Source organism: Eulemur rufifrons, chromosome 15 (assembly GCF_041146395.1).
Source record: "Eulemur rufifrons isolate Redbay chromosome 15, OSU_ERuf_1, whole genome shotgun sequence".
NCBI lineage: Eukaryota > Metazoa > Chordata > Mammalia > Primates > Lemuridae > Eulemur > Eulemur rufifrons.
Genome location: NC_090997.1, coordinates 73,031,065 through 73,103,153, shown reverse-complemented (window position 1 = coordinate 73,103,153; position 72,089 = coordinate 73,031,065). Strand labels below are relative to the sequence as shown.

Genomic DNA, 72,089 nt, shown 5'->3' with positions numbered 1-72,089 from the left:
AGGGCCTGGAGCATTGTAGGCATTCAATAAGTATTTGTTGGATGGATACCCTGTCAGTGAGGCAAATCTATATAAATACTTGTATATTAAACCCATATTAGCACAAAGACTAAAACGTTGTGTATGTTAAAATTTATGTAGAAGAATCTTAGGTTGACTTTTTAAATAATGACTTACTTTTGCATACTATATATTTTTTTAAGATTTTAGTTGATGAGGAAAAGCATCATTGTTTTCTGGGTTTAACATTAAGTATGAAAATAATTTTGTTTGTTAATGCCCTTGTTTACAACTGAATAATTATGGTTCTTTAGAAACTTAAAGTAGTATTCCTCTTACAGTTATTTTTCTTTACTTTAAAAATAATGGCTAATGTATGTGAATGTGGTTTTTAAACCCTGTAATATAGATGTTACTACTAATAAAAATCATATTAGTATGTTACTAACTTATTGTCCTTTAAAATATATAATAGTGAGCTATGTGTAAAGACTATAGAATTCTTAGCAATAAAGGTCAAAATTAATTTTCTTCCCTGCTTTCATAGCCTGCATAGTGCTGATAATGTTAGTTGCTTAAAATATATTTTTGAATAAAATGACATTGTTTATAAAACAGGTCCCATGCCTAATTCCTAATGTTTGTGATAAAAAGCTAATTATCCAATTATATTTCTTTCACAGCCTTGTTATCAGCTACAGCGCTGAATTATCTGCTGTCTTTAGTTGCTATCGTCCTGTTCTTTGTCTACTACACTCATCCAGCCAGTTGTTCAGAAAATAAGGCGTTCATCAGTGTCAACATGCTCCTCTGCATTGGTGCTTCTGTAATGTCTATACTGCCAAAAATCCAAGTATGCTCTTCATGGCATTGGTTTTTATGAAGCCTGTACCTTTCTAAGTTTTCAAAACTCTAGAATGATGTAAGAATATTTATCTGTGTTGCTTAATTTCTTTTTTGTAGGAATCACAACCAAGATCTGGGTTGTTACAGTCTTCAGTGATTACAGTCTACACAATGTATTTGACGTGGTCTGCTATGACCAATGAACCAGGTATGTTTTGTTTGTGTAATTTGTTTTTAATGAGTTCTGTAGTTTTCTTGCAAAGATTGTCAAGTTTGTGAAATAAGCTACTTAAAAATAAGGCTTCCAGAGGAATAAAGGATGTAAATAATACCATTTTCATCTTTATTACTATTTTTAAATACTTTATTGCTAAAAAATGCTAACAATCATGTGAGCCTTCAGCAAGTTATAATCTTTTTGCTGGCGGAAGGTCTCGCCTCGATGTTGATGGTTGCTGACTGATGAGGGTAGTGGTTGCAGAAGGTTGAGGTGGCCATTTCAGTTTCTTAAAGACAGTGAACTTTGCTGCATCAGTTATTTTTTCTTTCAAGAAATATTTCTGGTGTAGCATGTAAGACTATTTGATAGCATTTTGTCCACAGTAGAACACCTTCCAAAATTGGAGTCAGTCTTCTCAAACCCTGCCTCTGCATTATCAACTAAGTTTATGTAATGGTCTAAATCCTTTTTTTGTCATTTCATCAGTATTCATAGCATATTCATCAGAAACAGATTGCAGCTCAAGAAACCACTTTGTTTGCTCATTTATAAGAAGCAACTCCTCATCTGTTCAAGTTTGATCATGAGTTTGCTGCAGTTCAGTCTTCAGGCTCCAATTCTAATTCTAGTTCTCTTGCTGTTTCCAGCACATCTGCAGTTACTTCCTCCACTGAAGTCTTGACCCCTCAAAGTCATCCATGAGAATTAACAACTTCCCACACTCTGTTAATACTGATATTTTGACCTCTTCCCATTAATCACGAACGTTCTTAATGGCTTCTAGAATGGTAGTTCCTTCTAGAAGATTTTCAATTTACTCTGCCCATATCCATCAGAGGAATCACTATGACAGCTATAGCCTTCCTAAGTGTATTTTTAAATAAGACTTGAAAGTCATAATTATCCTTGATCTGAGGGCTACCGAATGGATGTTGTGTTAGCAGGCATAAAACAGCATGAATCTCCTTGTACATCTCCATCACAACTCTTGGGTGACCGCGTCCATCATCAGTGAGTAGTCCTATTTTGAAAGGGATCTTTTTCTGAATAGTAGTTCCCAACATTGGGTTTAAAATCTTCAGTAAAGCATGCTGTAAACAGGTGTGCTGTCATCCAGGCTTTGTTTTCATTTATAGAACAAGGCAGAGTAGATTTAGCATAATTCCTGAGGGCCCTGAGATTTTTAGAATGGTAAATGAACATTGGCTTCTACTTAAAAATCACTGGGTACATTAGCCCCTCAGAGAGTCAGCCTTTCCTTTGAAGCTTTGGAGCCAAGTATTGATATCTCCTCTGTGGATATGAAAGTTCTAGATGGCATCTTCCAATATGAGGTTTTCTCTTCATTGAAAATCTGTTGTTTAGTGTAGCCACCTTCATTAATTAGCTAGATCTTTTGGATAACTTGCTATAGCTTCTACATCAGCACTTGTTTCACCTTGCACTTTTACGTAAGGGAGATGGCTTCTTTCCTTAAACCTGATGAACTAATGTCTGCTACTTTCGAACTTTTGTTTTGGAACTTCCTCACCTCGCTCAGCCTTTGTAGAATTGAAGAGAGTTAGGGCTTTGCTCTGGATTACGCCTTGGCTTAAGAGAATATTCTGGCTGGTTTGATCTATACAGACCACTCAGACTTTCTCCATATCAATAAGATGGCCTTTCCCTTTTCCAGTGAACCATTTGTATGTAGAGTAGCACTTCTAATTTCCTTCAATAATTTTTTCCTTTGCATTCAGTGCTTGGCTAACTCTTTAAGCTAGGCAAGAGGACTAGCTTTCAGCTTATTTCAGCTTTTGACATGCCTTCCTCATTAAGCTTAATCATTTCTAGCTTTTGATTTAAAATGAGAAACATAAGACTGTTCCTTTCACTTGAATACTTAGAGGCCATTGTAGAGTTACTAATTGACCTATTTTCAGTATTGCTGTGTCTCAGGGAATAGGGAGGCCTGAGGAGAAAAAGAGAGACAGACAGAGAAATGGCTGATCGGTGGACCAGTCATAACACACACATTTATTTAAGTTTAGTGTCTTATATGGGCGTGGTTCATGGCACCCCAAAGAAATGTTACAATGGTAACATCAAGATCACTGATCACAGATCACCATAAGACATATAATAATAACAGACAAGTCTGAAATATACAAGAGTTACAGAATGTGACACAGACACAGTGAGCACATAATGTTGAAAAAATGGCACCAATAGACTTTTTCAACACAGGATTGCCACAAATCTTCAATTTGTAAAAAGTGCAATATCTACAAAGTTTTTTTTTTTTAAGGCATAATATAATGAGAGGTGAGCCTGTATAAGAAATTGTGTGAGAATTATAAGAAGTGTATCCAGTTTGCATATTGCTTGAGATCAATATATAGAAAGAAATAATAGCTCTTCAAATGCCTGCTAATTTAACTGTAAACAGTATAAGTTTTTCATATTACTGAATTACTCTTTGACTACCATGCAATTAAATATGATCATTGGGCTTTGTAATGAATCTCTTCATAGGCTAGTTATATAGCATTCCATGGGAATAGGAACCAATATAAGTCAATTAGGGGGAACAAATTAGTGAGAAATTAATTACTATTTTTAAAAGAGGAAGAAAATGATCTTTTCTCCTAAAAAAAAATTATAAAATGTTTGTTATCTGAATCTCATTTCATTAAGTTTACAAACTCTGTAGATACTTTATCGTAGGTGCTTTATCACTTGGACGAAGGTGGGGTTTTTGTTTTTTGTATATTACAGAAACCTTCCTTTTCCTAGGTTAAGTGGTTAGAAAAAATTACTAGTAATTTGTTTTAGGGATTAGCTTTATCCAGTTGGTTTTAAGATAAGAATTATTTTCATTAGTAAGATGGAGTTTGACAGATGGAGTTAAAAATATACTTTGGACCAACCCTACTTTAATTCTTTCTTACAAAAGAATAAAGAAACTGAATAAACAGTAGGTTGTTATGCCTTATTTGGTCATTCCTACAAAATGTCTGCTAGGGTTCTCACAACTGGTATTTTTTGTAAGCCGTCTTGCTTTTTTTAACAATGTACTTTGAGAAATGGATAAACCTTATAACGTCAGTATTGAATCTCACTCTTTTTCCTGTGGTAGGAAAACTAGTGCATTGTGGTTTAGAACACCACCCCCATTTTATTTCTAAATCTACTAGAATTTTACTAACCTTGAAAGGTCGTCTAATATCTCACCTATTTCCTAATCAATAAAGAGTTAATATATCTCTCAGTTCTCACATGTGGTTTAAAATTATTTAACTTTTCCAATCACTTCTATAAAATTAGAACTGTAAAACTTAAAAGGAAAAAAATCCTTGAATTATCTTATTAATAAATACAAGTTGTTTTCAAGTATTTTGTTGTTATATTTGTGCCTTCTGCAGTAAAATTTTTTGAATTTTCAAGGGTGTAAGAAGTTAAAAAGAACTCATTATGCTGTAAAAAAAAAAATTTTATATTATTCTAACATTTTAATTTGCCCTTAATTTATGTTACAGAAACAAATTGCAACCCAAGTCTACTAAGCATAATTGGCTATAATACAACAAGCACAATCCCAAAGGAAGGTCAGTCAGTCCAGTGGTGGCATGCTCAAGGAATCATAGGACTAATCCTCTTTTTATTGTGTGTGTTTTATTCAAGGTAAGAAAAACTACAGAATTTTCTATTAAACGAGAAGTCCAGCTATTTACGAATTGTTTCTTTTTAAAAATGCTGTTTTCCTTCTTTCTTCCTAAACGGTCATTCATGTAGCATCCGTACTTCGAACAACAGTCAGGTTAATAAACTGACTCTAACGAGTGATGAATCAACATTAATAGAAGATGGTGGAGCCAGAAGTGATGGATCACTGGAGGATGGTGATGATGTCCACCGAGCTGTAGATAATGAAAGGGATGGTGTCACTTACAGTTACTCCTTCTTTCACTTCATGCTTTTCCTGGCTTCACTTTATATCATGATGACCCTTACCAACTGGTACAGGTACTTGTATTTCGTAAAAACTTTGGATGTGGGAATTCTGAAGGATTTTTTAGGACTCTTTTGCAAAATGATGTGATATGAAGTACTTTTTCGCTTGTGATGTATTTCAAAATTTACAGCTAAATGAAAGGTGACGAGCATGAGAAATGCGAAGTTTACCTCTTTGCTTTAGCAATAACAGAATCATTGAAATAGTTGCAAATCTTGAAGAGATTAAAGTAAAACGTTTCATGAAACTAACACTTTTTTTTTACGGAAATGTGTGTTGATAGCTGATCTAACATAATGTTTATTTTTTTAATATTGTAAACTCATTCCCAACATAGTACAGTAAAAGGTACCTCTTTTTTTTGTTTGAACTTTGTCATTAAAAGTTCTGAAAATTATGAAATTGAAGTGTGAATACATTAACGTAGATGGATTCTTAGAATTCTTTAAAACTATAATTTATGCTTTTTATCACTTCAAAATTAATTCATAAACCTTTTTCTGATAAGAATAAGGTGCGATTTGTAGTATTTTCATTTTTAAAAATTCTAAATTTGTCCAGAAGAAAGATTTGTTTAAGATTCAAATTGAACTGTATGGTTTTGGCAGTTTTTAATAATTTTTTAAACAATTTGTAAGAAGACTTTCAGTACCAGCAAAAGATGGAGAAGAAAAAATTATTCTTTGCTGTATTTCTTTAAGAGCAGCCTTTACTGATTTTTATTATTGAAAAGAATATATTTTTTTTAAAATTCTTACACTGTAGCATATTAAGCTATAAGAATCCAAATAGTTCTTAGTAATTCAGGGCTTTAGCTGTTAGATAATAGTAAATGTTAAGACTTTAGATCAAATGTTAAGACTTTAGATCAAAAGGATTTTTGGTATGTTTCATTAACACAAAAATCAGCTAACCTTGGTGGGATAAATTTCCTTCCTAGTCTCTTAAATCTGAGAAGGGAAAGGTGGAGGGAGGTCAGGACAGGGGGGCTCTTATATACACCTTGAACAATCTTTTATGTAATAGTAATATTTATTCAGAGGTTACATTCTGTTTCTCTTCTATGTATCTAATAACATGCCAGAAATACATAAAGTGCCTCAGAGTAATATGCGAAAGAACTATTTTGGAGACTTATGTGTTCATTCTATTAAAGGAAATTACTGATTTTTACCTTCATACCAGCTATTAAAGCAGTGTAGAAAAGCAAGGTAGCAAATTAGATGCAGCAACAATATCTCTGATATCACAGATTGTGTACAAAAAACACTATGGAATTAATGAAGTATCATAGCTTGATGGCTGATAATCCAACTCCCTCTGCCCTTTTTAAAAGTTTTCCCTTAAATTTTAGGTATGAACCCTCTCGTGAGATGAAAAGTCAGTGGACAGCTGTCTGGGTGAAAATCTCTTCCAGTTGGATTGGCATCGTGCTATATGTTTGGACACTGGTGGCACCACTTGTTCTTACAAATCGTGATTTTGACTGAATGGGACTTCTGGCATGAAAGTCCCACTTTGATCATTGCTCATTTGAAAAGAATATTCCCAACTTTTGTAAAGTTGTGTATGTACGTGCTTCCCATGTAACTTCTCCAGTGTTGTTCTGGCATGAGTTAGATTTTACCACTTGCCAATTTATTATTTCTTTGCCAAGTGCATTGATACGTGAATTAGAATGAATTGTAAAGGGTGAGTTTTATGAGTATGATGTTAACATTGTTAGGCTTACCCTCTGCCCTGTATCTGTGAAATTAAGAGTGAAAACAAAACTGCTTGACAGTTTGAGTTTAAAATTGTGTTAGACCTTAAGCTGTTTCAGAAAGGATAAAAGCAAATGTGTGGCTGCCTTTTGAAATATTTGATATGTTGTCTTTCAGGAGACTGCAAAGAAGGTAGCTATTGTAAAATGCCAGTTGTCTGAAAAATCTTTTCAGGTTTTTCCCTTGATAGGAGAGTAAAGAACTTATACAGGTAGGGAGTGTTTGCTGGACGATAGTGTAGGTTTTATGTATGGAGGGTGAAGCATAGAGCCATTAAAGACAGGCTGGTGGTGATAGGTACTAAATTGAATACCCAGTGAGATTATAATCTTCCTTGGGTAGAGATGGCCTTCACTAACAAAATGAACTTTGTTTTGGTCATTATAAGCTCATGCAAAAGTTTGGGTTCAACAGAAATACTAGGAACTAAAGGATTTAGACAAGATTATGAAAAGGATAATCATGGGTTAGAAGGAAGTTATTGAAAGCCATTTTGAAAGTTTTGAAAATCAAAGGTGGTAAATTTTTGAGAGGGCAAGAAGAAACTGCAAAATACTAGACTTCAGTAGGTACTAAGATAAAATCTAATCCAGTTCTCTCATTTTAAAAATGAAGAAACCGAAGGTCAGACTTAAATAGCTCAAATAGCTAATTAGTGGCAAAGCTGGGAAATTTCAAGTCTGCCAACAATACCTAGCATTCTCTGTGACATTTAAAAATAATTTCTATTCAAAACACATGCTTAATTGATTTTATCATTACTGGTGGATAATTTATGTGATGTGGATTGCTGGTCTTCAGCATGCCTTCTGTCCATAAACTGAGGTCAGCAGAATGATGAAATATTTTAGAATAAACTCCTGCTTACAGTACAATACACAGTTTAAAAGATGTTTAAAATGCTTTTGTATTTACTTCCACGTAGCTGAAATATATAGATTGTTAGAATCTTTCAACCTGAAACTCAAGCAGTATGACAGTAACCTTAGGTAGAAATTCTTAGTTTATTTGTATGTCATTAGTGTCTAATGAAGCTTTTTAAATCTACATTTGCTTCCTTAAAAGTATTTATTAATACGTAATATAACAATTCAGCTTATTCCCAAACGTTATTGTGTGTGTTGATATTGTGTTCCACAATTTTGAATGGCTGTGTTTTATCTCTAAATAAATGAATTCAGAGAAAGTGTGTACTGTATTGATTCTTTAGCAACTCAAACTTAGGTGGCTGTAGTAACACTCAGAACTGGGCACTTGAAAGTAATTGCCCATTTTCTGTTCTGATAACTGAATTGTTTTGAAGATGGTGTTTACCCTTACAGTTTTCTGTAAGTGACCCCTGAAGTTGGATCTCAAAGGTAGTGGTATTCTTACCCTAAAGGGCCTTCAGTAGGTCGACTAGTTTAGCTTGGGGAATATTTTTAATATATTCCATTTCCAGAGATTTTTTTTAGTTACCAATTGATGCTTCCCTTCTTTTACTGACACTTAAGATAGTATAAAAATTTCCCTTACTAAAAAATGTAGGACTCTACTTCTGATAAAATACTCCAACCCATATGAGTTAACAAGTGTTAGTATATTTTATTTAATAATTACTTTGAAATGGTCTGAGTTTCTCCAGTATTTTAGGCAGTATAGTGCCCATAAAAGTCTCAGGTATTTACCCCAGATAAATAAAATTTTACATGTACTCAAAAATCTGTACATAAGTGTTCATAGCAGCTTTACTTGAATAGCCAAAACTGTAAACAACCCAGATGTCCTTCAGTGGGGGGTGGACGGTAATAAACACACTGTAATACATCTATACCATCAAATGCTACTTAATAAAAAAATCAGTGAACTGTTAGTACATGCAACAACTTAAGTAATAGGCGAAAACGAATCCCAAAAGATCACATACAGTATAATTACATTTATAGAACATTCTTGTAATGATAACATAATAGAAATGGAGAATGGATTGATGGTTGCTTGGAGTTAGGCATGAGAGAGAGGAGAAAGATCCTTGTGGATCATGGATTGTGCCTTTGGTGTTGTATCTAAAATGTCATTGCGAAACCCAAGGTCATCTAGATTTTTCTTTTATCTTGTAAACATTTTATAATTTTGCATTTATGTCTGTGATCCACTTTGAGTTAATTTTTGTGAAAAGTGTAATGTCTGTCTAGATTCATTTTTTGCATGTGGATGTCCAGTTCCAGCACCATATTTTGAAAAGACTATCTTTGCTCCATTATATTGCCTTTGCCCCTTTTTCAAAGACCAGCTTACTATATATGTAGGTCTATTTCTGGGCTGTCTGTTCTGTTCCATTGATCTATTTGTTTGTTCTTTCACTAGTACTACACTATCTTAACTACTTTATAGTAACTCTATAGTAACTTTATAGTAAGTCTTGAAGACAAGTAGTATCAGTCTTCCAATGTCAGTTTCCTCCTTCAATATTGTGTTAGCTATTCTGGGTTGTTGGCCTCTGCATATAAACTTTAGTTCTTTGATTTCTTTCATCAGTTTTGTAACTTGCTTCATGTAGATATTGCACATATTTTGTTAGATTTATACCTAAATATTTAGTTTTGGGGGATGCTTATATAAATGCCATTGGGTTTTTAATTTCAAATTCCACTTGTTCATTGCTAGTATATAAGAATGCAATTTATTTATTTATTTATTTATTTATTTTGAGACAGAGTCTCACTATTTTGCCTGGACTAGAGTGCCATGGCGTCAGCCTAGCTCACAGCAACCTCAAACTCCTGGGTTCAAGCAATCCTTCTGCCTCAGCCTCCAGCTGGGATTACAGGCATGTGCCACCATGCCCGGCTAATTTTTTCTATATATTTTTAGTTGTTCAGCTAATTTCTTTTTTTTTTTTTTTTTTTAGTAGAGACGGGGGTCTCGCTCTTGCTCAGGCTGATCTCGAACTCCTGAGCTCAAAGCATCCACCTGCCTCGGCCTCCCAGAGTGCTAGGATTATAATCATGAGCCGCCATGCTCAGCCTTGCAATTTACTTTTGTATGTTAACCATATATCCTGCAACCTTGCTATAATTGCTTATGAGTTCCAGTTTTGTCTGTTCTTTTGGATTTTCTACATAGGTAGGTGATGTCATCTGCTAACAGAGACAATTTTTGTTCTTCCTTCCCAAGCACTATACCTTTTATTTCCTTTTGTCTTACTGCATTAACTACAACTTCTGTTAACAGTGTTGAAAAGGAATGGTGAGAAGGGACATCCTTGCCTTTGTTCTGACCTTAGTAGGAAAGTTTCTAATTTCTCACCATTAAGTATGTTAGCTGTAGGATTTTTGGTGGATATTCGTTATCAAGTTGAAAAAGTTGCCCGCCATTCCTATTTTACAGAGTTTTTGTCATGAATAAGGTTTGGATTTTGTCAGATACTTTTTTGCGATCTAATAATATGATCAAGTGATTTTTCTTTAGCCTGTTGATAATGAGATGGATTATACTGATTTTCAAATGTTGAGCCAGCCTTGTATACTTGGGATAAATCCCACTTAGTACTGGTGTATAGTTCTTTTATACATTGTTACATTCAATTTGCTAAATATTTTGTTGAGGATTTTTATATCTATGTTCATGAAAGATACTGGTTTGTAGTTTTCTTGCCTTGTAATATTTTTGTCTGGTTTGGTATTAGGGGGATGCTGGCCTCACAGTTAGGAAGTATTCTCTCTGCTTCTGTCTTCTCAGTTTGTAGAGAATTGGTATCGTTTCTTAAGTGTTTAGAAGAATTCACCAATGAACCCTAGCGTTTTCTGCTTTGGAAGGTGATTAATTATTCACTTTTAAAAGCAGATATGGACTTATTCAGAGTGTTTTTTCTGGTGTGAGTTTTTGCAGATTTTTGTCTTTCAAAGACTTAGTCCATTTTATCTAGGTTATCAGATTTGTGGACATACAGTTGTTCATGATATTCCTTTATTATTATAATGTCCATGGGTTCTGTAGTGATAACCCTCTTTCATCTTTGCTACGAATAAATTTGTCTTTTTTTCTTAGTCTGGCTAGATAGAAGCTTATTGGTTTTATTGGTCTTTCAAAGGGCAGCTTTTGGTTTCATCAATTTTCTCTATTGATTTCCTGCTTTCAATTCATTGATTTCTGCTCTAAGTTTTTTTCTGCCTGCTTTGGATTTAATTTCTACTTTTTCTAGTTTCCAAAGGTGGAAGCTTGTAATATTACTTTTAGATCTTTTCTAATACATGCATTCAATACTGTAAATTTCCCTCTAAACAGTGCTTTCCACAAATTTTGGTAAGTCATATGTTCATTTAGTTCAAAATACTTTTAAATTTTTCTGGGTATCTTTTTGGCCCATGTGTTATTGAGATGTGTATTGTTTAATCACATTTTTGAGATTTTCCAATTCTTTTATTGATTTCTAGTTTAATTCCCTTATAGTCTGAGAGAAGACATTGTATAATTTTTATTCTTTTAAACTTAAGATGCATTTTATGCCCCAGAAAGCCATCTGTTTTGGTGAATTTTCAATGTGAGTTTGAGAAGAATGTGTATTAAGTTCTTGGATAAAATAATCTAGCTATGTATGTCAGTTATATCCAGTTGATTAATGGTATTGAGTTCAACTATGTCCTTCCTAATTTTATACCTACTGGATCTGTCCATTTATTTCCGATATGAGGGTGTTGAAATCTCCAATTATAATAATGAATTCATCTACTTCCCCCTGTAGTTCTATTTGTTTTTGGATCATGTATTCTGATCCTTTATTCTAAGGTGTATACATGTTAAGAATTATGTCTTCTTGGAGAATGGACTCCTTTATCACTATGTACTACATCTTTTATCCCTGATAATAATCCTTGTTCTAAAGTTTGTTATTCTAAAATTAATAGTCACTTCTCCTTTCTTTTGATTAGTACTACCATGGTATTTTTTTCTCCATTCATTTACTTTTAATCTATGTGTCTTTTCTTTTAAAGTGGGTTTCTTGTAAACAACGTATCGTTGGGTCTTATTTTTTGCTCCACTCTGACAATCTTTTAATTGGTCCAATTAGACCACTGACATTCAAGGTAATTATTTGTATTTGGAGAAATATCTACCATAATGTTAACTGTTTTCTATTTGTTGCCCTTGTTCTTTTTTACTGTTTTTGTCTCCCACTTTTTCTGCCTTTTACGGTTTTAGTCGCACATTTTATGATTCTATTTTCTCTCCTTTCTAGCATATCGGTTATCCTTTTAGTGGTTGCTCTAGAGTTTGCAATATACATTTACACATAATCTAAGTCCACTTTCAAATAATAATATACTGCTTCATGAGCAGTGAGGACTTTATAGTAACATAATAATCCTGATTTCTCCCTTCTGTCCCTTGTATCATTGATGTCATTCATTCCATTTATATGCATACTTAATAAGCATGGTTTATAAATATACGTACACACATATATGTAAGCACACATAACCAGATGCATTGTTGCTATTATTTTTAATGAACTGAATTAAGAAATAGTATTGTGGTTATATTAATTTTCTATGGGAACAAGTTGATATAACTTACTAGTAAAACACTACATCTGGTATTTGGGAAAAATTTTAAATTAGTGATACAATTTAGTAGTTTTAAGATTACAGGTGTCTTCAAATAGTTTGGGTAAAATACTTGTAGTAATTTGTTTATTTCATCAGTTTTCAAATTAACATTTTTAAATTTCAAGTGCATTTCTAAAATTCATTTTTTTCATTCTCATCTGTGCTTTCTTGCTCAATCTTAACAAAAGATTTTGTTTCAATAGTCTTTAAATAAACACACCCTAGCTTTGTGTCCTCACTTCCATCTTTGTTTTCTGTCTCTGATTTGTTATCTTTATTTCCTTCCATTTTATTTGGCTTTATTCTATTGTTTGACTTAATCTGGATGTTTAGCTCATCTTGTTTTTATTCCTTTCTAACAAAAGCATTTAAGCCGAGATTTTTTTTCCTAGATACCACTTAAACTACATCTCACAAGTCTTGGTGTGTAGGGGTATTTTTTAAGTCATTAACATGCTTATTTCCAATTATTCTTGTTTGATCCAAAGTTTAGTTCTTTTTCAATTTCCAAAAATGTTAAGAAATCTCGAAATGGTACTACTGGTTTCTAGTTTATTTGTATTATAGTTTGGTATCAATTCCTTAAAATTTATTCCCTGACTTTATGACCTAATGTGCTGTATTAATTCTCTAAAAACATTCCGTGTGCTTGAAATGAAAGACTAGGCTCTAATTCTTGGATGCAGCATCCTATGTGTTAATCATGAGTGTCAGCTGGACATTCTTCCTTTTTTCTCACACTGCTCTGAACTCCCCAAAGTATGCCATCTGTATGAAATACACACTGACACACCCTAAAAGAGTATTAGCTGTCTGTAAATCCCAAGCTTTTGTGGTCCTACTTTTATCTCCGTAAGCCAAAAGCAAGCTAGAGGTGGGATGAACATGGGGGTATCCTTTAATTGTCTTCACACTATGGTACCCAGACAGAACAGAGACTTCCTGTGGTAAACACAAGCTAGATTATTTTTAAAGAAACCAGATCTTCAATTCCCATGTGTACTCTCCTCCCTAAAAATTGATGTGCCTGAAAAGGTGCTCAGGACAAGGCATCATCCCCATCCCTTTTAACAATTACTCTTCATACTTAAAGCACAGATACACCTTTTATCCATTCTGAACCTTTCCAAGGCACTTTGGGAAATTTTCCAGATAATCAAAAAAGGGACATTTTTAAATATTGGTGAGAAAGAGATGTCACTAACTGGTTTAAAAAACATCTTTGTAATTTAGGTGGTTTCTAATATTTTGCTTTTCAACAAAATTGAAAGATCTAATTGGGTCACCAGTTGACAGATCACAAAAAATAACTTGGTAATAGTGAATTCTGGTATATAATTTTGAACAAGTTCAAAGAATTGAGTAACACTGCTATACAAAATTTTTCTCATCTACTTGTTCTGTATTATAAGCAAAATTTCTTAGGACTTTAATATCAATAAAAACAAAAGTAGGAATATCACTGATACTGAATAACTATTACTATAAAAACCTGAGACATGTTTACCCCACTAAAAGATGTATTTCTTTTTTTTTTTTTTTTTTTTTTTGAGACAGAGTCTCACTCTGTTGCCCAGGCTAGAGTGAGTGCCGTGGCATCAGCCTAGCTCACAGCAACCTCAAACTCCTGAGCTCAAGTGATCCTCCTGTCTCAGCCTCCCGAGTAGCTGGGACTACAGGCATGCGCCACCATGCCCGGCTAATTTTTTCTATATATATTTTTAGCTGTCCATATAATTTCTTTCTATTTTTGGTAGAGGTGGGGTCTCGCTCTTGCTCAGGCTGGTCTCGAACTCCTGAGCTCAAACGATCCGCCCACCTCGGCCTCCCAGAGTGCTAGGATTACAGGCGTGAGCCACCACGCCCGGCCAAAAGATGTATTTCTGATAAAACTTTTTTAACAACAGATCAAAATTTGGACTATATTGTATTAGTAAAACAATACAAGTTATAACAGATTAACCCCCCAAAACTCTGGCAGAACAGTAATTGTTCCTCCCTCATCTGAAGTCTAAAATGAATGTGGGTGGCTCTCCTCTAAGCAGTGATTCTGGAAGCCAAGTTCCTTCTTGATTGCATACCTTGGAAGCTACATATGCCTCTGATTCAAGCCAGTGGTAGGTAAAGGGTGCAGAGGATTGCATGGAGGAGATCTGGAAGGTAATCAGTTAAGCCTCTACCACAACTTTTTATACTGTTTTGATAAGTTGTGTATTTATAATTGGAGATAAATTTCTTAAATGCCTAGAGTTACAGGAAACAATTTCAAATTTAGTTGTAAAGAAGTGTGACAGGATCATCAATTATACCTTTCACGCATAAGAAAATTCTTTGAGGAAAGTGAAATGGATGATGGAGATCAAATCATTATGGTATTTACATTCCTTTAAATAAATTTAAAAGCAGCACATAACAATTATATTTTAAAATGGCAGTATTACCAACATCCTAAATTCCCTTCCACTATTTAAACTTAAAATGAAAAATCTTAAAATGTCAATTACCTCCCTGGTAGTTTTTAAGTTTTTCAAAATTATTTTTAGAGTGCTTTTAGAGCTCCAAAATGCCCAAGGAGATGAAAATTGATCATATCCTACAATGAGAAAGGGAAGGAAAAGAGAAAACGTCTCTTCAGTTTTCTTCTTTCAGTTTCTAAACTCCTCTTATTACCTTAACAATCTTTAAGAAAGTGATCTATTCAGGTCATGTAGAAAACTGTTTCAGGGTTTTGAATTCATCAAGATCCCAGTGTCAGAATCAAGTACTTTGGGCTCTAACATCTTTCTAAGGAAGGGTTTCCTATCTTTCTGCAATAGGCCTTACTTTGAATATTTACATCATAGTAAAAGAAATTCTAAGACACTGAGATGTAATATGGCCTTTGAAATTCATCATTAAATAGCCCTATCCAATATTGAGATATTAACTGCAGTACTTCCAGCCCTCTACCTGAAGGTAGAATTCTTCAAGTGATAAAATGCCTTGGCCTTGCATTAAGTCTCTAAAATTCTTGTGAGCAACTTTCAAAAGGGAGGAGATTTGACTATTTCTCTTACCTTATCTCAGGGCAAAAATTAATAGGCCCTTGGTGGCATCCAGTGATAATGGTCTTACCTCATTCGGGACAATGAGAGGCACACTTCACTCAATTTTTTATTAGAAATACAGAAAGCTAGCCAGTAAAATTTTTAACAAAGAACTTTAAAATACATTAAATTTTGAGACATATTACTCCCTCGTAGCAATATACAGTCTGTTTTTTGAGATGAGGCACAAAGATGTTGGTATGACTCATTAAGAATAATGGACAACAGACAGTTTAAAGCCACTCCCTCTTATGAGGAAAAAAAAAAGTTTCATTCATGTGGGTGTCACCTCTAAAGAAGACACATAGCAGACACTACTACTCAACATCCATTATATTTATTTTACTAAATAGTATGGTTCAAAAAACACAAACCAGAAAACCTTTACTTAAAATTAGTCCAACTAAGTGGATGGGGTTGACTCCACCCCATTCCCCCCCCCTTCTTTCTATGTATATGGAGCTGGAACCTTATCAGACAGTGAGCACTCTTGGAAACTTTGCCTTTTCTATTGAGTATGAATGAACTTTTTTGAACATAAATGAACTTCTCTGAACCAAGATAGACAAATGAAGTCTTACAAGATACAGGCACTTTATGTTCCCAGTTTTAAAAATAAGCCAAGTGAAAAATATTTAATAAAAGTAACCGGAACAGAGAAAGCTTTAGGAGTTCTACCGTTAGTTCAAATGACTTACACTCAATGCAAACAGACAGCATCAAACAAGTAAAACAAACACAAACAAAAGTTTAACTGGGGTTAATGGTCAGATTTGTTTAAAAAAAAAGAATCCAATTTACTACAATTGGAGAAAAATGACCACTTGAATCCAACTTAAAGATATGCCAATAATGTGCATTAAATCTGTGTACTTATGCAGCTGAGTAACATCTGAAAGCTTTGCAAGAATGTGTGGTTAGTGAGAAAAAGCAAAAGGTGCTTTTATTCCACAGTATCTGATTAAACAAAACAAAGCAATTTACAAAAAAAAGTACCAAATGATACTTTAAAATAAATAGTTCATCATTTTGATGAATATATACATGTAGAGTCCACTTCTTGGGTATTTAGCTATCTAAAAGTGGCATATCACTATCCAGAGGTGCAGGAGCAAGTTCGCATAAATAAAACAGTGTAGCTTCACTAGCTTCAGCTTCAGTCAATGGCTCCAGGCGAACAAGCTTACTTTGGGTTGGTTCTGGGTCTAGGCTGCTATCCAGAAGCTCATCAACTTCTATGGGTTTATCTACAGAGGACATAACTTCTGATGATGCTGTTGTACTCCCCTGTTCAACAGTAGAAGCAGGGTTCCCATCAAGGAATGCAAGAAGTGGAAAGGCAGTGTACTGGATAAGCTGCTTATCTATAAAGATCAGAAAAACACTTTTTTTATCACCAGCTTATACTATGTTCAAGCCAAAGGGAGAAAAATGAGAACAGAGATGTGCACATATGCAATCACCACTCTTATATAGCCAAACAAAAAATGACACGATGCTTTGTGTCAGTAAATTTAAAAATTTGCAAGTCAGAGAAGTTAGTCTTTACTCAACAATAAGAAATGAGGTTCTTTTAGTTCTCCTAAAGTTAAATAACAACAAACAAGCAAACCCCGCCCCCAACCTTAAGAACTGTTACCTCACCTATTCAATTTTCTCTATATGCTGGAACCTTGACACACTATGCACAGAAGTGAAGCCAGCATATTTTTGTTCAATTGTTAAATATGACAAGACTTTCCTTGGTTTGCATTTGTTTCTACATAGGATTGAAAAAATTCTATAGAAGCTAATACTATATCTATACCTACCTGGTTTGGATTTAGATTTTCTTCCCTCTTCTGAAACTGGCTGAACTACATTGTTCTTGGTAGTGTCTAATCCTTTATTCTCAGACTACAAGAAAAAAAAAATATATATAAAAGTACTTGTTTCATATTTTATATGTTCCTGAAAAATATCAAAAAAAAAATTGATAACATAAATATTGGTATATTATCTGAAATATATGCGAAGGGGGAACATCAGGAAAAATGGACTACAGAGAGAAATTTGAGTAGAAGTATCAAGAATGGTTAAGAAAACTATTATTGTCACCAAGGGGATGAAACAAAGAATCTGAACTAGAATGATAATAACTGTGAAATGGAAAGGTTATCTCAAATAGAATAGACAGAATTTGTCAAGGGTAAAAGATGGGAATGAATCAAAAACAACTGGTTTCAAAATGCTAATTTAGAGATAACTCTTTAAGCAATTAAATTCATTTTAAACAGTTTTGATCAAAAAATGTATTACATATTTCACTCATAAACACTATACTTAGCATTAGCAAACATATGTAGAATAGCTCAGGATTACATGGTGACATCCTGAAAACTATTTGTCCCTACACTTAGAAGCCTCAAAGTTGAGGTGGTGCTTCTTCTTGTCCTTTTTGTGGCTCCTTAAGTTCCTTTCTGTCCTTTAAATCGCTTCTTTCAACCACTGTCTTCTCCCCTTACATCTGATTGTAGTAGGGAAACTAAATCCTTAATGTTGTTAAATTCTTCAGTGTTCTTTTCACCGATGTTCAAATTCTGAGGTGCAGAGGTTCACAATTTTTCCTCAATAGCTGTAAATCCCAGACACCTGCAAGTCCCAGATATCTGCATGCTGTTTAAGTATACATGATATAATAAACATCTATAAACTAATTTTAATGATTCCCGATATTCATCATAAAATGATGCAGTGTAAGTTTCAGGATTCAGAGAAGAAAATGGTTTCCAAAATATAATAAAAACTACTAAACCTTTCTAAAAATTTGCAAAAAATTTTTTTATCATTTAGCATTCACAATACATACATAAACATTAATCCAATGATACCTATTTTTGTACTTCCTAAAATAGGTATTTTCCAAAGATGCTACTGTTATTCTAAAACATGAGAACCAGGATGACAAAAGGGTTTCATTGTTCCAATGCAAATTCTCATTCATTACAGTGGCCACGTAGATTGCTGTACTGAGGAATATAAGGCATTCTGATTTATTAGGAAAGTGTTGTAATCCATGCCATATAATACCTGCCACAAGCAAGGGAATGACAGCTGATATGCTAATTATTTGAAAACGTTAATCTGGATTCAGAACTATAATGAAAACTCACTCTCTAATTTTTTCATAATATTATAGAGCAATATCCAATTTGCTCCTTAACTGCTATTTCTGAAAACTGTATCCAAGCTACTGGTTTTGGGAATAAGGAAGATGATCCAAGAATAAAGAATGATTGATTCAATGTCTACCAATAAAAAGTAAAGCACATTCTCTAAATGAATGTATGAGTCCATTCAACAGGTCTATCACTTAGTAACATTCAATACGACCATATTTACTGAAACACAGAGCTAAGGTGTTCCACAGAATCTTATAATGTAAATCTAGGCAAACTATGGTCCATATGCCAAATTCAGCATGCTGCCTTGTCTATAAATAAAGCTTTACTGGAACACAGCCACATACTAAGTATTTGTATCTGCTTTTGCACTAGAACTGCAGAACTAAGTAGCTAAAATAGAGAACATATGGCCTGCAAAACCAAAAACATTTACTACTGGCCCTCTACAGAAAAAGTATTCTAACTTCTAATATAAATCATCCAGATACTGAATGTATAATCAACTTCTTAGTTCACAATTTCATAAATCCTTTTAGCTCATGCTGTAACTTTGAAAATATAGGAAATGTGGTCAAGCTATCCTCAACATTCCACCCCTATTCACTAAGATTTATTTGAGATGTGCTCATTTTTGGACTACAAAGAACAAGAATAAAACTAAAGTTCTGACTTTACCGATCTGGAATATGGACTTGATTTACCTTTTATGTTCAATGAAAAACAAGGGTTACTAAACAAGGTAGAGGAAGTATATATGTATCCAAGACAATAAGTTATACTAAATAACAATGATTTATAAACATCTGCTCTAACAACTTCAAATTGTCCTTACTACTCACTAGGAAACCAGTTCTAAAGACTCTCCTGTCAGCATTTGCTGAACCCAGGTTCCTGCGTTTAAAAAAATAATAATCTTTATTACTTAAAAAAAAAAAAGTCCAAAACCCATACATCACCGTTCCATCTTCTCCTCCAATTAATAAAAATTCCTGAGTTTTTACTGCATGCTAATAAAACAAAGGAACATATAGGAAAATATGGGTACCAGTAAATTTTCAATAAAAAATGCTGAGAAGCTGTTTAAAGAAGAAGAATGTAAAATGTAGCACATAAAACATGAAGAAATGTCTTAATCATTTATTTCAAAGATATATACCTCAATATGCCAAGTTCAGCTACGTGATCTCCCAGCACCAAAAGAAGCTGATTTCATACTGGTAGTTAATCCCACAAGTTCCAGCAGAATTGGGCAATAACTTACCACATAACCAAAAGCTAATTTTTCATTTAGAATTTTATTACCTTGATCACAAACATTAGGTAAGAATATAAAATGCTTTTTGTAACTGGGAGTGATACTGCTCTCTGCTTACTAGGGGCTTTTTTCAGATATTTATAGCTATGGGTCCTGAGCAACATGAATTAAAACTTACTTTTGTATTATTGATGTAATCTGTGGGACTCATCTGCACAGAACTAGTGAAAAGCTGAAAGACCAAACAAGAAACATAAGTTTAAAAAAATATTAAAAAAGAACTGTGTGTTCAAAATTTTTATACAGCCAAGTTGGGTGAAGAGATGTAGCTCCTGCACTAGGAAGTTTACATATAGTAAACAAGTTTGGAAGAGAAAAGCAGGAAACCAAAAGAAAAACAAATAAAAGCAGAATAAGATAGCCCATGCATTAGATAGAATTTTATGTTGTAAGAATTTCTTATAAAACAGTGGGATAAATCACTTGAGACAATGGTGGTTTTCCCCACCTCCCCTCTCCTTCATGATTCTCTATTCAATTGCATTTCCTTTATTTTTTTCTCTAAGTGCCTTTGGCCTTAAGTGGCCCAGGCTGAGATCTGTGCTCTGACACTAAGACTTCACTGAATACCTGCTAATCAGGTAACATATTTATAGAATCTGCTCTACGACAGTGTCTCCTAAACTATACCTCAAGCAGAGCCCTCTGACAAAATGGCAAATCTACTTGTTGGTTCTATTCATCTTACCTAGTGAGGGAAGTCAGTGCTAAGACAACTGCTTATTGTACTCCTCAGTCCAGCCAGTTTACAGATAAAATTGTTTAAGTAATAGGCTTCAAAGTCATTCATTACACAAGGATTTACTGAGCATCTAAGAAATAATTGTCATCATTAAGAATACAAGTTAAAGATGTTATTCTTGCTCTCCAGGAGCTTACAATCTAAAGGATGAGGTAAGACCAACATCAAACAGTAATACACACAATCCAGTATTTTAACAAAGGATGGTGGGGCTCAACAGTACTAAGGAGTTAAGAGAACGAGAAGGGAGGAAAGTACATACAGACACACACACGATCAAACAAAAAGGCTTTGAAACAACTATGTAATATATATCAGTACCTGCATAATGTTAGGTTAGAACTTGAAAAGGAGAGGATGAAGGGTATAGTACATTGGTATAACATTAGCAACAACAAAGAGAGTATGTTCCAGAAATAGGTAAGACCATTGAATATAGAAATAACAGAAGTTCTGAATTGAATAGTGAGTTATATACACAGGTATATAACAAATAACAACAGAAGTTCTGAATTGAATAGTGAGTTATATACACAGATTCAAAAAGTACAGTGAAGTCAGTGGATGAGGCCATATCCTCTCAGCAATAAAGCCTTGGGAATGGCCTGACCAACGAAATAAGGTCATTTTATGAGAATGAGCATACCAAATGGTTTACAGGATAGAATGAAATGCAGAGAAGCCACAGGTAGATCCTTCTTCCATTCTCTCTAGACATTAATTCTTCTCCTTAAAGTTCCACATTCACAGTAGTCCTATAAAAATCCCTGGCTTTTCCTTTTCATTTCCTCTTTCTCCTTTCATTCCAACTACCATTCCCAGAAAAGAAAAGACAGCTCAGATCCTTGAGAGTAGATAGTTACACATGACAACTAATCTCTGCCAGTTCAGCCTGTTATTCCGTAACAGGCCTAACCAGATTTTGCCCCTACTGAGGGTGGCACCTCAGGAGGGCCAGCAGTGTAAGCTCTTGTCTTCCCCTCCTTTGCCCCACAACCCATACCCCATTGACTCAGGAATATCTTACATGTATTCCCAGCAGACAAATGATATAAAGTAGAAAAAAAGAGATCATATGTTAATATGAGCTGACACAGCTGGTTGAATTGTAAGGCCAGGCCCCTCCTGCTGGCTACACTCTGAGATACCCAATACTGAACTCTGTAGAAAGAAGCTATTCTTCAGCACATTTATTCATATTTTTACCATCTTTGCCATTCCAGAAAACAAGGTAACTCATAGATTTTTTGTTTATGACAATACAGCATAATTCAAGGATGAAATAATGAGGCTCTAGAATGAGAGAAGCAAAAGTGGGAACAGAGAGTAGGGATGCCTTGTGAATACTATTTTAGAAAACAGACAGGACTCAGTGAGTGATGAGATAAAGATTAAAAAAAAGGGAAACCAAGGTGATTCTGCGATAACTATCCTGGGTGATTAAACAGAAGTCTGATACCACTATAGAAAATAAGAAAGCTATAAAGGGTAACTAATATAGAGAATAAAGGAAAGTACAGCATTGAACACAATCTTAGGCAAGATATAATTGATGATCACAAAGGCATGGAATTAGAATTTATGCCAAATTTACTTCAAAAAATGTTAAGAGCTGGAGATATATATTTGAGAGCAATCTCACAAGCCAAAATCACATTACATAGGAAGAGTAGAAAAAGAAGGTAGAAAAAAATAAGAAGGAGGATAAAAGATTGGGTGCATTGGGAATGCCCGTAAGTTAAGACATTAGAAAAAAGAAAACCTCTTAGAGAAAACAGAGATGGTTAGGCGGACAGGAAAAGAACAAAAAAGTCCAGTGCCTCTAAAGTCAATGAAAAAAGTTCTGTTGTACAGAACACTCGTTAATAATAGTGTTAATTATTTATAATTCTTGCAATAGTCCTTTATGTTAGGCAGTAGTCACATTTAATAGATGAGAAAATCAGGTAAGAGAGGTTAATTTTCCAAGGTTAGTAACGTACGTAGCTAGTAAATAACATGAGTCAGTAATGGAACCAGACTTATCTGAATCAAAACAAACCTTCTTCCACTAGCCCATTGGACTGATTTAGCAAAACAAACCAAAAAACCACACACAGTCTACTTACAATGAATAGAAAACCAAGATAACACAGACAGCACAGGATTAGAGTAAATAAGCACAACAATATAAGGTTTCAGAAAAAAACAGAGTAAAAAAGAGGTAACAAATATAACCACTCATTTCTAACGTTTTGTAGTGAAAAAGTTAGAGAAACAGAATGGTAAACGAGCAAAATGTCAAAATGCTTGTTTTCTAAGAAAGAGAAGATCTGTACTATTAAAGGCACATGGGAAAGACTAAGGACAGGGGAAAAAATATATACAGACAGCAGGCAGCAGTATAAATTAGCTTTAAAGAGGAAGTAAGCATTTCCTCTAAGAAGAAAAGATATGAAATTGGAAACAGACACACCTTATGAGAGGACCAGGGCACAGTGAATTATCTTCTGTGAATAGGGAGGAGCTGGCTGGATAAGATCTTGAGGACAAGTGTGATAAATGTTCCAAAGCTGAATTAAAATGACCTAGGTTAAAGACTGCAAAGATTTGTAAATGGCTAGAATTATGGGATTTTACTTCATTCTTAGTGATCTAAAGGGAAGATATTTTAAAAGGTCCCTGGATTCTAGAGTGGAGATAAGAGCTGATAGAATCAAGAAGGTCTGTCAGGTTACCATTAACAAGTTGAAGTAGGTCATCAACATGAATGCTGAATTCACTTAATATAGTTACACAGGTCAGCATGGAAAGGAAATCTTCAAAGAAAGTGAAATCCACTCTCAGAGGTGTTGATGATTTGGAAAGGGTGATAGAGTCACAGATCATTGACAATGACTGATGAAAAGTATAGGAGTACAGTGGTAAATTAATGGACTTGAAATAAGATTGAGAGTAGAAAGGACTAATTCCTTTAGCCTCATTGAGAGGTTCTTAAAAGAGTAAAACTATAGAATCTTTTGATGTGAGAGAAGCTGCAACTTAAGGCAAGAAACACAGAAAAAGGAGAACAAAACTTTTCTGGATAAAAAAAGAAAGCTGTTCACAACAGAAAATGGACAAAGGACAGAGAAAAAGATTCATCTGAGCAGGACCAGGCCATCTAGGAAGCTTTAGGTAAGGGAAGAAGGAATAGCAGGAACAAGAGGGAAGACAGTGAGAAAGATGATTAGTGCCAGAAATGGTAGATAAGGATTCACAGCCCAGACAATATTGGAGTCAATTTCATAGAGATGGTCGTGGAGACTGAAGCAGGGGAACCTTGGGACTCAAGACATAAAAATATAGCAAATATATTAAAAATATATTTGAATAGAAAATGTTAATTCCCAAAGTATTAATAAATGTGTCCATGTTATTTCTTAGCTAAGTACCTCTATTACTAATTTTTACAGATTTCTATTCAGTAACAATTTATCCCAGAGCAAAACATAACACAGTGACAAGTCTAGACAAGACCTAGATTTAATAGTACTGCTGAACAGATTTGATATGTTGTCACAGGGGATTAACTGAACTGCCCTATTCAGGAGCAGGTAGTGATTACCCTCCTTCAAAGTCCCAAACCCATTTGTTCCTTCTTTCTGATAAATAAAACCACCCATTTTAAAAAAAGAAAATGCAGAAACAACAGTGTATAATACAAAAAAAAAAAGATGTGACCACTTTTAAATAACATACATAAATACATAAATCACCAGTACAGAAAAGATTATCCAAAGTACCTACATCAACCAGGAGATCTGGGTCTATGCTAAACTGTCTTCCTGACAGCATGGCTTGGAAGTCCTCTAAACTGCAATCAATACTGTCAAGATAATCCAACAGCTCAACCCTAACAAAAAAAGACAAAAAAAAAAAAACAAATGTTAGGTTTCCTTGTTTTTATATTTAAAAATCACCATTACAACCTGGTTAGGTAAAATATTGCTAGCAACTGCTGAATCCTTACCAGTTCTTAATCTCAAGGGAGTTTAAGATTTGGGATTTCTGAAAAGGTGGTTAACTGAGAACTCACAGCCTTTACACAAAACTTTAGTATTTGCAGAAAAAAGCTTCTGCAACACAGTCTGATTCACCTTTTTTCCTCTATACCATTATAAAATGTTTAAACTCATTACTGATTATAAGTTTTCTTTATGTTACAAAATAAGTCCCTTAATAGAAATTATATTATTCTATATAGTCCTAATACAAAGACAAACACACAAAATCACAAACACCTTATGTATACTCAAAACAAGTATTTCATTAAAGAAATGTGAGGAACTGCAGGAAAATCCAAAGACTACTCTTGGGATGATTAAATTCCTTTCATTACAGAGCTCAACCCTGAACAAAATAGAGAAAGATAGACTACATGGGCTTATCATCTCAAAGGAAGATCACTCAAAGAGTAACAGAATATGTGAAGTGAACACAGAAAGCAAATAATTTTAGAAAATATCTAGATGAGCACTCACTTTCCCAAAAGATTGATGTTATCATTCAAAATGGAATCCATCATGGTCACAGGATCTTCTGTGGTCAGACTGGATGAGCCATTTAGCTGGACAGCACTAGACATGAGAGGGTTGGTGCCATCATTGCCTGAACTTAGGGATTCTCTGGCTGGTTCACTCTGCTCTCCACTCTGGATGACAGGTGCATACTCATCTTCATTGTCATCTTCAACAATGACAATATCAGGGTATTGGCTACAGCTAGATTGAACATATGAGAAAGAACCAATTACACTATCAGACAAGTTCAATAAATTCTATCCATTCATTCCCCATGAAAACTCTCTCCCCATACCACATATTGAAAGGCTTAAATTTCCTGAGTAGCTTAATTACAGTATTGATACTTCGTAGGATGTAAGATTATGAAGCATCAATGAAAACTGTTCAACTCCAAAATAAAAAAGTCAATCAATTTTCATTACTTCTTCATTTGGGGGAAAGAAGAGGTGAGGCTTTATCTGGTTGAATAATTTGGCTTAATTATTATATTCAGTTTAATAATCCAAATATGAGACAGATACTAATTTATTAAAGAACAAAGTTTTGAATTTAGCTCTGTAATAAGAAAAGTGATCAATATTTTCATAAATTTTATCTCACAAACTCCTTACTTGGAGGGATCAGATATAACATCCTCATTAGTTTCTGGAATAACTGGGATATTTTCTTCATCTGCATTATCATCAGTAACATCATAAATAATGATGTCATCTGAAATCCGCTCCCTTGGCTTTAAACCTTCAGTCCGACTGTGGGGAACCTAAAAAAATCAGAAGAAAAATACATCTAAAAATTAAAATTATACTATCAAACAAGTTATTTAAAAAGTAACTGGGCACCTAAAGGTAAGCAAAAGAGATATACCCTCTGCTTTTATGCGACTTATATACTAATTGGTATTAATCGCACCAATTCACAGAGGTATGAGGTACATTATGCACATTCTACTTAATTACTTCTTTTACTGTAAAGGACCCTGAAGATGACATGTCTAAGAATGTTTCTATGGAAAGATCTTCAAATCTGAAGTATTTTTATACTTAAAGAGTAAAAAAAAAAGTTTTAAGACCTCACTAGAAATTTCAAGCATAATTATTGATGGCCACTGTGCTGACAAATTATTTCAGCTCAAGATACTCTGTTTTTACACAAATTTTCTTACTCATTAACTAGCTTCACCAATAGAAAGGAAGTACTTCAATTATGTCACAGTTAAATGTCAGCCTGGCTTTTTAGCAATGATTTTTTTTTTTTATTAATATTAAGGTACAAACATATTCAGGCCATAGTTACATTAATAAAGTAAGTTCAATTCTCTAAAGCAAATTAATCATTACTATAATATAAAAAAATCTTCAAATTTAAATACAACAATATGGAGGCAAAATATGGAGGCGAAATATTTTAAAATATATAAATCCAGTTAAATTAAAAAATCTTCATCCGTTTACATAAGCCTTCAATCCTAAAAACAAAATAGTTTTAGGTATGCTTGATTATTCAGAAACAGTGGTGGCAAGAGGAATCAGATGTGAGGTTAACTGATATGCCCAAGAACAAAAATCTTGGTACTTTAATAATAAATCTGAGGCAATATTTACAATTCTAAAATTTGAAAGTAACAATGACAATAAGATAAAAAAGGTTTAGACTCTGGACTGGACTAATTTGCCACTGGATGTAAGTTTGACAAATTATCTGGAGTATGTGACAAAAATGAAGGTAAACAAAAATATTTTGAAATATTTTTTTAAAAAGTTAGAAGCCGTCTATCAGTGCACATTTATAATAAAAGCTAGAAATAAAATAACCAATAGAAGAATGCATATTACATTATATTATTCCATTATCATCTTCAATTAATATTATATAGCATTGAAACAAATGAACTAAATCTCTATGTTTGACAAATCTCAAAAGCAATACAAAGTAACAAAAGCCACACTGCAAAATGATATGTACAAAATGGTATCATTTATATGAAGTTTAGATATATGCAAAATAATATCAAATACTGCTCTTGGATTCGCACATACAAAATGGCCACGGGAATGAAAAATATTAATTCAAGATAGTGATTACCTCTAGGTGAGATGAGAGAGGAAGAAAGGGGAGATGAAAGAGGGAGAGAAATGAACCTGGAAACAGGCAACTGGGACAACTATATTTGTAACGATTTACTTCTTAAAACAAGCTGAAGCAAATACTGAAAAAGGACACGATTTAATAAAACTGTGGTATGAGCACTTATATTATTCTTCACTAAACTCTGAATGTATGAAACACTGCCATAATAAAATCTAGTTTGAGATAAATATAAAATGGACTCCAAAGAAAATTACTTTATGATGGTGATTATCAGTTGGTTCTTTGACTATGTGTTGAAACAGATTCTTCTTTTGGGCTCCATTAGTGTTTAGAAGTAGAGGCCTGAAAATGAAGAACATTCATGAAGTTCAGTGAAGCAAACATACAAGGAATTTAAATTGTTTCTACTTATACACACATGCACACACTCTCTCTCACTTTAACAATGAATAAAAAATTTCAGTAAGAATAAACAAAGAACTCTTAAAAACAATTATATCTTAGGAATAGAAACTGAGGAACAAGAATATCTAGAACTTTTAGTTCTCTATTCTTCTATACCACTTTTGTTATAACAAATTTAACAAACTAGTCTCTCCAGATATACTTCACTGTCTGCTGAACTACACAACTCTTTATGAACTGTCTTTACATAGTAAAAAATAAATAGGTAATATCTTCAGAACTAATTAGGGGAGATAGGGTTAAAGCCACAAAGCTCTAATCATAATCAAGCTTTCCCACTATCTTACAGCCTTACAGATAATCTTTTTCTCTTTCCAACTATTCCTTTTGTCCATTATTCTTCTTATATTTTAGCTGTGACAATGGTAGCTACGGACATTTACTGGTATTACAACCTACAGGTGAGATACAGGTTTAAAAAGACTATTGAGTGGATTAAACATACAAGAGATCAAATAAAATAACTGTTGATTTTTTTTTTCAATATATAGCCTCATTTTTTAGAATTTTCTTCACTCAGGCCTCCCAGTGCTACTTTAAATTGCTAATGTGAATGAAAAATGAATTCTTTATTAACTCCATGTATGTCTATAAAGCGACCTCTTAGGGTAGGCTATCCCTTATCTCTCAAAAACATCAGCAGGATAAAAGCAGTAGAAAATAGTACCACTCTTTAGATGTAAAGAGTATAATTTAACAAGGGAGGACTGTTCTTTTGGGACAACAGGCATACACTACTCAGCAAATATAGGCCATTCATGGTTAAACACTAAAAAGTTTGTATGTATAGGTCAAAACGTTTTATAATAAAAACTTACCTTTTACGTTTTAAACTCACAAGTTGGTTATTTTGAACCAATGTAACAATAAACTGGACAATCTGAAAGGTAAATAAAATAAAAATTCTTCCTATATGACTCTCAATTCTTTATAAAACTAATTCTTTTAAAAACTAATTCAGATGATATACATCCTCTATTCTAAGTCACATATTTTTCACATATTAACATTTGAAATTTGGATGCATCTTACAACTGATGTCTAAAGAAACATACCAGCTTCCAGGAGTTATTTTTTTGGTAATAAGTACAAAACTTGCTTGGATAGAGATCCCAACTTTTTACTTCAAATACTTCCAAGAAGATTACATTACAATGCAAAAGAGAAAACTTGTGTTCAATAGGTGACATTTTTCTTATACAAGGTAATATAATCAGAGGCAAAACAAACTGCCAATCAGCTCAGAATAGATCATAAATTTTCAAGTTAAAAAAAAGTTCACTGGCTGATTCTATAAAGATTAATGATGAGGCGTATCTGTCAAAGCTTCCCTCTGACAATCAAGAGAAACTGATTTAATCTTCAGCATCTGGTTAAATTTTGAGGGAAAACTATTAAACAGATCAAGACATACAAACAAGCCTTCATATTTTATAGCGTGTTTCTGAAAGTATGGTCTATGGACTAGCAGCATTGGTCTAGGAACTTGTTAGACATATAAATTCTTGGGCCTACTGTATAATTGTTGAATGTGAAATACAGAGCATAGGGCCCAGCAATATGTCTAGCAAGCTCTCCAGTATGGCTGGATACTGATATGAGTGAGAACCACTGGCTTAAGGTATGCCTTGAAATTGTATTGTCAACTTCCTAACGGAGCTAAAAAATTGAGGATCAAAGAGGTAGCTATCAGAGCTATCGTATAGCTCTAACATTGTGCATTCCCTCCCCACCAAAAAAGGCTACTCTACAATCAATATCTGTTCAATGGACAAAAATAGATATTTTAACTTAAGAGTTAGAAAACATTAGAGTCTTTGAAAAGAAGGTTAGTCCCTAAAATGTCTATTCAGAAGAAAATACTGACAGCTAATGAAAAGACAACATTTAAGCTTAAAGATACCTATGAACCAATTCAATTTAAATGCTTTTTATTTATAAATTTATGAAAAGATTCTAAAAATATCAGTGGTTGAATTTATAACAACATAAATCATGGACTAAAATTATCCTGAGATTTATTCTACATCTAAGTTCTCTTTTGACATCTCTCCATCATGTTGCACAGGGTTTTTCTCTAAAGATGAGGCATCTAACATTTACAGCATCTAACTTATGTACCTGACGAATCCTTTAACTGGTACCTCACACATACTATTCTCAATTAATCCATGGCCAAAGAGTAAATGGCAGAGTTAGGAACCAATTCCAGAAGGAGAGTAAAAATTATTGGTTGTTATCATGTATTATGTAAGCTCCACTCGCCAAAACACATAGATTCAAACTCAAATTTCAGCAGACAGAATGTTAGTGTTCATTCATGAAAAATTGAAACGTAATATAAATATTTTACCAACCATCCTTGCTTTTAGAAAAAAAAAAAAAAATCTACAGATTATGGAGCATTGAAGCTGATCATTAACTAAAACATTGTTTCCAAAAAACACTAACAGATTTTTCTCCATAAAGTAAAAGTTAAGGTACATCTATTGTTTTAAATTAGATATTCTTAACGGAGCTGTGTATGAGAGTCACCTATAGACATTTTAAAAACGTATGTACTCAGACTAAACACTTAGAATTGAACTCTACTACACTCAACCTTCACTTGCATATTGATTTTTAAAAAAAAAATGGTATATTTATTTTTACTACAGTCCAAAGGCTGCTACTGCTATTCATCTCTGCTCTAAGCCTGTTCCACCAGACCCAGATCCTGTCAGTCATAACCCTATTTTTAGCTCAAGGGCTTTCTGAGCAGGAACAAGTTGAAACTACCCTCCCCCTCAAAAAACCTGTTGCTTAAACTCAGAGTCCAGTTTCCTCATAAGCAAAAAATAGCAGTCTTAATTACTTTTGTTTCACCTCGTATTAAGAAATGAAAGTTGATATCCAAAGATTAAATCACAAGGACACAATGAAACAGAGGGATTCCAATTCCCCCATTAAATATTCAACTCATACTAAAATCTAGGGCCATTTTACAACACTTTATTAACTGCTTTTCTGCATAGACTATTAATGGCATACATTGATAAACCATTTCTTGAACTCATAATACGGTCAATTGATTAGAAAATAACAGTCGTTTATCTTCTGAGATTTTTAACTAAGCCTTTAATAGTTAAAAAAAAAAAAAAATAACCAAAACATAGCAAGGCTGTTTTATAATATTAATTTAAAAAGTCAAGAAATTGGTAGTGTATTAATGGAGCTCCCAACAATAAAATATCTCAAAATTGTTGTATTAGGCAAAAGATCATTTATTAAAAACCACTGAGACATTATCTGGGAGTTTAAAATGACCATCTTTGACTAATGAGAAATGCTTTTATTAAAAAGAATATGTAACACTTAGCTTAACTTGATTTCTTTGTTTTATTTCTTGTGTACTCAATATATAAGAAACTAAGATCAATCACTGACTACTCAATAGAGACTTTTTTGAGTCACAAACAGTACCCATTAAACAAATGTCACATGGTTCTGGGAAAAAGAGCTGCTTACCTTTCGAATAACTTGCTGCTGTTGTGCGTGCTTTGCTCGTAATTCTGACACTTCCTTCCAAAGGGACTCATTTTCACTATGATATAATTAAATAACAAAACAAAATTAGAAAACAAGGCCTCAGTATCTTTAATTAAGAATCCTACAGAACTTAACTATACTTATTTTTACTACATATTTTTATGAGACTAGGAAAACTATGAATTACATAGGAATGTAATTATATAGGTATAACTACCTTGATACAACTCCAGAATCATTCCTTCTTAATCCTAGTAGCTGCTGCTCATGGCAATATAGACACAAAAACTTAAGAAATATACCTACATCATTATAGTAGTTGGCAATTTACTCCTTTTGACAATCTGGCTCATAACTCTTTATTTAAAAAATAAGCTAACCTTTCAACTGTGGCTATACCAAGTAAATTCAGGCCTTGTGAATCACCTCAGGAAACAAAAAAAAGTGACATTTACCTAGCATTTACTATGTTGTAGGTACTATGCTAAGCATTTTATGTGTATTACTTATTTAAAACTTTTCTAAAAACCACCAAGAAAGGAATCATTATCTTTATTTTATAGATGAGGACACTAAGGTAAATTAGTGAATTCACAGAATTTAGGGGACTTGCCAGAGATCATACAAATAATTTGGTGTTAAAGTCAAACTAAAGTTTCAGACATTAAAACTATCTTAGGATCTGTCTCAAACAAAAGCATACGCAAACCACTAAAATGTTTTATTTTTGAAAACCATATCTAAGAATATGATAAACCAATAACTTGCCCAATTTTAATAGTTTCTTTTCCTTCATTCACCATTTTTTATTGAAACTGCACTGTGTTACTAAATGTTATTAACAGCACTGATAATGCTGAGAAGGACAGATAATCCACCCATTAAATGCTTTAATTCTTGATCTTCTGTTAATCTCCACAAAAGCCACCTCCCTTAATCCAAACTATTACAAAAGAGACTACTGATTTCCATATAAAAGTATTGAAAAAAAGATTTTCTTTAATATTTACTGAATATCACATTTTTCTGACTCAAAGTTAAAGATGCTAGTATCTGCCTACTGAAGATAAGTAGAAAATGGCTACTTCTAAGGCTGAAAAGATGATTTGGGAATCCTTTTTCTTAAGGGCTAAACCTGAGATCCAAAAAATTGGGTCAAAAGGCAGCTAGTAAACACAAGATACAAGGTACAGTAAACAGCGTAAGTGGTTAAATAAAATAGGCAAAATGGGAAAGACTAAGGCTTACAATACTTATAAGGCTCAAGGCTTATTCAAAAACAAAAAAAAAATCAAAGTCCAAAGTTCCTCTTTTAATGAAGATATCTGCAGTAAGAATAACTAAACTAATATTCCACATTTGAAATGGGAAAGAGGGTATATAAAATAGCTACTCTCAAGCCCTTGGCACCAATTAGGATAAGTGAAAATCCCAGCTACTTACTAACAAGAGTAATACACATCTACTCTATAAACAAGTTATTACGGTGGCAAGTTAGGATAATGACACCAAGAAATGTAGTAAATAAAGCAGCTATCTTTCTTTAGATAAAAGTTTTGAATAACACATTCCCAAATATATGTGGAAGTAAGTATCAAGTAGGGCAACTTTTTTGTGTCCTTTTTTTCCTACTTTTTGTGTCCTACTTTTTCCTAAGAGGTAAGCCACATAGAGAAATCTTAAGAAACAGCCATAAAAGAAAGGATGGGTAACATGTAGGATTTTTATGACAAGTGTGCCCTCAAGTCTGTGAACACCATATGAAAGCTAATCTAAGTAGAAGCATATTTTCTATACCAACTTAAAGATCTACTGTTTCATCAGTAAGACATACATAAAATTGTTCTGATTTGCTTAGGTTCAGATATTCTTCTAATTACCATAATTAAAACATAATATTGGCCGGGTGTGGTGGCTCAAACCTGTAATCCTAGCACTCTGGGAGGCAGAGGCAAGAGGATCACTCGAGGTAAGGAATTCCAGAACAGCCTCAGCAAGAGTGAGAGCCCGTTTCTACTAAATATAGAAAGAAATTAGCTGAGCAACTAAAAATAGAAAAAATTAGCTGGGTGTGGTGGCGCACGCCTATAGTCCTAGCTACTCGGGAGGCTGAGGCAGGAGGCTGAGGCAAGAGGATCACTTGAGCCCAGAAAAAAAACCCAAAAACATAATATTAGGGTAATGTCTCTGGCCACAAAAGGAATCAATACTTGCAGAAAAATGACCTTTGATCTTGGCTTAAACAAACTGATCTAAGTATTTAAAGCACCAGACAACCTCCAACCCCCAACAAACATACAGGCACCCACCCCCCAAATTAGAATTATATTTGGAAATAATACTTTACCTTTTTAATTCAGAAAGCCTGGACTCAATAGTTTCTTGTTTTATTTGAACCTTCTGGGCACTACTGATAATTTTTGTTAAATCTTCCTGACGAATTTTATTTTCTTCTGGTTTTGAAGATGAAACCTTTCAAAAAGTAAATTTAGAAAATCAAACAAATACTAAACACCAGTGATTGTAATTCAAAGCTTCCCTATGATAAGAGGTTTTTGTAGCCTATTCAGGAATTGAGATCTGGTTCCAAAAGCCCAGGGTAAAATTCTAGAGAAAGAATAAACTTCATAGCTAAATGGGAGAGGAAATATGGAATAATCAGCTTATTTTTTAAGTTTCCATGAGCAGGACAATCTTAGGATCTTTTTGTCCCCCTTCTGCCAAATTCCCTGTAATTTCCCCAAGCTTCTTTGTTACCATATTCCATGTTTTTTGCAGTAATAGCTGCATGGTAGGCTGTCTTCTTTCATAGTCCACCCCTTCTATGAATTTAGTAAAATATTTTAACAAAAGAAATGCATTCAAAAATGTATTACCAAATGCCTACTATGTGCAAGAGACTTACTGGGGGCACTGGATACAAAACACTGAACTACAGAAAAAGCCTTCCAGGGAGCTGGCATACTAGTGGGAGCTAACTTTTTTTTTTTTTTTTTTAACCTAACTTAGGAGTCACCCATCCCATTATAATGAATGACTCCTCACTCTTAATTAGAATATAAACATTTTTCTTCCTCTAGAAAGTGTCTGAAGACTGAGCCCTCAGTAAAGTTGGGGGGGGGGAGAATACAGGAAAATAACTAATTAAAGCTTTATTGGTCTAATTAATCTTAAAAAGGAATACCTGTGTACTTCTGAACAGTCTTAATTTCAGCAGCTGAAATAAAATCTTTGCCAAGCATACTCCATGTCCATACTCTAACATGAGATGTTAGTTCACGTTAACAGTAACTCACCTTCCTTTTAATGTTCTCCAACAAGTCATCCTGGCCTTGTTTGAAGTAAGGATGCTGAAATTCAACAGGACCATCTCTTTCCTGTTTTACAATTCCAGAGTCAATGTGTACTACTTTGCGAAAACCATCTGAAAAAGATTCAAAATTCAAATGACTAAAATAGGCAAGAGTGAAAAATTAGTGGTGTTTGTATGGAATATATTTTCCTTTATCAACCTAATGAGAAAAAAATGGTTTAACTGGTGATTGATAACAGCACTCCAAAAAAACTGCTGTCCATACTCACACATATTCAGTTGCCTCACAAAGCTTGCCATGTTATTGTGCTTGAAATATTTGGGAAGAATTTCTTTTGCAAATCTTTGCTCATCCAAGACTAAAAAACTTTGGCCATTCTGGAAAAAAAAAAAAAACAGAAAAGATCAACTATTTAAGATTATCTGAAACATCATGGTGAGAGTGAGAGAGACAGAGACAGAGAGAGAGAAATACTCAAAAACTCTGTTGGGTAATTCTTCCACGATACCTTCAGACAAACATTCCATTCTTGATAATGGCAAGAAGAAACAAACTGCACTTAAGTGCCAAATTGCAATTAAAAGCTTTTTGATGTCAACCTCAAAAGTTTAGGAATGTATCTCAAACCAAAAGCCACATCATATTCTATAATGAAATATTAGGAGAATGTCTATTAATGCAGAAATGAGAAAAAAAATACAGTATATAGCCAGCATAATCATTTAACATTGTTTTAAAGCTAATGCAATTAGACAAAAAAAAAGACAAATTTTGAGAGGAAGTAGCATTTATAATTAGTTGCAGTAGACATAATTATATCCTTGTGCAATAAGTTGAAAAACTGTAAGAATTCAGTAAGATATATGATTATTAAATTAATATTAAAAGCCACTAGTGTTTTTCTACACAAAAAAATAAACAATTGGAAACTTACTACAAAAATACAGTAACCAAGACAGCACGGTACTGGCATAAAGACAGACCTACAGATCAATGGAATAAAATAGAGAGCCCAGAAATAAATCCTGCCAAAGGATTTTTGACAAGAGTGTCAAGACTATTCAATGAGGAAATGACAATCTTTTCAACAAACGGTGTGGGGAAAACTAAATATCCACATGCAAAAGATAAGTTGGACCATTACCTGACATCATACAAAAAAACTAACTTAAAATGGATCAAAGACCTAAACATAAGAGCTAAAACTATACAAATGTTAGAGGAAGAGCTTCATGATCTTGGATTTGACAATGATTTCATGGCTATAACACCAAAAGTATAAGCAACAAAAGCAAAAATAGACAAATAGCACTACAAAAATCTAAGAACTTTTGTGCAAAGAACACTATCAACAGAGTGAAAAGGAAACCCTCAGAATGGGAGAAAAGATATGTGAATCATATATCTGATAAGGGGTTAATATTCAAAATATATATAAAACTCCTACAATTCAAAAACAACCAACCTGATAAAAAAAATTAGGCAAGGACTTGAGTAGACATTTCTCCAAAGAAGATATACAAATGACCAATAAGCACATGAAGATATGGTCAATATCATTATTCATTAGGAAAATGAAAATGAAAACCACAATGAGATACCACTTCACATCCATTAGTTTGCTTATCATCAAAAACCCACAAAACAGTGTTGCAAGGATGTGGAGAAACTGGAATCTTTGTTCATTAGTGGTAAGAATATAAAATGACATGGCTGCTGTGGAAAACAATATAGTGGCTCTTCAAAAAATTAAACATAGAATTACCAAATAATCCAGCAATTCTAGTTCTGGATACGTATTCAAAACAACCGAAAGCAGGGATTTGACCAGATATTTCTACCCCATGTTCACAGCAGCACTATATTCACAATAGTCAAAAGGTGGAAGCAACCTAAGTGTCCATCGACACATGGCAATATGTATGGATAAACAAAATGTGGTATAATATATATATATAGACACACAATGCAGTATTATTCTACCTTAAGAAAAAAAAGAAAATTCTGCCACAAGCTACAACACGGATGAACCTTGAAGATATTACACTAAGTGAAATAAGCCAGTCACAAAAGGATAAATACTGTATAATTTATATGAGGTATCTAGAACTTCATAGAGATAGAAAGTAGAATGGTGGTTGTTGGGGGTTAGAGGAGAGGTGTTCGAAGTTATTGTCTTATGGGTACAAAGTTTCAGTTTGGAAAGATGAAAAACATTCTGGCATGAATGGTGGTGATGGCTACATAAAAACTATTAAGTAAATGCACTTAATGCTGCTGAACAGTACATTTAAAAATGGCTAAAATGATTAATGTTATGTTATGTATATTTTACCACAATTTAGAAAAACAATTTGAAACTAAAATGGAATAAAAGCTCCCAAGAATAACAGAAAAATGTTAAGTACCTAAATAATAGAAAAACGTTAAGTATCTAAAAATAAATTTTTTAAAATATACAGGATCTTTAAGAAAATATTAAAGCTACAGAGGTATATAAGGAAGACAAATGCAGTACTGTAAAGCTGTCAATTCTCCCCAAATTAACCAATGTATTACATTCTCTCAATTAAAAAATATTTTTGGAATAGAGATGGTGATGCTATCACAACCAAATATTCAGTACTTAGGTTCATTTGTAAAAATACTTACATAATTGAAAACACTGGTGAAGAGAGTGTTAACCCTACTCTACACAGATGATAAAATTCTTTCTCTCTTTCTTCCTTTTTTTTTTTGACAGAGTCTCACTCTACAGTCCTGGATAAAGTGCAGTGGCACAATCATAACTCACTGTAGCCTGGAACTCCTGGGTTTAAGAGATCCCTGCCTCAGCCTCCTGAAAAAGTGGGCTACAGGGGTGCACCACCACACCTGGCTAATTTTTTTTTAATTTTTTTGTAGAAATGGGGTCTTGCTATGTTGCCCAGGCTGGTCTCGAACTCCTGGCTTCAAGTGATCTTCCCACCTCAGCCTCCCAAAGTCCTACAATTACAGGCATGAACCACTGCACCTGGCCCAGATAAAATTATAGTGTTTACAAGAGTTTGGTACTGAAGAAAGAATAATTAAAGAGACGAATGGACAAACTAGTGAGGACAGAAGCAGCAGCAAATCTATTTGAGAATTTAGCAGGTAATAAATAAAGACAGCATTCAAATGGGGGGGATCAGAATGGAGAAAGATTATTTAAAAAACTTTCCATTTGGGAGGAAAAAAACAAAAGCTCAATGTTACCTCACTCTTTACAACCAAGCTTTTGGAAACATGACATACTAAACCTGGAAGACATACAGATAAAAATAAATTTATCCATGGAAACTGCTAGCTTCCCACCCTATCTCCATTCTCTTCTACTTTCTTAGTAATAGAAACACAATCTTGTTTGATGAAAAACTCAATGTAAAATTTAGAAAAGGCCTAGTCTTATTCATAATTGAAGAAAAATACAGCAAAACAAATAACAATTTTCCCTTACTAGACTGGCAAAACTTAAAATGTCTGATAACCAGTACTTTCAAAATTAAAAATGCATGCATTTTTCTCTACCTTAACTTTCCCGGTTACACTTTATTTCTCTCTCAATCTACCCATTTGTCTTTTCCTTAAATGCAAAATTTAACAATTTTTAAATCCCCCTTCTCCAATTCATTCACTTAACTCTCACTAAAAACTGGTTTTGGTTTCCCTCACTATTGAAATCGGCTTTCTAAAACGTCAAATGACAAAATCAATACCCTCTTTTTAGTCTTTATCTTCCTACACCTCTCCATGGCATTTCATTTGGTACTATTAACAATCCCCTCCCTCAATGTTCTACTCTCGGGGCTTTGATGCTATAGGCTATTGGGTCTCTTACCTCTCATACTTACTTTCTATTTTCTTCCACCTATCGAATAAGAGGTAGGTGTGTTTCTTAGGTTTCTATCCTTGATCATGGTGCCATTTATATTCTTTCCTTAGACAATCTCATCCACACCAGTGTATCTTATTATTGACTTTATTTTCTATGATGATTATAACATCTATATTTCTGCCCCTAACCATCTCAAATTTCACTTGAATTTATACTTATTAACACTTTGACACAATGTTCTTTAACTTAATATGTTTTCAACCCATTTCTTTTTTTTTTTTTTTTTTTTTTATTTTATTTTTTTTTGTTGAGACAGAGTCTCACTTTGTTGCCCAGGCTAGAGTGAGTGCCGTGGCGTCAGCTTAGCTCACAGCAACCTCAGACTCCTCGGCTTAAGCGATCCTACTGCCTCAGCCTCCCGAGTAGCTGGGACTACAGGCATGCGCCACCATGCCCGGCTAATTTTTTCTATATAGATTTTTAGTCGTCCATATAATGTCTTTCTATTTTTAGTAGAGACGGGGTCTCGCTCAGGCTGGTCTCGAACTCCTGACCTTGAGCGATCCACCCGCCTCGGCCTCCCAGAGTGCTAGGATTACAGGCGTGAGCCACCGCGCCCGGCCCCCATTTCTTTATTTCAAATCCATTACCCACTCCACCAAAGTCAACCTTTTCTTGTATCCTCCATTCCGGCAAGACCCTTCCCCACTGAGTTTGATGTCAACAAAGAGATAAGTTAAAAACTCTCAATTCTAACAGCCAGTAACTTAAGGGTGAAACATTAAAAAACTTTCCCTTTAAAATTAAGAACGGAAGAATCCCATGATCACTGCTACTATTCACCATCCTGAGGTCTTAGTCACTGCAAAGAAAGAAAAACTGCATTCACAGGTTCTGAAAGGAAGAAGAAAACTGTCATTCACAAATACTATGGGTGTACACTCAGAGAACTCAAATCAGTAAAATGACCTGCTCATTTGTTTATTATCAACATACAAAATTACTTATATTTCTAATTACCAGCAACAGCTAGAAATGTATTATTAAATAAAGGATACCACTTACAACTTCTATACGATACCTTGGAAGAAATCTAACAAAGTTGTGCAAGATCTAATAACAAAAAATTATAAAATTTTATTAAACAAAATGAATTTAGAAATATGCCTTGTTCATGTCAATATTAAATATCTATTTTCCTTAATTTGATTTATAGTTTCAATGTAATTCCAATAAAAATCTAACAAGCTTTTTTTTAAATGGAACTTTATTTTAGATCAACAATAGTCAAGACACTTCTGACGAATGGGTTGCCCTACCAAAAGACTTTTTCTAAAGCTACAGTAATTAAGAGAGTACAATATAGGCACAGGATAAATTGTCCAATTAAACAGAATAGAGAATCCAGAAACCAAACCATAATATCTATTATGGGCTGAATGTTTGTGTTCCCCCGAAATTCACATGTTGAAGCCCTCATCCCCAATATGATAGTATTTGGAGGTAGGGACTTTAGGAGGTAATTAGGTTTGGAAGAGGTCATTAACATGGGACCCCCATGATAGGTTTAAATGTCCTTATAATAAGAGAAAGAGAGACCAGAACTCTTTTTCTGTCTACCTGCCACAGGAGAACACAGGGAGAAGGTGGATCTACAAACCGGGGAGAGCCCTAACCAAGGAACTGAACTGTCTAGTATCTTCATCTTGGCTTTCTCAATCTCTAGAACTGTAAGAAATAAATTCCTGTTGTTTGTATTTTGTTATGACAGCCCAACAGACTAAGACAATATCTATGTGTAATTGTGACATAAGAAGTGGCAATATAGATCATTGGGAAAAAGAGGAACTATTCAATAAAGGTACTAGACAACTAAATATTATGTGTAAAATAGTAAAATGGGATCCTTCAAACCACATGCAAAAATCAACTCCACATGGATTCAAGACTTATGTATGAAATGCAAATCTTTAAAAATTTCAGAAGATGGGCCGGGCGCGGTGGCTCACGCCTGTAATCCTAGCACTCTGGGAGGCCGAGGCGGGTGGATTGCTCAAGGTCAGGAGTTCGAGACCAGCCTGAGCGAGACCCCGTCTCTACTAAAAAATAGAAAGACATTATATGGACACCTAAAAATCTATATAGAAAAAATTAGCCGGGCATAGTGGCGCATGCCTGTAGTCCCAGCTACTCGGGAGGCTGAGGCAGTAGGATCGCTTAAGCCCAGGAGTTTGAGGTTGCTGTGAGCTAAGCTGACGCCACGGCACTCACTCTAGCCTGGGCAACAGAGTGAGACTCTGTCTCAACAAAAAAAAAAAAAAAAAAAAAAAAAAATTTCAGAAGATGGAAAAGTATGTTTCTCTACTTAGGGGAAAACAATCTGAAGAAACCAAAAACATGAACCACAAGACTGACTGATATATTTAATTACATTAAAATTAAGAACTTCTCATCAAAAAAGGTAAAAGGATAAGCCACAAACTGGGAGAAGATATATGCAACACATATACTCAGAAAAATGGATATACAGAATATACAAGGAATTCCTAAAAATAATCAAAGACCAACAGAAAAAATGGGCAAAACAAACATTTCACAAAAAAGGAAACACAAATGGCCAAAAAACATGACAAGGTTTTAGAACTCAATAGTCAGGAAAATATAAATTAAAACCTTATTAACACTTTACATCCACTAGACTGGTAAAAATTAAAATGAATAATAATATCCAGTTTTGAAGAAGAGGTAGATTAAAAGAAAATCTCATACATGGCTAACAGGAGAATAAGCTAATTTGATCTCTTTGGAAAACAATTTGCATTATTTTAAGGTTAAACATTTCATACCCTGTTTTCCAGCAACTCATGTGGATATATAGACCCTAGAGAAACTCTGCTTATATACACCAGGAGAGGTATATAAGAATATTCATAACAGCACATGATACAGTTGATCATCTCTTTCTTGAACTATTTTCTTTCACTAATTTCTGTGACCTCACGCCCTTGATTTTCCTCCTTTCTTGCTGTTCCTTCTCAGTCTCCTTTGCTGGCTTTTCCTTATCTTCATCTCTCTAAAAGTTGGAATACTTCATCTTTTAATTCCTTCTATCTTCATGCATCTTTCCAGATGATTTCATTCAGTCCTATGGCTTTACCAGGCACAAGCTCCAAACTCCACCCTGAATGCCAAAGTCCCATAGTCAACAACCTATTCAACATTTCCACTTGGACATACTGGAGTGTGGAAGTCAGTCAGCTATTTAGAAATATTCCTACTCTTCCTAGCGCTGCACTTTCCCACCCCTTTTGAAATTAGGTGTGGCCATATGAAATAAGCATGGTCAATCAAATCTAAGCAAAATGAAACAATTTCCAAATGATACTAGAGATCCATTTTACTCTCAAAGTTATTACAACCAAACAGAATCCCCAACCTACATTTCTCTTATCCTTCCCTATCTCACAAATGGATTCATCCTGTTGCTCAGGCTAAATCTATGAGTCACTCTTAATTCTTTCATGTCCCTCCTCTAACTACAGCCAATTCATCAGCAAGTCCTACAGCCTTGCCTTCAAAGCAGGTATCAAAGCTGACTATCTCTCACCACCAAAGCTGACCACTTCTCACCACCTCTACTGCTACTATCCTAGTCTCAGCCACCACTATTTTCAATACCATACTGGAAAACTGTGTTGGTCTTCTAATTGGTCCAATCTCTATACCACAGTCCTAAGGTCTGCTATACCATTTGCTCCTGCCTACCTCCCTGCCTTCACTATCCTGTTCTCTAAAGATACTCCAATCACATGGGCCTTCTTGTTTCCTTGAACATGCCATATTCAAGGCCTTTACATCTGCCATTCCCCTTTGTCTGGCCCACTTAGCTAATCATTCAGGTCTCTGCTCAAACATCACCTCCTCAGAGAGGCTTTTCTCATCACCCTACCTAAAATACCCACAAAACCAGTCACTTTACATGACAGTTATCATTTTATTGTTCCAAATTCATTCTTCACTGTCTGCTATACAAACATGGAGTTAAGTCCCTTAAATACCTTTTTCTAGCTGCCATGATGTTAAGCTGTGTAAGTAGGGAATACTAGAGAGATATTACAAGAGGAAAGAGTTCTCCTTCCTGGCTATGTCCCCTTAGCAGGCTCCTGCAGTGTAAGCAGGTTCCCTAGCACCTAGCTCTTGCAATGCTGACAAGAATGGTGATCAGGAGCACTCAAAGGCCAGCAGCTTTCCCTGGCACTCCCTCTCCTTTGGGAGGTCTCAAAACAGAGCATCTCTAGCAAGACATCTCATCATGAACAGCTTTCTAGGGTACTCTAGAGCAGATGCTGACAAGCTTTTTCTTAATGAGTCAGATAGTTAATAATATAGGCTTGCAGATCATAACATTTTAACTCTATTTTTGTAGTGAAAAAGCAGCCACAGACGATATGTTAAGTAGTCTGGGCACTGCTGTGTTCCAATTAAACTTTATTTATAAAACAGACGGCTAGCACATTGGCTATAGTTTGCCAACCCTTGTCCTAGAGGGCATATTTCCCGCAAATTCTGAAGACTGGGTTTCAAGTAAGTTCCACCAGTGCACCACCAGTGACTTCTCTGCCATTCAGTGAGACATAGCCATACTCTCTCCAACAAGCTCAGGATCTTAGCCTTAAGGAAAAGGGATCATACTTGGGTACTCCATCTCAGCCTTATCTGTAGTAGCTGCTTCTGTAATTACTCCTATACTCTTTAGAGTTTTCTTTACTCCAATTTCCCTGATATAATTAGTAATTCTATTGAAGTTTTACTGTTGAAAATACCTGGGGGTTCTGTCTTCTGTCTAGACCCTAACAGATATACTCTCTGCTTACCCTACTTTATTTTCTTTACGGTACTTATCACTGACTGAAATTATTTGTGTTTGCTTTTTTTTTTTTTTAAAGACAGGGTCTCACTCTGTCACCCAGGCTAAAGTGCAGTGGCCTGATCACAGCTCACTGTAACCTCAGCCTCCTGGGCTCAAGCAATCCTCCCACCTTAGCCCACCAAGTAGCCAGGACTACAGGTACACACCACCATGCCAAGCTAACGTTTTTTATTTTTGATTTTTTGTACAGACTGGATCTCCCTATGTTGCTCAGCCTGGCCTCAAACTCCTAGGCTCAAGTGATCCTCCCACCTCAGCCTCTTGAGTAGCTGAGAACACAGGCTGGCATCACCACATCCAACTTGTGTTTGTTTACTTTTTATTTAACAGTTTTTACCACTAGAATGTAAACTCCAAGAAAGCAGGAATTTTGATTCATAATTGAGTGAATTCCTAGTATCTAACACATTGTGAAGTCATAACATATTCACAACAAATATTTGTGACTGACTAAATGAATCTTTGGCCAAATGGACCAAATTATAGTTTTAGAATTTCGACTCTTTGATTATATCAAATGGAGATGAATGTCTCTTGCTCATACCTGTGCTTCCTTTCACATACTCCCACTTATACACTTCACTAGTATCATTCCATATCTGTGCTTATGGTGTTCCTTCAGTCTCCACCCTAACATTAGTAAGTAACTTCTTTGTGTGCAAAAATTCCACCTTACTGCCATTTAAACCTGTGAAAGACTCAAGCAATACAACACAGAACTCTCCCTAAACATTTTACAAGGGACAGAAAGCTACTAGAGTGGAGGGGGAGAGATTCGTTTCTCTGTAAACTTTTCCCACAAATGCTGACAAGATTCCAAAGAGTAGTAACAGCTCTTACTGTCCAAGTTAACCTTTTTGCACTTTCGGTTTAGAACAGCAGTCCCCAACCTTTTGGGCACCAGGGACCAGTTTCATGGAAGACAATTTTTCCATGGAACTTGCTGGGGTGATGCCAGCAATGAGGGGTTGTAAATACAGATGAAGCTTCCCTTGCTCACATGCCACTCACCTTTTGCTGCACAGCCCAGTTTCTAACAGGCCACGGACTGGGACCGGGACTGGTTGGGGACTGCAAGTTTAGAACACTCAAAATACTCCTACTAATAATCTAACACTTCAGATCCATCACTTTAAAACACTTTTCGAATTTGTAACTTTCTTTAACAACCAGTCTGTCATCAACCATTTCTTCTGAGTCTTTAGCTCATTCTCTCTCTTTCAAATAAAAAATACTTGCAAAAGAATCTTTGAATGAATGTTTCAACTTTTCTGCAGGCTCATTGAAGTTGGATTTTACCCCTACCCTGCTACACTTGTAGCCTTTCTTATTTTTATTTTGCAATACTAAAACAATGCAATGGTTGCTGGGATGTTCAAAACAGTATTATTATAGTACGCTGGAAAGTCTAAGGGCCTACTGCTCAAATTCATCCGAAACAGAAAATACTGCAAAAATTCTGTTTTTGCTCCCTCTGCCTCCTATGTCCTATTCATCTCTGCTGATATGAGAGGAATAAAGAAGTACAGATTGTCAAAGGACACAAAAAGGTGGAACAGATAGGTATGAGATCTTTAGCGGAAATCACTTGGTCTTACCAAGCAATCTGAAGAACAGCAACAAAGGTAAAAACACTGACAAAAGAATGACCTTCCAGTTCTTTCCTTCTTTTATAATGCTGCACTTCAACATAAACCGATTATCAAATTTCATTAACAGTAAAGACTGCTCTTCACTATATAGCAAGAACTTCCATTTAACCTCCACAACCTGTCTCTGAATATCAAGTTTCCCCAGTTGTTTCCAAGCCAAACATGTGCCCTCTCTTTAGGACCCTGTTGCATTTAAAATAGTTTTAGGTTGTCCAACAGTACAAACTCTGTCTTTGATTCTGGCAACAAACTCTCTACCAAAGCCAAGAATAGATATATAACAATAGGAAATGCAAAAAAAAAAAAAAAAAAAGAATTTTTTTACCAAGAGATTAAGTGGAAAATGGAAAAACATACAATATTTTTTTAAAGGCACTCTGGACCTAAAGATGTTGCTATTATTTTAGTGTCAATAGCAAATTTAGTATAATTTTGTTGCTCAGAATATTACATTTCTATATTTAATGTTGAGAATGAGGGTACTACTTCACTTTTCAATTTTGTCATATTGCAAGTGTCAAGGAAAACTAAACTTACACGTCTTAGGGATACTAAGCCAAGCTTTCCAAAATGCAGTTGGTACGAGTTTTCTTCCCTTGTCTTACACTCAAGCTAGAGAAATAAATTATTTTCCACCAGTGGAAAAAAAGTGCATAAAAGATTGCCTGGTTCCCAAAACATCTGCTTCTTCTAAAAGTTCTCTGTAAGATTTTCACTCAGATAGTATAAACGTGAAATTAACTCAACAGAAGTACAGCACAACAAGCTTGAAGGAAACCAGAAGCAACCATAAATATAAAAGATAAGGGGAACTTATTTTTGGTTTGTCATCCTAACATCGTTGTTTAATTAAAGTTTTACTTTTCAGTGTTAACACTACTTTTAGAAAAATCTGTGGAGAGCAAAAATAACAGACAGCTGCCCTAAGGAACCAGGCTTAGCCCTAAACACATTTATCCAGAATTGTCCACTAATTTGGGGAAGGTAACATTTTGGTATAAAACTAAATATGGTGCCAATCTGTATTAAGTTTAGTGTTACTGATGGGAGACTGATCCGGGACCTCAGAAATCTCTGGAATCCCATCTCCAATCCTGGCTAGTTGTATAATTATGGATAAGTAACCTGTTCAAACCTCAAATCCTCATCTATATAAGGATGAGGCTAACCTAGATGATCTCTAAGATTCTTTTCAAACATAGTTCTATCTTTATCATTCCCACCACTCCCATTACATTTTTCAGGGATTTCATTCATTCATCAAACATGTATTAAACACCTACTGGGTCTCTGGCACAGACGCTGACCTCAATGAGTTTACATTTTGAGGTTCCATATGCACATGAGAAAATGAGCAGTTAAAACTCAAGCTTAGACTTAATAATGAGATAAATAAGAGTGATTAAGTGGCTTATTTTAGAATTCATAAAATGATGCATTTATGGATCAGTATGAAACTCCACATTTGACACCGCTCAGAAAACAAAAATGTTATTGAAATATTTTGGTTAATGAGTACTTATTATATCTGCCACTGCCATAATATCATTTAATTAAAACCAACTGCCAGCATATTCAGGCACCATTTCTAGGCAGTAAAAACCAGAAGGCTTGTCCAGCCAAAAAGGTACAATAAAGTCGGCTTGGGTGGGGAGAGAATCTCAATCCAATTTCTAACATGAATATGTGGCTGAGTAACAGTCTGTGCTGATCCATCCCTGTCAACTTTTAATCCTTCTGACTGATGAAAAGCATGAGACATCTGTTTATTTTAAGTACATGCTGGTGGCTGGCTTCCTTATTTTCACCTTTCTTTGTACAACTGTACAGAATTCATCAAATGCTTAATATATACACTCACACAATGCCCCCCACCCCTGGGGTAGGGGCCTCATAAGATAACCCAGTTGCCTATATTGACCATATGAAAATTAAATTCTAGAATAAAGTTTTTAAAATAAACAAATGACACTAACACAAGGCAAGATATGAGTACATGAAGTTTTCACTATTATAATGGCATATTTTGTAAAGATAAAAGTAAATAAAACTAAGAGTTCCTACAACAGGAAAGGAACAGAAGAGGAGGAGGAAGAGAGAGAACATTTACTCAGCACTTAACAGGTGCCAGGCACCATTCAGGTAGTTTTTAGTTATTCTTCTCAAGAACTCTACATGTGAAAATATGCCCAAATAGATGATTGTCTACAATAAGAGAAAGGCTTCAAAAAATGATTCCAACAGCCTAGGAGTGTTTTCTAACACGAATGCACTGTTGATGCAAATAATCATTCTGCCTAGAATCTTCACATTTGGAACTAGAAGGTCACCTAGGCAACCCATCCATCTTATGGATGACTCAACTTAAGCCAGACAAGCGAAGGGGCTTGGCTAAGGTCATCCTTGTTTAAGAGATGAGATCAAACCAATAATCAAACCATCCCTATATCACCCTGTTGGAAACTGTTTAGTGAAATTCAGAGATTACTAAATTACTGAACACCTATTATCACTTTTATTATAATAATCATAAAATCCAATTATACAAATGGCCCAGAATCTCCAAAGAATAATTTGCCATTTTCTATGAACCTGCATTTGAACATGTTTGCCTATTTCCCCGATTGCGCTAAAGACCCCAGATGCAAAGCGGGGTGTGTGTGTGCGCGTGTGCGTGTGTGTGTATGTATGTGTATGTATGTGTGTGAGGGGGGTCTTGAGGAGAATCAGGTCACTGAGGTAAAGATTTCTTCTTATAAACCCTGCGCTGACGATCCTGGCCCGGGGCTCCCTGTCCCCTCTGCGATTCGTATAACCCGTGAGTCCGGCGGGAGGACGGAGGATGAGTGTGCAGTAATGTGGCTCCCGCGCCCTCGGCTCCCCTCGCTCCTCCCGGCCGGTTCCGAACGCTGACCCCACCAGATCGGACCGTTACAGGGTTACCAGAGCCGCGGCGCCCCGCGCGGGCCGCCCCTCCCCCACCGCGGCCTGAGGCGAGCGGCGCCGGCCCGGCCCCCGCGGCTCCCGGCGCGAACAATACAGGGGGTCCCCCGCCAGGCCGAACGCCAAGGCACCGCGCCGCGGGCCAGAGAGCGTCGAGCTGCAGGCCGCAAAAGACAACCACGCGGGAGACAGAGAGAGGAGGCGGTCAGTCAGGGCGCTGTGGCCCGACCATACCTGGCTCCAGGTGATGAATTCGTTGGTATGGGTTTCCTCCACAAGCGTCCACAGCTTGCTGAGGAAAGCCGGCACGTTCGAACTCTGCTTCATTGTTAACGCGGCGAAGGGTTTCCAAATTCTACACCCGAACGCGACGATAGCGGTGGTGGCGGCAGCTGCTCCCCGAGAACGCCCACAACGCAGGCGCAGCAGATCTTCGGCCCCGCCCCCCCGCTCCGCCAGGCGCACAGGACGGCCGGGAGGCCCGGCGGCCGCACGTGACGGACAAGTCGCTGTGCTCCGCCCGTGCGCAGTGGTCCCGCGCCGATCCCGTTCCTGGCCAATCCCAGGGACAGACCGCAGGACAGAGAAAAGCGATTGGATGCTGCAGACATGGAGGGGTGGGAGCAGAAGGGAGCGCTGCCATCTCATTCGCTGTTTGTACAGGAGCTTTCACAGTAGCGGCTCAGGAGACTGTGTTTGGTTGTTTCACGTGGAAACGGCTTAGTGTTTCTTGGTTGTGGCTGGGATGTTACAAAAAATCTTCAGGGTCCTTTGAGTCATACGTTTGGCAGGCAATGTGTGGTTTGCACTGGTCTACAGAAAGGAATAATTCACATAGCGGAAAAAAATTAGCTTTCAATCATGGTTTGGTAGGCCCCAAAATAAAACTGTCTTAAAAATAAAAAACCTTGTACTTACATTTTCACTGGGAGAAAATGGCCCCTTTCAAATATGTTTATCAAAAAGAGGAGTTTAAATAATAAATCTCTACTAAGCATATGTAAACCAGAAACTGCAATAGGCCTATCACATGCTGTTTTTAATTCAACAGACGTCAAGTGCCTACTGTATGCCCAGCATAAAAGGTCTGATTTATACTATTTTAATCAATTAAAATGCATGTACTTTACATGTACCTGTACATTACACATATATTTGTGTTTGCCTGAGATAGTTTGGTATAATGGAAAAAAAATATTGGACAAGGAGTCAGTATATCTGAGTTTAAACTAAGCTTCATGGACCTTTTACTGAATATTTGCTGGTACCATGTCATACAGAGCAATTATTTAATCTATTAGTGCCATCCTGTTTCTTCATTGGGAATAAGAATATCTTATCCCCAATTAAGAATATCTTACCACCCATGAAGAGTGGCTTTAATAGCATAATAGCTGTGAAAATGCTTTGAAAATATGAAGAAGTTTGCAAAATTAAACTTATTTTTTTATAAAGATTAGCATGTTAAGATAAAAATGGATAAGCAAGTCAGAGATAACAACACTTTATAACATAGGACTGATTTACTTCCTGGTATATATGTTAAATAGTACATTAAAAAATAAAATATACAATATCTTCCAATAAGCAAATATTTATTGAATACTACCTTTGTCTTCAGCACTGGTCTGTTTGCTGAAGCAAAATCAGATATGTGGAGGGATACATGTGATGAAGGAACTGACATTTGATGAGCTCTTAAATATGCCCAAGACTTTACATATATTATCTCATTGACTCCTCACAGCAACCCAATGAACTGGGTCTTCTTATCCCAGTTTTTGAATCAAGATTCTGAAACTCAAAAGTTGATTAATTTCCCTATAGTCACAGCTAGTAAATGGGAGAGAGTATTTACACTCAGGTTTTATTGAACTCAAAAGCCTGTGCTCTTTTTATTGTACAATGATGACACCATTTCAAAGTTCAAGATGCTTGTATTCTAATTCAAGAAACAATATGAATACAATAATCAGCAATCATTAATATTTTTAAAAAGACCTAAATGTATAAAGTGAGTATTTTATAAAGACAGAGGTTTGTGAGTTTAGGTGATTAGGAGAGAATTCATGGAGGTTAGGGACCTTAAGCTGGGTCTTGAAGTACAAATATATTTGGATAGCTAAATGGAAGCTGCAGAATGAGCAAAGACCTGGAGGCTAATGAGCATAACCATGCCTGTCTGTGGAAGGCAACAGCTCAGGAGATAAGATTGGTAGTGTTTGAGAGGGCAATGTGGCCTACTTTCATGGCATATTTTCATCTAAAAAAGGTGTGGTTAAATACAAACAGAAACTCCTCTTTGGGCATTTGATCTGTACAATTGTAGGGTTGTGCTTGGTAGGGCCCTATACTTAGTTTAATGCTCTGCTGTCATCATGTTGAAATTCTTAATTTTTGAACAAGGGACCCTGCACTGTCATTTTGCACTAGGTCACACAGAACCATACATGGTTCTGCTTCCTCTGTATGGCATCTTATAGACCATAAGTTTGAGACCAGTGATTCTCAAACCTAAGCATGCATCTGAATCACCTGGAGAAGGGAGCCTACCAATATTAAGCAAATGAACAAATATCATTTATAAGGTAGTATTTGTAATACTCATAAGACAGGCTAAGGGGATAAGTTATTAACTATATAAGGAAACCATGGCATCAGAAAATTTGATGGTGTTATCTAAAATCACCTGAGTAAGGTTGAAATTAAAATCATGTCTTTCACCGTCTGAAACATGTTTTTTTTCCTTTATACCATTGTGCCTAAATTTTTAGTCTACATCAAAATCACCTAGACAGCTTCTTAAAAAATAGATTGCTGCTTCTGCACCCATTGCACTCTGTAAGTCTGGAGTACAGACTAAGAATTTGTTCTTCTAACAGGTTCCCAGATGATGCAGATGCTGCTAGCCCTGGGACCACATTTTGAGATTCACTGTTATGGAGGAAAAATTAGTAAACTGACCTTCCCTTGCTAACAAGGGAAACCTTCTCCTCTTAACAAAATACAATCCAGACCTTCCAGGAATAATTTAAACTACTGTGTTTTCTTTTTCTATGAACTTTATCCTTCATATTATTGTATTAATAATTAATAAACTTTCTGAAAAATTAAGTATGACTATAGAATTGGGAGGGAAGAAAATAATAATTATTGACTTGTTTATAGTTATTTATAAAACTGAGAGAGGAAGAAAACCAAACCAAGCTTTATCTCACAATTATTTCCTACTATAATACTCTGCAAATATCAGAAGAAACAGATTTGAGCCAGTTCAATGATTTTGACAGATTTATAATATTAGAGGATAAAAATGTCACTTTCTTAAAGGAGTTGCCTCCTATTGACTCCAATTTAAAAAGTTGGAGTATTTCCATGGCTCATTGGCAGCCCGGAGGGTAAGGTTTAGAAGATATAGAAAATAACGTTAGAATATGAGTGAGCCAGACCTTTACCCAGGAAATAGAAAAACATATTGTGGAGCAACGTGATACTTCAAAGCATCTGATTCTGATTGCCACAAATTCTGTATAATGAATTATGCAAAACTGATTGGAATCAACAGTGCAACCAGAATTTGCTTTTAAAGATTATAGATTATTTTCAAGGATAGGGTGATTGAAGCCAAAGGTGAACTGCATAGAGGTTTCCACCTACTTTCCTATCTGGGCAAAGTGTTGATTTTCTTCAGTTTTGGAATGACATAGGGGACCTTATGCAAATCACTTAACATTTCCCAGCACTAGTTCCTCATATATAAAATGTGAATGAAAATATTGCTATACTCACTTCGCAGGGTGGCTTTGAAGATCAAATGAATTGCTTCTTTTTCCAGTCCACTTCCACGATCTTTACAGATAACTCTAAAACACACTCTGAAGAGGTCATTTCTTGACTTAAAACCATTCAGTGACTTCCCATAATTTCCAGATGCAAACCTCCTAAGATGGCATAAAAGCCCTTCTGTGATCTGATGACACCTACCATTCCAGTCATTGTCCACCACTCTTGACAAACACCGTACCTTTAGTCACACCCAATTGCTTGTAGTTACCTTACTGGTCATGTTCTTTCACACCTTATGTATTGCAACAGGCTGTTGCCTCTTCCCCATTTTCCCCCAATTTTCTCCCTAACCTTCAAGGTGAAGTACAATTCTGTACTGACATCACTTCTTTTGTGAAATCTTCCTTGGTGACCTTTATTATATATTTATTACATCATATTGTAATTATTTATTTATATGTATTTTTTCATACTAGACTGTGAAACTCCTTCAACATATATTCTATGTCATATTTATGTCTGTTCATCTACAATGACTTTTACAATGACTCAACAATGGCTGGTATATTAAACTCTCAATAAATACTTGTTGAATTAATCAATGAATACATGAACACATAAGTGCTAACCATCAGTTTAGTCTTCCATGACCACCAAATTTGGATTAGTTCCTCCCATATGCTCCCCTAGGTCCTGAAACTTGACCTTCGTAGTGTTTACCACACTGCTGTTGCCCACTTACATCTCAGCAAACCTCACTAGACTGACAGATTATGCTTGCATTACAGACTAAACAAAGTGCTAATAACATAAGAACTGCTCAACAAATATTTTTTGAATGAATAATTTTAGCTTTTTGAAATCCTTTGGATAAAATGTACTCTACCTAATAAGAAAACCCTTATAACTTATTAAGTCTCAGTGAGTATAAACCTTTTTGTTTACAAGAGAAGAAAATGAAGAGAAGAGTTTAAGGAATAGTTCAACTGAGAGGCACATGAATGAGTAGCTATCAGTCCTGTGCAAGAATCAGAATCCTGGAAATGCTAGACATTAATGGAATGTCATAGAGGCCCAGTTTTGAGGTCATTTATGTCTTTGAAACAAATGACAGTGTCAAAATGCTTAAGGACACTTGGGTGGGCTTTTGAGTAAGTGAAAAGCTAGAAGATTGAAATTTTTAAAGAAGGTCAAAGAAGAATCTTCCTTTCTCAAAGGCTACAACTTGTATGCAAAAGGCATTGGCCAAAAGAGCTTTATACATGGGAAATGTGTTAGTACCACTTGTGCCAGGCTTAGGCTGGGATTGCTCTACATTAAACCTTCATTCTATGCCAAATTTGCTAGAATGCAGCTAGTCACCCAACTAGGGTGACAAACTAGTCCAGATTTGCACAGGACTTTTCCAGATTTAGTACTGAAAGTCCTATGCCCCAGTTACTGCCTTAGCACCAGGCAAACCAGGATGTTTAGTCACACTAATTCCAGCCTCTTCCAGTTATTGATATTGGACAGGAAGCAGGGGCTCATTAAGCTAAGCAAGATATTGTATAGCAGCTATGTAGATAAGGAATCTAAAAATTTTAATGCATTTTTTAGCCTTTCTGGAGTCAGTGTGGATGTACTCTTTCAAAAGCACCCCAACAGCTAGCTGATAAATAGAAGGAATCTGTATCCTGTAACTCAAGGTCCTCCTGAAGGCTCAGATACATGCAGAGAGATGTTGATAAGAAAGAACACTCAAGGATAAAAACTTAAAGGACTGGAAGAATTAGAAAAAGGTAGTGGATTAGAGAAATGGCCTACAATAGCATTCTATTATTTCCACTACAATAGAATCATGTCGGGGCTCCAGTTTCTCCGTCCCTGAAACTGGTCTTGTTCCAAGTGGAAGTAGCACCCAAGATAGAAGGTGTTTGGAGTTCATCTTCCTAGACAATAGGGTTTAAGTGGTCATGTTATTCAAATCATTTGATAATGAAAATCTTTGAGCCCCCTCAAAGATTAAAGGAGCTGAGTTATATGAATTGAATACAGAAGTCCTACTCATACCTTGAATATTAGATTAACTAGAGAAATTGATTTCAGTGACAAGGTAGCCACTGTCACAGCTATGCTTGCTGATCTGAGAAGTATGTAAGGAGAGTTGGCAATGATTGGAACATTTCTCCTCTTTAAAGTGTAGCCAAGTACTATGAGCAGCATCTACATACCAGCCATAAAGAAAGATGGCTTTTCTAGTCTGTGTGCTCACAGTATGGTGCAGTATAGTAGAGATCAAAAAAAGGCTCAGGCCGCCACTTTCTTAAGAAGGCATCCTAGGATAGAATTGAACGAATTCTGACCTTCCAGAAAAAATCTGTCATTGTCTGAATCAAAGAGTTGCTAGGACATATTAAAGAATTGCTAATTAATGGCAGAACTCTTGATTTACAAAGCCCTTATATATGGTGATTATTATATTTGCTATAATTTACTTTAAAATATTACTATTTAAATAATAGTATATAGTGTGGTAGTTAATTGTAATCTGTGCCTTGGGGAGATTTAATTAAGATTAGGAATGCATACTCCAAGGGTGGTTAGCATATGAAAGACAAATCAAACGCCTTCCCTTTAAAGGATTTATCTTAATTTTTCTTTATCAATACCAAAAGTTTTGTTAATTAGGGTAATTGATGTGGAAATGATTTTACCTTGGTGAAATGAATGAAGTTCAGGATATGTGTCTTGACTAAAAACAGTGTATTGGCTTTCCCCACTCTTAAGTAAACCGAGAATAGAAATATCTTGGGCTAGTAGCTTATCCCTTCTGAAGATGCCCTAATTTTAGGATTCTCATAGGTTCAGTATTCAGAGAATTTGGGTGGCTTGGAGCAAAAGTAAAAATAGAGGCTTGCATGCCACATTTCAGAACATTTAAAGATCACAAATGAAGTTAACAAAGTGTCAAAATATATTCCATTTTCCTATCTTGGCAAATAAATCTTCATAATAACAAAAGCAAAAGATCTGTGTAAAATCATAATTTTCATAAGACACCAGGTTGGTGACGTTGGCAAAATGTTTTTTTTAAATAAATTTTGATCCAAGATCAAATTTAATTATTGTTGTCTGGTGTTCTGTTGATGAAGCAGTGGTGTTTTAGATAAATAACAAAATAAAGACATAATTCATAGGTCATTATATATTTATTTCATAAAATTATTTTTTCTTGCCTTTTTTTCAGCAGAGTGAGTCAGGTTGTCACCAAGATTGTCATATAACCTATGTTTTATCAATGGTAATGAGCAAAGTATTAAAAATGTAATTGTACTCAAAGTACAACTGTATTTGAAAACCAAATTTCAATGTATTTTATAAAATGTTATTTAAAATAAGTGTTAGAACTTGAAAAATTAAAGTTATATTCATGTTTTAAGTCATAAAACATTTAGAATTGTCATAAAATTAGATTAAATGTAAATTATAATTAATAAATTTAAAATTTAAAATCAAAATAATTTACATAAATTTGGTATTTTAAATTTAACCTTTTAAAAATATGATTAAATTGTATTAAATGCTTAGGAAAACAAACTTTTCTTTCACTCTAAAGCAGCTTCCATCTCTGGCAAAGGCAGTAAGTAGCACAATCTATAAACCTTGTGTTTCAAGGGAGAAGCGTTTTCCTGGAGCCCTCACTGGAGTGGCGTTTAGGGCTTCACTATGCCACATCGGGTGCTGGATCCTAAATGATAGAGGTGACCATTTGTTCCTTCATAAATTTATTTTTTGTATGTGTTTATGATATCCAGGGCCCTGTAAAGTGTTGGGCTGCAGGCAGAGACTCCTCTTCCTACAGTATAAAGGTAATACCACTACTTACAGTAGATTTTGTCACCTGACTCTGTCTCAAAAGTTAACTGAATCCTGCTGTTACAATCTTCTATGCAATGTACTTCATCAGGTTTACAGAGCAGGGTGAATAACTTTTTGTACCTTCTTGCTGATACATCTTTGTATGCGTGGCAGAATTTCAACTGAGACATGTTCATTGTAACATTTACCTGGTGGTAAAGTTGTGGAGGGGGACAACTCAACTTTATGTAGCTATGACTCTTTGAAGCTGCCACAATAACTTAATTAGTGTAAATAATGAAATTGGCTTAGATTAGCTCTCAAGAGTATGAATCTGACAAGATTTTCTAAATTGATGCAACAAAATAGATCCTTACATTGAACTATGAGCTCCGTTAGCTGGGAAGCTAATTTTCAGTGCTGGGGGCGGGGATAGTGGTGTAGCTTTTATTGCATGTGGACTTGCAGGCATTAGTGGCTGAAGGTATATTCCAAGATGTACTACCAAGCACTATGCCAGATAAGGACCTCCCAATACCACTCTGTGAAGAACTCCCATTGCCTCCACGTGGAGACTATACCGTTTATTTTCTTTATCTACTTAACTACCTCCTATCTCCTTATTGCACATTCACACAGGGTGACACATGTGACAACCTGGTGGCATCCTTTTAAAGTTTCTCCATCTATATCAGATTATATATGTATTTATGTACATATAGAGAGTTTATTGGCATTATTTTTAAATATATCTTTTTTCCAATTTAAAAAATTTACTTTATTGGTGGCAAAATACACATAACAAAATTCACCATATTAACCATTTTTAAGTGTACAGTTTAGTAGTGTTAAGTAAATTTACATTGTTGTGCGACCAATCTCCAGAACTCTTTCCGTCTTGCAAATCTGAAACTCTACACCCATTAAACAACACTTACCTCTCCCTAGTCCCCTCAGTCCCTGGCAACCACTGTTTTACTTTCTGTCTTTATGAATTTGACTACTCTAGATGCCTCATATAGGTGGGATCATACAGTATTTGTCTTTTTAAGACTTGCTTATTTTACTTAGCATAATATATATCCTCAAGATTCATCCATGTTGTAGCATGTGCCATAATTTCTTTTCTTTTTAAAGCTAAATAATTTTCATTTATATGCATATACCACATTTTGTTTATCCATTCTTCCATTAATGGACACTTGAGCTGTTTCTACCTTTTCGCTATTGTGAATAATGCTGCTATTAACATTGGTATATATACATAATTTTATGCATTTTGCTTTTTCTCACTTGATGACACATGGTGGAAATTCTTTCAAATCAACTGGCATAGCTATAATTTATTCCTTTTAATGATTCCATGATATTCTGTGGTGTGTATGCAGCACAATGTATCCAGACATTCTGCTACTGATGGGCATCTGCTTTGTTTCAAGGCTTTTATTTCTTTCACTCTGAAAGATGTTGCCAAAAATTTCATAAACATAGATCCTTAAATACTGGTGCTTTTATTTCTTCAGATTTGTAAATTCAGATCATATATAATTTGCATGGTAAAACTACACTTTCCGTTATTGTACCAGCATATAAAAAGAGAGTCCTGCTGCTTAAAAAGCTCCACATTTGAGCGATCAGAATGCTATTGTATACGTATCCAACACTATGACTCTCCTAGCAACCAGAAATGTCAACATCATGCTTCTATGGCAATGGCAAATGTTTAAGCTTGACAGAGAAGAATCTAATATTTGATGCTTAGGAGTGATGTCACCATTGGATAAAAATGAAAGTAGTTACCTTAATTCTTTAATATTTTCATAACACATTAATGCAAAGCCAGGAAACTGTAAATGTTACTACATGTGATTTTTTGGGCATTGGTGGCTGAAGATGTATTCTCTGTTGCCTTTGGACCAATTTAATTCTGGTGTATTACACTTTTCACTGGATTAAATTATAATTGTCATTAACTATCTCTAGTCCTACTCAGCTGTGAGAAGTGAAAAGTAAAGAAACGGAGCCAGTGTTTACTGAGATCTTTATTGAAATTGAGAACCACAGATGTTTGATCACATTATCAGATTCATAATCAGTTATATATATGCATACATATACATATATATACACGAATATATACACACAAACACATATAGTGTTTCGAGTCAGAAATTTTCCACTTTGAAGCCTATGTCTTTCCACTTTGTTTAGGATTCACCCTACCATAATGCTAAAGGAAGTCTCTTATATCTGATGTGCCTGGAGGGTGTGGTTGGCATCCCCCATCGGAAGTGGCGGCCTTCCCTTTTGACTCTTTTTATGTCTCTCAAACCCACAACTGGGATGCAGTCATAGATTTGTGATTTGCACTCCAATTCCTGTGCCAGATGCAGAGCCCTGCTTCCAAGACCCACTCACTTAGCTGGGCTGCTTTCTCAGCCCTTACCCAGGGTCAGCCACAGGCAAACTAAGACCTTTGGAATATAAATTATAATAAGTATTAGAAATAAGTGTTAGATTATTATAATATTATTGTAATTATTAGTATTAGTATTACAAGCATTAGAATATTATAATTATTATAATATATTATATTAATAAAAAGTATTAGAAAGTGCAATATATTAATAGTTCTGCTTTTTCATGATGACTGTTTTAATGCTTTTAAAATATCAAAATCTGCAATAAACAAACAAACACAAATGAACAAAAATATGTTTTGGTTCTTCTGCTTTGCATAGTGCTTAGTTAGGTAATTGTGTGCTTTGGACCTGAGTCTTGTTTCAACTAGATAGATCATTTGAATCTTGATGCTATGTGTTATGGGCTGAATCGTGTCTCTTCAAATTTTATTTATTGAAATTCTAATCCCCCAGTACCTCAAAATGTGGCTGTTTTTGGAGATACAGCCTTTAAAGATATAATTAAGGTAAAATGAGGCCATGTGGGTGGGCCTGATCCAATATGACTGGTGTCCTTATAAGAAAGGAGATTAGAACACAGACAATACACAGACCTACACAGACTGAGGAGCAACCCTGTGAGTGCACAGGGAGAAGGCAGCCATTTGCAAGCTGAGAAGCGAGGCCTTAGAAGAAACCAGACCTGCTAACCTGGGTCTTGGACTTCTAGCCTCCAGAACAGTGAGGAAATACATTTCTATTGTTTAAGCAGCTGAGACTGCTAATTTACTCTCTGTAGGAGGTCCCTAACTTGCAGCTATACCAAAACCTTGGGTCAACCAAAAAGTCCAGCTACTCTGGATGTTAAAACAACTTTAATCAAAATATTTTACTAATATGGTTGATTTATAATGACTGGATAAACTGATGAACACATTTTTAATGGCTATTAATATTTTTTATTTTCATAACCAAAAGTTAATGATAAGACATTATTCTAAGCCTAGGTGAACAAAGAATTATTTATCTATATTAAAATTAAGATTATAACTGTGATATTTATCAGTAACTATAAAAGTTTTAATAAATATGTAATACTTGATACCCAAGAAGAAAAAAAATGACCATTGACATTTTGGATGTTGTCAAATGATATTTTCCCTTGGCTAGTCTCCTGCTTTTAAATTATCATTTAACAGGCAATTACATGGCTTTATACTATTGATTTATTTATTTCTGTATGTTTTTATTATATACAGTACTTAATTTTCAGGGATGTAAAACTTCTAGAAAAAGAAAGATTGAATTTTGTTTTGTTTAGAACCTTACCAAGAATTGTTCACATTACCAATATATGCATTTATTTTTAAATGCAAATATACATCAGAACATGTCACTGCTATGCAGAAACCTTTGTAAAGCCTATCTCCTGCCAATCAAAGCCAAATTCCTTTCCATGCCTACAAGCACCTCTGTGATTAGTCTTCTCCCAATCCTGGCACCTGGCAAAACCTCTGTACCTGGGTTGCAGGGGTTAGAGGAAGACTAATCACACACTTCTCTTAATACTCTCATTTCTTTCCAGAGGTGCTAGAATCCTTATTCTTCAAATATGTCAGGAACACTTTGCTTTAGGGCCTTTGCATTGACAGATTCCTCTGTCTGGAATGCTCTTTCCCTAGGTATTCTCAAAGCTAACTCTCCTCCTCTCTTCTAAGATGTTGTACAAATGTCATCTTTTCTCTGGGGACTATCCTGACCAGCCTACTTAAAACTGCGACTATCTCAATTACTATCCTTCTCCCATACACCCCCAATCCCTTTTTGTTTTTTCTGCAAGGGCAGGGATCTTCATTTTTTTATGTGTCCTAAGACCCTATAAGTGTGCTTGGCACATTATAGGTGCTCATTAAATATTTGTTGAAAAATGAATAAATAAAAAATAAGAGGAGCAGATTTTTATGCAACACTCTAGCAACTAAGTTATTTTAATAATAATCAGAGCTGGTTGAAGGACTTGGCTCTATTTAATGATGCCTTAGCTTTACTCCAAGTTAACAAAGAAATAGCCTACTCATAGAAGTCAAGAAAGGATGTAGATTGATCATTAAAAACATGAAATAAAAATCAAAGTACTTTATTATTACTCTGAGCTTTGATTCTTTCAATAATAAACACTTGTCCAAGATTTTCCATATTACCTGTAAAAAGCATTTGTTTCACCATTGGAAAAATTCAGTATTAATATGTCTTGGGACTTTACAATAAGTTTGCAGAATTCCACCTTTTTAAATCAGTCAATTTTTGACATTTGATAGCTTCTGCTATATTTTCTTGGCTAATTCTGGAAACTTGCATTTTGATTTTCCTTATCCTCACTTTGTGTCACTATAATTGTTCTCCCTATGGAATACACTACTTAGTCAAAAAATGTGAATTATTTCTCCAATTTACTTATGTCAATGGAAGATGTTATAAAAGAAAGAACATATACTTGAAGTTTGGTAGACATGAATTTGAATCATTATTAATAACAATGTGACTCTGGACCTCTCTGAGCCTCACTCGCTTATAAGACCTCCTAAGGTTGTTGTGAAAATATAAACAGTAAATTTATTGTGGACAAATAGATATGTAATAGTAGATGTACAATAAATGTCCCCTGATACTGTTGAACAAAACTGATGTAGTGAATTACAATTTATTATATTTGAGTAGTTTTTCTTAGATATCTTCTGAGATTATTTTCTCTTTCTATTAATGAATGTGCAGGCTTATATTTCAGGCTATTTTATACTTCTAAGATGTGGAATATATGGACTAACTTAGCTAATGTTTCTTTGAGTGTCTGTTAGGTGTCCTCAATCATGTTAGTTCCATGGACAAATCAAGCAAGTATGCGATACTTTGTGGTCCCTGCCAAGAACATATGATCTAATGAAGATACAAAATGAAAATATACAAAATAATTAGAGAATAATTAAATATTAACTACTTAACATTGACTAGATATACAGCAAAATAAAAGATCAGAGTGAGTTGGAGAAATGAGAAAAATCTTCATGGGAAGAATACAGATGAGTATTTGAATTGGCCCCCATTAATCTTTAGTATAACAATAAAAAACAGCTTTACAGCACTTACTATGTTCCAAGAACAGTTATATTTACTTTACATTTACTAACTCTTTTAATTCTCACCAAACCCCTCTGAGTTATATACTATTTCAATCCATTTTCACAAAGGAGAAAAGAAGCAAAGGAAAGGTGAAGATTAGTAACTGTGATTTTTAATCCTTCCCATCAAGTTTACAGAAGGGTTGAAGAAGTTTACCAAAGGCAGAGTCTACTATGAACATGGCAGAGAAACCATCCTTATTGTATAACAATTAATGTGCAGAATTCCCAGCTATTCTTCCATATGTACCCCTTGCTTAAACACGATTAAGACATTACTTCTCCCTGCCTCAGTGGTATTACTCATCTTGTTCTTCCCACTAATGCTTACTGATATCCATCCCTCAAGATCCCCCTCAGAGGCTGCCTCCTTATGGACAGTTTGCGTGTTACTACCATATCCAGGAGAAAATTATTGTATTTTTCTTAAGGTTCTGATATCGTACGGCCTTCGTAGTTACTTGTTCTTATTTCTTATTATATTATGAGCAACAGAGGGAAAGAATCATGTCTTCTTCATTTTAATCTTCCCCATTCATTCCTTATTGCTACTCCCCATCCATGGTGCCTGTATGTGCTAGACTTTCATTAAGTATTTATAAAATAAGTAAATTAATGAATACAGCCAAAGATATTGCTGTTCCCACTTTGAAAAAGTGGAAAAGAGATAGCTCTCTCAATAAATGTGAAAAGAAAAAGAGAAAAAGACATTTTTAAAGATGATGGCATACATTATAAATGAAGGAAAATGGATGTATGGAAGAAAAAAACAGTTGGATAAGAATAAAGGGAGGAAAATATTAAAAATCAATTAAAGAGTAATAATAAACAGGGGTTGAAATAAAATGAATTGAAACAAAATAAAAATAGGAAAGAATAAATAGCAAAATTTTAGAGAAAAGGAGTTGTGGAAATGAAAGAAATACAAGCAAATAAAATTCAAGGCGAAATCAATATATGAAGAAAGGAATATAAAAACATGGAACAGTGGAGAAAAGAGTAGCAAATAGTAATAAAAAGAATGCCCCATCTGTGGCAAAAGATCTGTAACTGGACCACCCTAAACAAGTCCTTTTTACTAGAGCTAGTAAGAATGAGATGACTTGTTTTGGTTTAACCTTCTCCCTGTCTTTGCACTAATTGATAACAGGTATCATGGAGATGCTGAAATAGTTGAAAATGGCGTTTTCAAAATATTTTTAAGATAAATGGATAAAAAAATCTTTTCCTAATCATATCTGCCCAAAATATAATATTTGGCAAGAATGGGCTCCAGATAGTTGGATATTTTCATAGTACTTTTGAGAACAAAGAAATCGCCCAATTATTTCAATCAATATACTTCGCACACCCTAACAGGGTGGAGTTTTCCATATGCATGCTAAGTCCAAGCAAGGTTAGGCTGCAGAGAAAGGCTAGTCTAACTGGCATTCACCGGCTGGCCTGCGTCTTTAGCTCCCTCTGCTGTTCACACTCTGTTACTGCTGCGACCTGTGTATGCATGCAGAAATAAATCCACTAGTAAAAGACCTGTCTACTAAAGAAATCGGAATCTCGTTTTTTTCAAAAGCCCCAAAATGGTGTTCAGTATGATTAATTTCCTAATTTATATTCTCCCGGCACTAAAATCGCTCATTCTTAGCAAAACTACATCACCGAATGTACTTCTGAGAGTTGTATTCTCTAGGATCAGATTTGCTCCCCTTAGTTAATATCAGTTTTCTTTTAATTGATGATAAAACATAAATGCACAGTAAGCGCTTCTCTTGACAGGTATGGCTTTTTAAAAAATTATCTAGATAATGTTAAAGGCACATGATTTCTCAATTCTTTCAATGATTCATTAGGACAATGGAATTTTGGAATATTCTGAAAATATGGTTTGCATTTAAATATTTTTTAAAAAGTTATTTTCTTACATTTAAAAATGTGGTCATATATGAGATCTTCAGAACCAGATCCATAATTATAATATATTTATTATATCATATTATATAATAAGTTTAATAAGTTGCATTTATTTAGAGTAAAAATCAATAATTTCTGAAATTCTATTTCCATGGTTACCAATGCACTGAATATTAACTATACCCAACAGGGAGAAGCAAAGGAATGTAAGACAGGCCACTAATATCCTAAGGCTCAGGCAGAGCAACTAGTACCCAGGGCGAAAAGACAATGAAAGCAAAAAGGAACAAATGGACAATAAAAGAAAGTGGAGGAGAAAAAGAAAGGAACATAACAAAGAAGAGTAGAGCCTGGAAGATAATAGAAGGATGAGAATTTGGCTTGGTAGCTCTCACATTTAATCCTTTAATGCAATTTGAATTTCTGTATATCTTTATTAGCTTTATAGCAGAGCTTAAATATTCATTGTATAAATTTAAATTTGACATGTCTGGGTTTTGGAATTGACTGATTTTAGAAGTTATTTTAAATAAGTAACTTTTTTGTTATCAAAACAATACTTATCTCTTGTTAAAATAAATAAAATAATAAGAAGGATAAATAATGAAAATTAGAAGTCCTATGGCTCCCTTCCTTATCTCTACCAGTATCACTCACCAAAAGGCAACAATATATATTTATTTATTTTCATGTGGCACTCATACCAGGCACTATTATAAGTGATTTACATATATTGATACATTTAATCCTCACAACAAATAACATATTCTCATTTTACATATGAGGAAACTGAGGCACAATGGGGTTAAGTAACTTGGCTGCCACACAGTACACTATTAAACTATCTCCAAAATGTGCTTAAATATCTATTCCTAGATTTATCAATTTTAGGTATTCTTTATTATTGACTTCTTGCTATGAAAGATGAAGATTTAGCTCATTTTTACCAAACTTTCCTACATTCCCCTGTCTCCCAATGTATTTTAATGAAAAATGTTATCTTCTATGCTATTGATTTAGTTCCTGCAATTTTAAGTTTTATATGACCTCGTTTTTTTGTTTCTCCAACTATAGAGAGTATCTTTTGTTTCCACTTTGCATAACATGGTCAGGACATCTGCTCATCCCCTCAGTTCCCCTGCTTTCCTTTCCACCTGCCACCTTTTGTCACTGTACTTTTAATGAGGTTCATGCCACTTACATTTTACTCTATAGCTACACCACTTTCATACTTTGTCCATAAGTTAATTCTAAAATCTGAAATTCAGTAGACAGTGTTAACATTATTATGATCATGTAAATATTGTTCACTGGACAGGCAAGCAGTGCAATATTTATATTTTCTTTCTTTTACTGCTGTTTCTTTTTTGTAGTTTCTAGTTTCTTTCTTTCTTGCATTATTTACTTTTCTTTCATTTTAAATTTTGTTCAAACTTCATATCACACAGTCTATAATATTATGGACCTTTCCCCTGCCTGGTTCTCTTTCAGGTCCACCAAATATGACTTGCATTCTGATGCCCAACTGTCACCCTGGGACTCATCTTCAATGCTCTTCTGAGGAGGACCCATTGTTGCCTGGCGTTTTCCTCTTTCTTGGTTTATTCATTCATTTTGTTGGAATAGATCCTAAAGGAATTTCATCAGAAAGCATCATGGGGCTGGACGCGGCGGATCATGCCTGTAATCCCAGTGCTTTGTGAGGCTAAAGCCAGAGGATAGGTTGAACTCAGGATTGCAAAACCACACTATATGACACAATGAGACCCTCGTGTCTACAAAAAAAAAAAGAAAGAAAGAAAGAAGAAAGAAAGAAAAAAGAAAAGAAAAGAAAAGAGAAAATAAAATAAAATAAAATAGAAAACACCATGGTAGCTAAATTTTCTGGTTGTTTACGTGTCTGAAAATATTTCTTTTTTTCTTCCACTGTTTTCTATCATCTCGTACTGCTGGAAATTCCGCTGGTAGTCTATCTTTTGTTCCTTTTTAGAGAATTTTTTAATCCCCAGTGGAAAATTTAAACATATTCTCTATATTTGTTGTTTTGGGGTTTTATAATGATATGGTTCAGCATATGTTTTTCTTTTATTCATTGAGCCAGAAACATCATGGACTCTTTTAATCTGCAAATTTTCACTGATGAATTACTTCAACTATAGGAGAGTTCTTCTATTATTATTTATTATTATCACCTCTCTTCTATTATTTCAGTTCTCTTTTCTAATGTTGGACATCTTGGAGTGATAATCTATGTCTGGTTTTCTCTTGTATGTTCTGTTGCTTGTCTTTTAGTTCCATTATTCTGGAAGATTTTTAGTATTTGTGTTTTAATTTCCAGTAACATATTTGTTTTCTTATCTTTACTTTTTAATAGCGTCTTGTTCTTGTTTTTTGTTTATTACTTTTATAAGTGCAATAGATATATCTTCTCAAGTATCTGTGAGGATGTAATAAGAAGTTTTTTTTCTTAAAGGGCCATTTGTTGATTAATTGTCTCTGTTTTTCCAAAAGTCATTTTTGCTTATTTTGAGTTTACTCATTTATGATGCATTTTTTTCTCCTCAGATTTTTGGTGGTTCTTATATTTAAGAAAGGTAATAGAAAAGCTGAGTGAGTTTCTGTCAGGTGCAGTATTGTTCTGATAAGCTTTTTTTAAAAGGTATGTGGGTGGACACTAAACATTATAATTTAGGACTCCTAAATGTCAGAGTTCCAACTCCCACACAAGCTGCCCTATTTATTCCAAAGAAGTATATTCAGTTTTATAGAGAAGAATGGCTACTTTTATATTTTTTCCCTCCCTTCTTCCTGTCTTTCTTTCTGCCCTCTTTCCCTCTGTCCCAACTGCTTGTGTTCTTTCTCTGTCTCTCTCTCTCTGTCTGTCTCTCTCTCTTTCACTTTGGGGTTAGATTGGGGTAAATGCTAGGCAGTTGTACCTTCTGAGAAAGAGGCTGAGAGAGGGAGGTGGATGTAGGGGGAAGTAATATACTTTGTCTGAAATCTTTCAAATTCTCTCTCTGTTTTTAGGGCACGCTCCCACTTCAACTCTCCACTAGAATTGGCACTTCAAAGTCCTCAGTCCTTGGGTTTGTAGTGGGCATTATTAGCTTTCTGTGTGTGTACTTTACAGCATCTTCCTTGGACTTACTTTATCAGTTACTATTATCTGCTGTCAGTCTTCCCCAAATTTGTTGAAATCATTTGTTGATTGTCCCACTTTCTGTTCTTTTTCTCATTGTTGGTTTACACTATTTTTGTATATACCTCTACTATCATTTTCAGTGGGTCTTGGGATAAAGAGGAGATAAATGTGAGTACTCTGTCTTTCATCTTGACTTTTTTTGGAAGGAAGACAAAAGTAACCATTCTCATTCATGTATTTGTTCATTCAAGGAAAAATTTAAGTTCTTACTAACTCTATGCAATGTACCAAGAGTATTATGATGAGCAAAAACAGATAGTCTTTCTATGCTCCTGAGGATTCCTAAGGGGGCAGATAAGGGAAGGGGCCTGACCTAATCTCAGCGAGTGGTTCCCTGAGAAGGTGAATTTGAATTGACATCCAAAAGATAACTGAAAATAAGGTAATTAAATGAATAGGACAGGAGGAAGAGTGTTCCAAGAAAAAGTAACAGCATTTACCAAATCCTAGCCTTGGAGAAGGGAATGGTGCTTAGAGAAACCTGAAAGAATTCCAGTGGCTGCAGCATGGAGGACGAAGGGAAGAGCAATGTTACATGAAACCAGTGAAGCAGGCACTGGCCAGGTGGTGCAGGGCCTTCTCAGCAACAGTCGGGACTGGGATCTTGGTCCCTAGGAGCAATTGGAAGCCTCTGAAAGACTATAGAGGGTTTTGGGGTCAGGAGTACTGTGAAGGGAACAGTCTGACTGCAGTGTGGTGAAGTGGACATGGGCAATAGTAAGGAAAGGAGATGAGTTTGGAAGCTGTGACCATTACCCAGGTCAGGAGTATCGGTAGTTTGATCTAGGGTTGCAGAAATGAAGATGGACAAGAGTGAGAAGATTTGAAAATTACTTAAAGTTAAATCAGTGGTCTGGACAATAGATTGGATAGAGAAAGACAGGAAGAGGGAGTTTTTCAAGGATGACCTCCAAGTTTTATGGTGCCATAGACTGAACAAAGGGGAGCTCCCAAGAGAAGCAAGTTTTGGGGGAAAGAATATAATGGCTCTAGATATGCTAAGTTGAAATGTCTTTGAGACATACAAGTAGAGATGCTGAGCTGTCTTTTGAATATACAGAGGTGAGATCTATATGATACATATTAACTTGGATTCATTGGCATATAACTATTAACTGAGACTTTATTTTTTAATAAGATTGATTAGGAAGAGAGAGCATATATTAAGAAGAGATGAAGGCATAGAGTTTTTATCCTGGTTAAGTGCTTTCAATATAGCACAGTAAGACAATAAAAAGTCCCTTCTCATTTTTTAAAAAATTCTGTTTATAAGTGATTATAACAATTATTGCTAGAAAACAAGTTGAATATCTACCTTAAAGACAGAGTTGCATATTAAAAACATTTACTCATAGAAGGTAATATAACCATTAACTCACTTTGCTATATAGATGCTATCAAGCCCAGAAAGATATTTAAAGTATTTAGTGATAAAGTTCAATTTTTTCCTTCTCCATTTTTTTAGTAACAGAACATTTAGAATTGAAAATTTTTTCTAATCTACATTTCCCTTTCAGTAAATTATTTCCCTTTCAGTAAAACAGAATTTGGTTTTTGTATGGAAGAAAAAGAGAGAGATTTTTCTTTACTGTTTAAAGTTTTTGTTGACAACACAAGCACTATATTTAATTTAAAATAAACTTTGGTTTAATGTTAGAAGAAAATCTAGCTGTAGGCTCTCCCATTTACCAAGGGAAATTAGAGTTTAAATTATATTCAAGTAAAAATTTTAAGTAATTGCAACTGTAAGTATTCATGCTAGATTCTAATTTGTATCTGATTTCATCTACATAAGATAGGAAATCATATTCCAGTAGTGCTACATGAAAAATCATCTCAGGCAGGTAAAATAGTTGCTATTTTATAATTGTCATGGTAAGATTGTTCAATTTGTCTCTATAACCAATGAAAGTGTTTATGTTCAATATTAATTTTACATCTTTCCTCTAGGTGGTGCACAAAGCACAGATATGTTGGAAAATCAATAGAGAATCCCTAAAGCCTTTCCTTCTATATCTTATTTTGAATATGAATAAAACTTAATCTTCTTCTCTCCATCTATTATAGTTTAATAATTGAGATGATATTATGTCATATCTTTCAAATATTGATATTTATACAATGATTTCTTGGAGTACAGTAAAATGTGGGTATAATTTTTTTACATTATCATAAAATTAATTCTTAGCCCTCAATGAAGATAATTTTGATATATTTCAGATCTTTTTCTTTCAGTTATTTCAAGTGAATGATAAACATCCAAATACTGAGACCATCATCAATTATACAGCTATCAGTGTAGAATGGAAAGTAGATTCAGGAACTTCAGATTAGCTCTTGAAGGTGTGTGCTGCTATTGTGTTTTAATATACATTTAACAATCCTTATCTTTGTCCAAACATCCATTAAAGATGTAGGAAACCTGAAATCAGTGGCATACACATTTCGGACTATTCTTCCTCTACTGCAAGTACCTTTGAGGATGTTTGTTGCATAGAACAGAAGCCACCATAAGAGTACAGGGCAGCTTTTTGCAAAAAATTATACAACCATGAAATTCGTGAGTACTGGACTTGTATGGCTGGACAGCCGGGATTGCTTTGGCTATTTGGAGTCTTTTGCAGTTTCATAGAGATGTCAAAGTATTTTTTTTTTCTATTTCTGTGAAGAGTGTCATTGGTATTTTGATAGGGATTGCATTAAATCTGTAGATTGCCTTGGGAAGTATAATCATTTTAACAATATTAATTCTTCAAAATCACAAACAAAGAATGAGACATTATAACTGATAACACAGTGATACAAAGGATCATGGAAAACTATATGCTAACAGATTGAAGGAAATGGATATTTAAATGCATTTTATCATATCTGTAGTTTCCTGTAATTACCAACACAATTATCCACACAAAACTGTACCATCACCACAAGACTCCTTTGTGTTAACCTTTTACAGCTACACACCCCTTATCCCAAATCACTTGGATTCACTAACCTGTTCTTCATCTCTATAATTTTGTTATTCTATGAATATTCTATAATGGAATTATATAATATGTAACCTTTTGAGATTGCCTTATTTTTAATTTAGTATGATTTCCTTGAGATTTATTGAAGGTGTTGCAGCAACTTGTTATTTGCACTTAACAATATATCATAAATGTATTTCCACATTAGCACATAAAGATCATGCATATATGTATGTATATTTACAAAAATGGAGCATGCCATTGTGTAGATGTATCATAATTTATTAGCTTGCTTACTTATTTCTTATTTGGCATTTAGGATGTTTCCTAGGTAGCATTATTAAAAGCACAATGTTTCATAAATAAATTTGTATATATATTTTTGTCTACTTCTTTTAAAACTGTTTATAGAACAAATTCTTAGAATTACAGGTTTTCTATTTACATTTTTGACAAAAATAGCCCTCCAAATACTGAAGTAATTTTTGTTGTAAATAAATACAAGTGCTATTTTCCTATATTCTTATTGATACTCAATGTTATCAATATTTTAAGTTTATCTTTACATATCTACTGAATTAAAATTGTATTTCATTGTTTTAGTTAATGCATCTTTAATTATGAGTGAAGATGAGCCCATTTTATAAATCATTGATTGTTCATATTTCATTTAAGAAAAAGAAATATGAACATATATTCAGGGAACAATTAGTAAAGCAGTTTGTTTGCAGCTGAGTCTTTGACTAGGGAGTTAGTAGGGTATCCTATTAGAGATGAAGGGGTCAGATTGTGACCAAAGAATGCGGACTTCACTCTAAAGACAATCGGGAGCCTTACAGGGTTTGTGTAAAGGTAATATGTAGTGTGTCAAATTTGTTGCAATTGGGAAACTGGAAACAGAAATTCACTTAAAATGCTTTTGTGATGTTTCAAGGTCTAAAATCATCATTTAGACCTTTAGAGGACTTAGGCTAATTGTGGTAGTAGTCATGTAATGAAAGGATTCATGGGGGGACATCTCAAAGAAAAATCAACAGATGCTGACTGAACAGATTACGTGAAGTACAGTAGATTTTGATGTCATGGCCTTGGAGATAGGGAGAAAATGGTAGCTCTTATGGAAGCAAGAAAATTTTGGAGAAACTGATTTGGAGACTAATGGCTAGGTAGACATATATAATTCTGTCTTAAGTGTTATAAATGTAATCAACAAATATTACTTAAGGGCTGACAATGTGCTGGCACCACGTCTATGCTTTTGTATACCATGATGTTCTAAGTGCTGTAAGATTACTGATCTTTTCCACTGGATAAGATTGAAAAAAAATGTGATTTTTTTTTTGTAAGGTGATAGGAAGAAATTGGCACAATATGGTTATTATGGACTAAACAAGACATAAGAAGTTTAAGGTTCCCAAGTCAGGCAGACTCGGGTTCCAGTTCTGGTTTCATTTCTTCCTCAGTTCACAAACTTGAGTAATGTTGAATCCCTATGCTTTCGTTCCCTCCTTTCTACAACAGATACAACCATAGTAATTATTTCAAAGAACTGGAACAAAAAATGAAATAGATCATTTACTAGTGTTCAGTGTAGGTCCTTGCATGTAGTAAAAGTTTAATATTTTAATTATTTTTGTTATTGTAACTTTGGACATAATTGTATGAATGTCCTGTCCATCCTTCCAGTTTCCCCGTAAGAGAATTCTGTGCTCACTTAGCCTCATTCCCTTCATCACTTTCGAAAGGGGTCTGACGTTTCCTGATGCCAAATCAGGAGAATAGGTGCTGAAATGGAAAGAGTAAAGTTGGTGGGCTGATTCTTAATGAAAAAAGCTAGGGATGGTAAAGATGACCACCTGCAAATAGTCATGGTCTGTGGGGAAGGTGTTGGAGGATCAATTTCAGAGGGAAATGAAGACAGAGGAAGAACCAGAAGCAAGATGAGCAGCAAAAAATATTCTCTGAGTTGAGAAATTGGGGATTTGGCGACTGGGAGTTTCTGGAGACCTTGGGGAAGCTAGAGAATTGAGAAGAAAGCAATTCTGCTATATTGTGATGTACCAGGCATTTGGATTTCTTTTTTATGTTCCTTGATGAATGTAAGTAAAAGAGTTGAGTCATGTTGTATGTTGTGTGCTACTGCAGTTGCTGCTGGTGCTGCTAGAGAGGAGATCATAGGGTAATTGGCAAACAGCCTTGCCCATGTCCTTTAATCTGTTACCCCTTAACTCACAGCACAGTGCCTGGCACATACTATGTACTAAGCAAATGTCTGTAAAACTGAATGGGCAGAGATATCAGGCTGCACTCTACTCTCTTTTTTTCTCACTTCTCTTAATGGCAGCACCATCCTTTTTCCACGTTTCTCCCCCACCACCCAAAATAAAATGTTTGATATAATCTATGAAGTTTCTTTCCTTATATCCAGATGGTATCCATCTATCACCAAATCCATGATTATTCAGTGAACTTTTCTTCACTCCCTCTATGATTACTCTGGCCCAGAGGCTGCACTCAGATGTCTCTTTGGATTAGGCAGGTAACAGAGCTGTCTGGTGCAATGAGACAGGGTATGGTTGGGCTTTAAGAACTGGAAATATGTGGGGTTTGGAAAGGAGTAGTACATAACAACCCACTGATTGATCTCTCTCTCTCTCTCTTAAATTTTATGTATTTATTTATTTAAGACAGAGTGTCACTCTGTTGGCCAGGCTGGGGTGCAGGCGGTGGCATCATCATAGCTCACAGCAACCTCAAACTCCTGGGCT

The 72,089-nt window shown here is 34.8% G+C and overlaps 2 protein-coding genes across 3 annotated transcripts in view; one reads left to right on the top strand and one right to left on the bottom strand.

Annotated features, from left to right (window-relative positions):
* The window catches only part of SERINC1 (serine incorporator 1), a 22,935-nt gene extending 14,936 nt beyond the window's left edge, over positions 1-7,999 (top strand). Inside the window, exons 6-10 of the mRNA XM_069489126.1 lie at positions 684-853; positions 964-1,054; positions 4,585-4,729; positions 4,841-5,071; positions 6,415-7,999. Of these exons, the coding sequence (XP_069345227.1) occupies positions 684-853; positions 964-1,054; positions 4,585-4,729; positions 4,841-5,071; positions 6,415-6,550 (773 nt within the window). The 3' untranslated portion in view covers positions 6,551-7,999. The remainder of the gene's footprint in view (positions 1-683; positions 854-963; positions 1,055-4,584; positions 4,730-4,840; positions 5,072-6,414) is intronic.
* Positions 8,000-15,604: 7,605 nt separating this feature from the next.
* Positions 15,605-48,545, bottom strand: HSF2 (heat shock transcription factor 2). 2 transcript variants are annotated; one of them, XM_069487955.1, is made up of 13 exons: positions 48,273-48,445; positions 34,926-35,034; positions 34,640-34,767; positions 33,691-33,815; positions 31,323-31,398; positions 28,634-28,695; positions 27,605-27,692; positions 25,874-26,022; positions 25,221-25,460; positions 24,487-24,592; positions 20,095-20,148; positions 17,309-17,393; positions 15,605-16,861 (listed from the first exon to the last, which is right to left on the bottom strand). In XM_069487955.1, the coding sequence occupies exons 1-13, from the start codon at positions 48,363-48,365 to the stop codon at positions 16,566-16,568; spliced, it is 1,611 nt and encodes a 536-aa protein (XP_069344056.1). In that variant the 5' UTR covers positions 48,366-48,445; the 3' UTR covers positions 15,605-16,565. The 2 variants fall into 2 exon arrangements, with proteins under 2 accessions (XP_069344056.1, XP_069344057.1); XM_069487956.1 differs by lacking the exon at positions 20,095-20,148 and having other exon boundaries at positions 48,273-48,545.
* Between the last annotated feature and the right edge of the window lie 23,544 nt (positions 48,546-72,089).

Excerpts from the sequence above, each read along its gene's own strand:
- HSF2 (XM_069487955.1), bottom strand. The coding sequence starts at position 48,365 with ATGAAGCAGAGTTCGAACGTGCCGGCTTTCCTCAGCAAGCTGTGGACG. Across the intron at positions 31,399-33,690 it reads AGGCTTTCTGAATTAAAAAG|TGAAAATGAGTCCCTTTGGA; the intron begins GTAAAGTATTAT and ends ATTATATCATAG. Across the intron at positions 20,149-24,486 it reads ACCCAGATCTCCTGGTTGAT|CTTTTCACTAGTTCTGTGCA; the intron begins GTAGGTACTTTG and ends TTGGTCTTTCAG.